Source organism: Mesoplodon densirostris, chromosome 11, assembly GCF_025265405.1.
Source record: "Mesoplodon densirostris isolate mMesDen1 chromosome 11, mMesDen1 primary haplotype, whole genome shotgun sequence".
Taxonomy (NCBI): Eukaryota; Metazoa; Chordata; class Mammalia; order Artiodactyla; family Ziphiidae; genus Mesoplodon; species Mesoplodon densirostris.
Window position 1 is genome coordinate 70,072,640 of NC_082671.1, and position 69,600 is coordinate 70,142,239.

The 69,600-nt window shown below is 50.8% G+C and overlaps 3 protein-coding genes across 4 annotated transcripts; 2 read left to right on the top strand and 1 right to left on the bottom strand.

The window, feature by feature from the left end:
• The first annotated feature begins 4,391 nt into the window (after positions 1-4,391).
• DDX17 (DEAD-box helicase 17) lies at positions 4,392-23,000 on the top strand. 2 transcript variants are annotated; one of them, XM_060113809.1, is made up of 13 exons: positions 4,392-4,680; positions 8,513-8,663; positions 9,352-9,451; positions 10,296-10,429; positions 10,735-10,800; positions 12,423-12,564; positions 12,938-13,098; positions 13,190-13,362; positions 13,706-13,816; positions 13,949-14,010; positions 15,471-15,530; positions 19,516-19,758; positions 20,597-23,000. In XM_060113809.1, the coding sequence occupies exons 1-13, from the start codon at positions 4,631-4,633 to the stop codon at positions 21,100-21,102; spliced, it is 1,959 nt and encodes a 652-aa protein (XP_059969792.1). In that variant the 5' UTR covers positions 4,392-4,630; the 3' UTR covers positions 21,103-23,000. The 2 variants fall into 2 exon arrangements, with proteins under 2 accessions (XP_059969792.1, XP_059969793.1); XM_060113810.1 differs by having other exon boundaries at positions 19,516-19,752.
• Positions 23,001-23,660: 660 nt separating this feature from the next.
• Positions 23,661-34,657, bottom strand: KDELR3 (KDEL endoplasmic reticulum protein retention receptor 3). The gene is made up of 5 exons (XM_060113811.1): positions 34,385-34,657; positions 30,073-30,173; positions 26,587-26,745; positions 25,308-25,560; positions 23,661-24,444 (listed from the first exon to the last, which is right to left on the bottom strand). Exons 1-5 carry the CDS (start codon positions 34,473-34,475, stop codon positions 24,404-24,406), a joined length of 645 nt encoding a protein of 214 aa, XP_059969794.1. The 5' UTR covers positions 34,476-34,657; the 3' UTR covers positions 23,661-24,403.
• Positions 34,658-67,916: 33,259 nt separating this feature from the next.
• Positions 67,917-69,254, top strand: KCNJ4 (potassium inwardly rectifying channel subfamily J member 4). The gene has a single exon (XM_060113098.1). The coding sequence runs from the start codon at positions 67,917-67,919 to the stop codon at positions 69,252-69,254; it is 1,338 nt and encodes a 445-aa protein (XP_059969081.1).
• Positions 69,255-69,600: the final 346 nt, after the last annotated feature.

A 69,600-nucleotide genomic window follows, 5' to 3' on the forward strand; every position in this document is an offset into this window, starting at 1 on the left:
CTTGGCGGGATGTGAACCAGGTGTCAGTCTCCCCAGAGAAGCTGACACCATGTCCTATACAGTGGGGGCAGGCACTGGACCCTCTTCCAGGCTGAGTCCCCGGAGTCTCCAGCTAACCTGTATAGCTTCTACCAATGGCCCCATGCCCTAGGGTCTGTCTCCATGGCTTGTGCCCTTTCCAAACCAAGGGAATACGTTCAGAGAGGCCCAGAGACCTACAGATGATGCACAGCCCCTGGGGGGCTCTGGGCACGCAATAAACCCTTTCCCTGGTCACCCAGTAGGGAGGGAGAGAGAGCAAGACCTTTACTGCACACCCTCTGGGTCCTAAAACACAACCGGAGCAAATATCAGCCCTGTTCCTCCAGCGCTGTCTCCTGGGCCCTAAGGCTGTGGGTGAGTTTTAGTTAATGAGCTGGGCCAATTCCCTAATTCATACTAGGTAGTGGCTGACCCCTTCCTCTTGATGAGGATCACACCCCTCCTCCCTCCCCTGTATCTCTCTGCCTCCTTCTCAAGAAACGGCACTGTCAGGACTTCCCTGGTAGTCCAGTGGTTAAGACTCCGCACTCCCACTTTGGGGGCATGGGTTCGATCCCTGGTTGAGGAACTGGGATCCTGCATGCCATGTGGCAAAAAAAAAAAAAAAAAAAAAAAACCGAAAACATGAATAAGCTCTTCAAGAGTTGAACATTTTATATGGTTCCTTTTTCTCTTTGAACTCTTATTTTCTTTCCAGAATTTTAACTTATATTTTTACATCAAATGTCTTATTCATCACTTAATTTTATTTCTCTGTGTATTAAAATATCTTCTGGATTAAGTTATTGCAATTATTCAAACAAAATTAAGCAAAGCAATTTAAATATATTACAACTCTTAATAACTATTAAACAGAAAGTAAAATTTTTAATGGAAATTCATCTTTTAATAAGATAGAAAGAGAATAAGGGGGGCTTTCCCTGGTGGCACAGTGGTTAAGAATCTGCTTGCCAATGCAGGGAACGCGGGTTCGAGCCCTGGTCAGGGAAGATCCCACATGCCGCGGAGCAACTAAGCCCGTGCACCACAACTACTGAGCCTGCGCTCTACAGCCCGCGAGCCACAACTACTGAGCCTGTGTGCCACAACTACTGAAGCTTGCGAGCCTAGAGCCCGTGCTCTCACTGCAATGAGAAACCTGTGCATCACAACAAGGAGTAGCCCCCACTCGCCACAACTAGAGAAGAGCCGATGTGCTACAACAAAGACCCAACGCAGCCAAAAAATAAATAATTTTTTTTTTAAATAGAAAGAGACTAAGAAAAAGTGAACCCTGTATCCATAGAAAAATATTACTTTTGGCAATTTTTTTCTCCCTTTCTATAGCCATTAAGTGCTTAGAAACTTTGATCACATAATTTAGTAGGTGGGAATGGAAAGAGTTTTGTTACGGTAATGTCCCTCAATTCTTTGATCTTCTTCCAAGTTATATGGCAAAAATCCAGGAATCTATCTTAAGTTATTTTTAAGGATCTATCAGCTGAAAATTCCACGTGGTCCTCCTTCCATTTTGTTTAAAACTAAGAACCAGAATTCTCCTGATTTGCAAAAGGATATGTTACCAAGTCATTAGAATCATTTACTTTTTTCACATCAATATTAGCATTTCTAATTGTCCTTCTATTTGTCACCTCTGAGATTTTTACATCCATGACAAAGTCCATAGTAAGATTTTGAGTAGAAGAGAAATATTCTTTTCGTTTGTAATGTGGGAGGGTGCAATTACGGACATATTTCTCAGTCATATCAATTTTAGAAAGGAATATATATGAAAGTTCAATCTGGAAATAGACTTCCTGAAAACTCTGTTCCATTGTGTCCCTTTTATATCATAGTGAAGGCAGCTGCTTTAGGTGACCTTGTTGACTTAATGACCTCAATATTCTTAACCTCTTGTATCTAAAGTACGATTGACCCTTGAACAACACAGGGGTTAGGGGTGTCCACGCAGTTGAAAAGAGGCCTATAATTTTACAGTTGTCCTTAAATCTGATGTTCCACATGCATGTATTCAACCAACCTCAGATCTTATAGTACTTATTTAGTGAAAGACATCATGGTATAAGTGGACCTGGGCATTTCAAATCCCTGTTCTTCAAGGGTCAACTGTACAATAAGCCAAACTATCAAAGAACCAACGTGGGTCATAACAAGATAGAAAGCAGAGGCATTATATTTCACATTTGGGTAAGTTTAATGACTATGCAATCACAGAGTTGTGAACCACTCACAATAACTCCTACAGGGCTTATACAGCCTAAATCATAGTAGGAATTTAATTGTTGGCCAATTCCTACAAAATTCATCCTTGACTCTTGTTTCTTTCATATCCCACTAATCCAGAAATCGTTGGCTAGATTTTCAATCAGACGATTTCTCCTTTACCCACTGCTATTAACCTCACCAAGCGCCATCATTTCTTGCCTGGATTACTGCACAAGCCTCTTAATTGATCTGCCTGCTTCTGTCCTAGCTCACTCTCAATTTATTCTCTAGACTGCAGTGATAGGGGTCCTTTTATTATGTCACTGCTTAGAACCTTTTAGAGATTTCCATTTTACTGGAAGGAAAAGATGAAGTCCTTAAAGTGGCCTACAACTCCTTCAAACTCCTTCATAATCTGGCCCTCTCCTGTCTTTTCTCCTTGCTACTCCGGTTACATTCTGCCTCAGGGCCTTTGTACTTACTCTTTCCTCTGTGTTAGCAAGCCTAGCTCCCTCACTTTAGGTCTCTGCTCAAATGTCACTTGTTCAGGGTCTTCCTAGGACATCCTATGTAAAATACTATGTCACAAGTATACTCCCCTCCCCCACAGGCACACATACACTATCCCTTTTCTATGCCTTTAATTTTTATTTAAGTTAGCAACTGCCTGACATTTATTGTCTATCTCCCCACTAGAGTGTAAAATCCACAGGCACAGGGACTCATTTGTTCATTGCTGTGCCGCAGTGCCTAGCACAGTGCTTGGACCATTAGGTCTTCAACACTTGTCCGATGAATCCATGATTGTCCATCTTGTCTATGGTCTAAGACAGCTGCATGACTCGTCACAAAACTCCTTTCCTTATGCTACTTTTCCAATAACTTGGGAAGCACTCAGAACAGAAAAGGAGACATCACTTAGCCCCCACAATGAGGGACCTCAAATCTCCTCCCCCTTCACCCATCTGTAGAAATAAGAGAGACGTTCAGCGAGCTGCTCTGCAAGGGCTCTAGCAGCTGACAATTCTGTGACGCTGTCTGGCCAAGCTTACGAGACTTTAAAGTGCAGCAAGAGAGAGAAGGAAGCAGGTAGGGAGAAGGAAGTCATCTTAGAAGGAACTGAGAGAGGAAGGCAGCCTAGCCTGGTTAAAAACATGTACTTATGCCTTCACCTTTTCAGGGTCTCACGACCACCGCTTTTAAATCTTTTCGTCTCGGGAGGGCACTAGGGGCCTGCCACGGGCCTCCTGAGGCAGCGCCATTTAATGGCGGCCAAGGGGCCTCAGCGTCTACCTTAAGAGGGTCTCCACCCACATTTCGGTTCTTTGTTAGCTAACTGTGCTCAGCCGGGGACAGTGTAAATATTCTGTTCAGAAAATGCACTCCAGTGTGAACCAAGCGTAGCAGAGAGTGATCTAATTCAGCTGGGACGTTGGCGCCTGACCAACTCCCCTAAGAACCGACAACGGACATCCATCATGGCCGCCGGCGACAGCGCAGCGAGAAGCAACTGATAGGAAATGGCGCCGGGGCGCGCGGCCAGACTCGCAAGGCCCAGGGCGGCGGGGCCAGATGGCTGGCAAGACCATCTTCGAGAGCCAGCCAGGGACCCTGAAGACGCTCGTGGGAGTTTGACACCTGGAGACCCTGAAACTTGACGCCTTCAATATGGAGGACAGTTATTGTCTCTGCAAGGAAACTTACACAAGCAGGCCAGTATTCCGTCCCGTGTCGGAACCCGGCAATATCCTCTATTCTCTAAACAAAATGCGTTACGCACACTGCGCATCTTCGCAATAGTGGGCCGGCTAAGGACGCAAAGAATGTTACGTCGCTCTCCCCCTCCCCTCCCTACCCCTAGTTCTGGTTCAGGTAGTGCGAGAACTCTACGCCTGATCCGTACTTTGTTTTTCTGCTCCCGACCGCAAAGTGCGCCCGCCTCCGCAACTGACGTAAAATGCTTCCAAGAATACCCGTAGTACTCTGCGAAGCCCGCGGGCTATTCCGAGACGTTGTTTACGTATCGTCTCCGGCGTACGTAGCGTTAAGCTGGAGCAGTCTCAGTGCCGGCCGCCATTTTGTGCAGTCGCTGGGAAGGAAGGAGACGTCTAAACCGCGGCACTGCCGGGTTTGAGCGTAGCCAAACCTACCCACTGCTTCTGTAACCCCGATTCTCTGTGTTTTGCTCCCGTCTCCGACGAGAGAGGCGGCGACGGTGGCGTCTGCGACGGGAGACAGCGCGTCGGAGCGAGAAAGCGCCGCGCCTGCCGCCGCCCCAACAGCGGAGGCGCCGCCGCCATCGGTCGTCACTAGACCGGAGCCGCAGGCCCTCCCGAGCCCGGCCATCCGTGCCCCGCTCCCAGATCTCTATCCATTTGGGACCATGCGCGGAGGCGGCTTTGGGGACCGGGACCGGGATCGTGACCGTGGAGGGTAAGGGGGGAGGAGGAAAGGAAAGGCCTTGTGTGCACGCGGGGCGGGGAGGAGGTTGCTTCCTGAGGAGACCGCAGCCTGCGGTCGAGCGGAAGACTTTAGAGCTGACCACGAGCGTGGGAGCAACGCTCCCGACTCTGGGAGGCGAGGCGACCCGGGACGTAATACCGGTTTAGAGCGCGGGCCTCTGGGTGGGCCTGGGCCCCCGGGTCACTGGTGACCCGGCAGGGGGGGCGGCGGCTTGGCGACGCCCCAGCCCCTGCTTGCGGACGGTCGTCGTGGCGCGGCGCGGCCCGGCCTCAGCCCCGCGGGGAGCAGGAGGGGAGGCCTGGCCGCCGCCAACTCAGACCGGGCCTCCTTCGTTTCCCGGCTTTCGAGCCCGGCCGATTTGAGCCAGTCATTTGATCTCTCCAGGCCTAGTGTTTATCCGTGAAACTCGGATGTTCTTGCTGAGAGAAGAAGATGAGGTCTCCGAGTTCAGCCTGGGAAAATCTTTTACGCGAAATGGCTTCCCTGTTCATGGAACTGGAAACCTGGCTTGAAACTAGAGACTAAGAGGCTGAGTGGTAGTCTTTAAAATATTTAAAAATTACCTTTAGTCGTATTTTAAAATAATTCGATGGAAGCACATTGGAATGCAAAGCGATGGGATTACTTGCCCTGTAAATGGTCGTTTGGGGGGAGGGAGTTTTTGGTTTGGTCGTTATTACAGGGTTGTTTTTTTTTTTTTTAATGTTTCAGTCTTTTTTTTTTTTTCCTTCGCTAATTGGACTGAAGCATTAACTTCTAAGCCTAGCTTGAAAATTTTTGATATTGTAATGCCACGGTTATTGGGTTGGAAGTTAACAGGATTAAACCTGGAGTCTTCCCAGATAACTGAGATTCAAGTCTTAATGTGTCCCCCCCCACACCGTTAAAGGAAAAAGTTGCTTTAGAGATCCGTGTTGACTTATGCTGTTTACTTTTTTGTAATAAAAGTTTTATCTATGGATAAAAAGTTTATGTGACGCCACTTCTTAATATATATATGAGTGTGTGTGACTTTGGGCAAGATCCTGAACCTTTGTGAGCCGATTTTCTCATCTGAAGATGGGGATAGTAATTGCCTTTGCATTGTTATCCAGAATTGAGATACTGTGTGTAATTGTCTCTCTGTAGTAGGCATTCTGTTAATGCTATTTTCTCACACATTTTTGTTTTGTGGTTCAGATACACAAGTACCAGACCTTCTAGTCACAAGCTCCTCAATTATCTCTTAATTCACTAACTAAAAAGGATTGCTTTGACTTACACCTTGTTATGAAGGAAAATATTTGATTTTACCATTAAATTCGGAGGGCTGTAAGTGGAATGTTTGCTTAGTGTTTCACAGTATAGCTAAATTTAGAAGTAAATTTCAGTACAGCCACTTAGGAAAAAGAACTTAATGTTACCTGTAAAATGAAGATGACCCAGAATTCCTCTCTTAAGCTTTATACCCTAGACTCTTAGGCCTAGAGAAACCCTGTACACATACCCCGGTATCCATGTTTATAACAGTGTTTTCATGACAGTATTAGGAACAGCTCAAACGTCTGGATAAATTCGTACAATAGAGTGCAGTACAACAGTGAAAAAGAAAAACTTGTATCAACATGGATGATTCACAAATATAATGTTAAGTAAAACAAGTTATACTAGAAGAATAACATATAAGGACACTAACAAATATGACAAGACCAAAAAACGATGCAGTGGTTAAAATTCGAGGTACTAGTTATGATGGGGATTGTAAACTTGAAATAGGCACATGGAGACTACCAGGGTACTGATAATGATTGTTATTTTACCGTGGGTGTTTGGTTTAATATCTTACTGTATATAGGCTTTAATAATAAAAGTTCATTATTTGAAAAGAGAAAATGAATTACTGATCCATTCTTAGTTTACCCCACCCATATTGACTCTTAAGTGTCAGATGACATTAAAAAAAAGACTTTAGAAATAATTCATTTCAAACAAAATGGCACTCTTTAATAAGGTCTGTACCCTAATTCTACCTTTACTATGAAATTTCCTGTGTTATTTGAATTGCTGCTGTTTGTTCTGAACTGAACAGAGCTGAAATGGATTATTGTTTTGAAAGGGGAATGAGTGAGGTAGTGTACGTACACGGACAGTACAAATGTGCATTGTACATTTAAACTAGCTTGATTTTGCATGTTAATGTACAGATCTTCAAAACTGGTATTGCAAAGCCAAATTAAACTTAATACTCGGTAAAAACATTAAATGAGCAGCATGGTATGCAGGGGGTTAGGATATGTGCATCTTTAAACGGTGGCACAAATATACTCAAATTATACAAGAGAAAAGGCTCAAGTACTGTTCTAGGTTGTTATTTTAAGGTCTGGGTAGCACTGGAATGCAACAGCAGCAGCATTGAAATGGCATTTCTAGGAACCGCATAAATTTATATAATTAGGCAGCCAATCTCTGAAAATTGGTCTTGGGTCATTTTTATTCTTTACAAGACTGACAATCTAATGACTTGGCTTTTTTATTTGTAGAGTACCTTATTTAAAATTGTGTTAGTTGCTTCACTTGCAAGTGAGGGGGGAGGGGTCAATCCATGTAGTTTTTAGGTCTGTTCAGTCTTAAGCCTGAGGGCATATTGAAGGTGTCTTAGGTATCGATCAACAGTAGTATAAATGGAATCAGCCAAGTTCTGCCTTTTGAATGTAAATATTTAATAGTCCCAGTAAAATTTCCAGCCATCAATCTTTGTGTGTATTTAGAGAAGTGTATAGCTGGGTCTTTAAGCCAAAGAATTTTAAGAGCATTTTGAATTCCAGGAAATTGAGGCCCTTTAGGATAGTTAGTACATATACTGCCTGTTGATTATTAAGTGGAACCACTTGCCAGAGGATATGAATGAGTTAGAGTGGAAAAGAATTAAATTCAGTGTATTTTCAGGAGTAAGGAAATGGGATGAAAACATACTGTATATTATTTGTCCATCAGACAACGCCCTGCACTTTAATAGGTTGAAATACAGAAATGAAGACCATCTTAGTGTTGGGATTCTTATAGGAAAAGTAGAATGTATCAAGTTCGGCTAGTGGCCATATTTGTATTCCAGTTGAACTTGTCTGTTGTGAAAGACAGATAAAGCAAAAAGATTGATTTTTAAATAGAGATTTAAAGACCTTAAATAAGCCTTATTAATGGTTCTTTTAGTAAATTTATAGTTAATAGTGCTATTTGCCTGTGAACAGAAAGGAGAAAGAAGATAAAGGTGGAGATAAAGTGGAAGGAAAGATCATAAATTTTTGCCCTGGCCATTCATTAGCATAAACAAAAGGTGAAGACTAGCCTACCAGTCTTTTAGGGGTCCTAGTAGTTTTCCTTAGCAGATTAGCAGGCAAAAGGAGTGCTCATCACAGTATAAAGGGGTAAAGGGTTCAAAAGCTGTTCCAAGTATGGAGCCGCTTGAACTGTTTTTCTTCCTGTCCACAATTTTGCCCTAATTTAAACTTCTGTGTCCTCACCTACATTTCAGAACATTACATAAGAGTAGAGACTTCTATTCACTTCAGTATTTGTAGCACCACTTAAAACAGTACCTGGTACATAGTTGGTACCCAGTAACTATTTGTTAAATGAATACAATTAGGCCAGCTTGTACTGAGTGTTTACTATGCCAGATACTGTTTTAAGCACTTTACACGTAAACATTTTTTTGGAGGGGGCTGGTGGTATCTTAAGAGTCCCATCTTTTTACATGTTTTTATGGCACCTAAGGCATTTTGCTTTAAAAACACTAAAAAGATTAAAATGTTGGTGTTTCTAGATTTGGAGCAAGAGGTGGTGGTGGCCTTCCCCCGAAGAAGTTTGGTAATCCTGGGGAGCGTTTACGTAAAAAGAAGTGGGATTTGAGTGAGCTCCCCAAGTTTGAGAAGAATTTTTATGTTGAACATCCAGAAGTGGCAAGGCTGACTCCGGTAAGTTTGGGGGGTTTTATTCATTCACTTTTTTTTCATACACAGTAATGAACCAAGTATGTACATTAGCCAGAGTATACTCATATACAGCCGTTGCTGTTATATGTTTTAGTCTAGTGTGGTGGTACTTTCCTTGGTTCTTGTTAGGATTGCTGATACAAGAGAAACCAGTAATACCTAATGTATTACATGGTTCTCATTTGTTGGTTATATTTTCCAACCAATTTGTTACGTGATTTTAGTTGTATATGAGGTGTCATGTCTTTTCATCTATGAAGTAAATTAAAATTTCAAAACATTGGCTTTTACTCCTGTTTGTATTTTTAACCTCATGATTATTTTGGACTCTACGCATGACATGGTAACTTGTTCAGAAGAAAGTGTGAGGAAAGAGCACTTGGTCCTAACTTCCACATTTTCTCCCTCTTCCTACTTCTGGCCTTGGGCAATTTACTAATCTTTCTGAGTAACTTTTCTCATGTGGAAAATGGAACGGTTGCTGACCTGCTTCATTGACTCAGAGTTGGATGAAGCTGGACACATATGAAAGCACTATAAGAAGTGTTATACATATTTTCCAATGTAATTGTGGATTTGATGATAATTGTTCTGCTGTATTGGAACATAAAGTTTTGCATGTTTAGAATAACTTGTTTACTGATTTGTCTTACTTTGTTGTCTTACATAGTATGAGGTTGATGAACTACGCCGAAAGAAAGAGATTACAGTGAGAGGAGGTGATGTTTGTCCTAAACCTGTGTTTGCCTTCCATCATGCTAACTTCCCACGTAAGTGTTTTTCAATCCAGTATCTTAATTGTTAATTTAGCTTGAACGGTCAGTGTGGTCATAGGTTATTTAAAGGTTTTGACCCAGGCTCAGGATTTTGTTTAAAAGACAAGTAGAAACTTTTCACAAAGGTTTTTGGGGGTTTTTGTTTGTGTGTGTGTGTTTGTGGTTTGGGGTTTTTGTTTTATTTTTATTTATTATTATTTTTTTGTGTGTGGTATGCGGCCTCTCACTGCAGTGGCCTCTCCCGTTGCGGAGCACAGGCTCCAAACCCGCAGGCTCAGCGGCCATGGCTCACGGGCCCAGCCGCTCCGCGGCATGTGGGATCTTCCCGGACCGGGGCACGAACCCGCGTCCCCTGCATCGGCAGGCGGACTCTCAACCACTGCGCCATCAGGGAAGCCCTGTTTTGTTTTATTTTTAATGCTCATGTTTTCTCTGCTTATAACTTTTTTGGGTTTTTTGCTTTTTTTCCCCATTTTTCCCTGGGATTTTGCCTCTACCTTTTAGAAAACAGCAAAATGAAATTGCTTTCCAGCTGGTTAAAATTTGAATTAGATAAACAATAAGTGACTACCATATACCATGGTAGTCATTACCATGTTAAATACTTGAGAGCAGTGGTTTTCAAGTTTTCGAGGATAAGGGTAGATGGCTGTGACAGTAGCCTTCTTGAGAAGTAGTAATTAGCAGCTCAAAGATTCAGTACTGAAGGAAAAAACAATACTTGGAGAGATGTAAAGCTGGGTAAATCTTCCCTTCAATGAGCTTAACAGTTTTTTAAATTTCTTTTGGCTGTGGGTCCTTAGTTTTACTTAAAGTAGTAATATCGATTTTCATACAGAATACGTAATGGATGTGTTGATGGATCAGCACTTCACAGAACCAACTCCAATTCAGTGCCAGGGATTTCCCTTGGCTCTTAGTGGCCGGGATATGGTGGGCATTGCTCAGACTGGCTCTGGGAAGACATTGGCGGTATGTACCAGCAAGGGAAGGTTTTTAATATTGTGGTAACTTATTTTGCTATTGTAAATACTCCATATGTTCTCAATTCTTGAAATTCTAATTCAGATAGGGATAATATTTCAGCTTTTTTAGCTATCTGAAATATGTGGAAGCATTTTGTGTTCAAATATACATTGCACATATGTGTAACAGTTGTGAGTTCTGTTTTCCCTTTCCTAGTTACTTAGGTGTTATCAATTACTGTGATAATTTAGAACAATTAATATAATGGCTTAGTTTTGGTGTAACACTGTCCTTCTTTCCCCCCACCCCAGTATTTGCTGCCTGCTATTGTTCATATTAACCACCAGCCTTACTTGGAAAGAGGAGATGGCCCAATTGTAAGTGTGTTTCAGTTTGTTTACACTTCTAAGAATGACTACAACTTAATGATTATTGTGTTTCAGGCACTGTGCTTTACATATGTTCTCAGATTTCATTCTCAACCTTACCTTCTGTATCTGGAAGAGAGATTATGTCTACCTTACTGATAAATTTTAGACACAGTGCAATTAAATGACTTGCCCAGGGTCATATAGGAATTAAATGGCTGAGCTTGAATTTGAACTACTCGTACTTTTAACCATTATGCCCATTACCTTCATATAGAGGCATTTACTCTGCATTAAATTCAAGTGCAATTCTTAATTGCTCATTGATGCTATGAGGGATAAAAAAGTATGAAATGAGATCCTTGCCCTGTGGCTGAGTTGGATTTGGGATGTGTATTCTTTTTTTTTTTTTTTCGGTATGCGGGCCTCTCACTGTTGTGGCCTCTCCCGTTGCGGAGCACAGGCTCCGGACGCGCAGGCCCAGCGGCCATGGCTCACGGGCCCAGCCGCTCCGCGGCATATGGGATCCTCCCAGACCGGGGCACGAACCCGTATCCCCTGCATCGGCAGGTGGACTCTCAACCACTGCGCCACCAGGGAGGCCCGGGATGTGTATTCTTTATGGTTAAGTGATGCGTCTTTAAATGTTTATAGAGCAGCGTGATTTTCTTGTTTGATCATTTTCATTTATGCTATTTACTGTAAGATTTCAGTAGTGGTCTTCAAACATTTTGAATGTACATTCTTAACTTTATTTTAATAGAGCTTGCACTCACTGTATATGTTCATGAATACATTATTATAGTATGTCTCAGTGTATTCACAACAAGAAATAATGCATTACCTTTCATTAACATAATATGTAATGTATTCCATACGGCTAATAGAGTTAGCTTTATTGTCATTAGTTAATGTCTAATGGATCAGTACACCAAGTGAGAGTCAGTGTTAACAGTATATAGATAGATACCTGTTTCGAAGTGTCTTAATTTTGTATTTTTTGGCCAACTTCTTGTCACATTGTGTATAAGTCATCCTTGTTTTTGCCTAATGTGCCTGGCTAAGAGCTTAAACTTGATGTCAGAAAAGTGTCAGCTTTGCTCATTTCCTGTTCATCTGTTTCTAATTTTTTTTCTTTAATTGGGATACAGTTGATTTACAATGCTGTGTTAGTTTCTACTGTACAGCGAAGTGGAGTTCCCTGTGCTATACAGCAGATTCTCATACATATTAGTGTATACATGTCAATCCCAGTCTCCCAATTTGTTTCTAATATTTAATCCATGGTTTTGCAGGAATATTTTATAGCTACTTACTCATTTTGTGAGTTGTTTAGTTAAAACTAGGTAATAAAGTCTGTAAATCTACTTACATAGCGCACATAACGGTAATGAATTGTGTCAAAAGTCAACCATCATACCACATGCCAAGTATTAGTTCTCATAATTTTTGCCACACTCCAGTGCACTGTCTTATACTCCCTGCCTTCCCAACTCCCCACCCCATCACACACTTTGAAAGTACCAAATTAGACAATAGAGAATTAAATAACCTTTTTGTACTTTTTTTTTTCCTCCTTAAACTTGGGATAAGTGTCTCAAGTGATTTGTTTGTTTGTTTGTTTGTTTTAGTGTCTAGTTCTGGCTCCTACCAGAGAGCTTGCCCAGCAGGTACAGCAGGTGGCTGATGACTATGGCAAATGTTCTAGATTGAAGAGCACTTGCATTTATGGAGGTGCTCCTAAAGGTCCCCAGATTCGAGACTTGGAGAGAGGTAATTTAAAAAATCAGTGTTTAAGAATTATTAGTTTCTCTCATTTTACCAATTTCTGTAAATGAAATTGAAAAACAGTGGATTCTGGTTGGGGGGCGGAGATCAGTATTTCAGCAGCTTAGCAATTCTCTAATATGGTTAAAATGCTATTTTAGGGAAGTTCAGTGTGACTAGAGACTTAAACTTAGTCGAGGTTTGGATGATTATACATAAATTTTTGTTACATCCTGCTTTTCCAGGCCCTGTGTTAAAATTTAGTTAGTGTTCTGCAGCACTGAGTACAACCACCAGAGTTGGTGCTTCTTAGCTTGCTGAGGCTTGAACAGTGTATAAAGAATTCTTAGTTGGATAGATCTTTGGATTTGTTTTACAGGTGTTGAGATCTGTATAGCTACTCCTGGACGCCTGATAGATTTCCTGGAGTCAGGAAAGACAAATCTTCGCCGATGTACTTACCTTGTACTGGATGAGGCTGACAGAATGCTTGATATGGGCTTTGAACCCCAGATTCGTAAAATTGTTGACCAAATCAGGGTGTGTAAAGCTGATAATTCGTTGTCTTATACCCTTTGCCTGTAGTAATTACTTAATCTAAAAGAAAGCCTTTCCTTTCCTTTCCGGATAGCCTGATAGGCAGACATTAATGTGGAGTGCAACCTGGCCAAAAGAAGTAAGACAGCTTGCAGAGGATTTCCTTCGTGATTACACCCAGATCAACGTAGGCAATCTGGAGTTGAGTGCCAACCACAACATCCTCCAGATTGTGGATGTCTGCATGGAAAGTGAAAAAGACCACAAGTATGAAAGATTTCACTGTTTTGATGATGCTGATAAACCTTTCCTAATAATCCTCCAAAACTAAAGTGTTACAGAAGCCAGTATTTTTTGGGCTTGAAAACATTAAAAGCATTGCTAGCTTTCTAACAATCCATTCTTTATATTATTCATCAGAGCTTGTGGTTAAAGGCAAGGATTCTGGATCCTTGGATTTGAATCCCAGTTCTGATAATTACCAGCTGTAGAGAAAGTAATTTGAAAAGAAAGTACTAAAGCTTTGGAGGGTTGATAATGCAAACATTGCTTCTGCGTGATGTGTAGGGGGTCTTCTCTGGATGACTGAATTGTTTGGTCTTGTTTTCAGGTTGATCCAACTCATGGAGGAAATAATGGCTGAAAAGGAAAATAAGACAATAATATTTGTAGAGACGAAAAGACGCTGTGATGACCTCACTCGAAGGATGCGCAGAGATGGGTGAGTGCAGCACTGAGGTAATTAATTTGCCTCAGATTTTATAGTTCAGTAGGAATTTCTAAATTGATGTTGTGAATGTTGTATAATATTTCAACAATGCCAAACATGTACTTTGCTCTTTTCTTCTGACAGTTGGCCAGCTATGTGTATCCATGGAGACAAGAGTCAACCAGAAAGAGATTGGGTACTTAATGGTGAGTTCAGAACTGAGCATTGTCCTTATGCTCTGTTTCAAGGATTGGCAAACTTTCTGTAAAGAGCCAGGTAGTAAATATTTTTGGCTTTGCAGACTGTATAGTGTTTTGTGTCACAACTGTTCAACTCTGCTGTTGTAGCACAAAAATGGCCATAGGCATTATTGTAAAGAGACAGCCTGGCTGTGTTCCAACAAAACTTCATTTGCAAAAATAGGCATTGTGCCAGATTTGACCCAAAGACCAGGGTTTGCCTAGCTCTGCTCTAGTTAATTGAATATTGGGGGCATTTTTGTCATGTCCACCATACTTCAAGGTCATTAGTGCTGGCTCTTTACACCACTTTTTCACCACTTAGACCACCCTTTCTTTATCTAATGAGTTCTTGTCTTTATAGATATGTACACCAGCCTGGAAGCTCCCCACATCCCATACTTGGGGGATTTTAGTGGAGGCTTCGTCACGTTAACTCAGTCTCCCTCTCTGCTCCGCTCCTCTCCTCTCCGGAGTGGGGCTCAAAGTTCCAAGCTTCTCTGATCATGGCTTGGTCTTTCTGGTGAACAGCCTCCATCCAGGAGCTATTCTGGAGCCCATCAAGTGTCTTTTCACTAGAACAAAGATTCCTGTCTTGTTGTTCTTCTTGTTTAGGAACTCTTGTTCACGGACCAGGGTCAAAGACTTAAGTATTAGAATAAAAGATTCTCCTAGCATCCCTGTTTTACAAGGGTTTTAGGAGCTCTGTGCCAGGAACTGAGGGCAGAGACCAGTATATATATTCTGTTATTTCACAGGGCAAAGTTAATGGTTTCTCCTTTCATTCCACATCTTTTTTTTTTTTTTTTTTTTTTGCGGTATGCTGGCCTCTCACTGCTGTGGCCTCTCCCGTTGCGGAGCACAGGCTCCGGACGCGCAGGCTCAGCGACCATGGCTCACGGGCCCAGCCGCTCCGCGGCACATGGGATCCTCCCGGACCGGGGCACGAACCCGTGTCCCCTGCATCGACAGGCGGACTCTCAACCACTGTGCCACCAGGGAAGCCCCATTCCACATCTTTTAAACTTCCTCCCTTTCCATACCCCCTCCCCCAACCCCACTTTTGGTTTTGTTTTATTTGGGAGACAACTTTGCTGTCATAATTTAAGGGAAGAAAATTTCCAGCTCATGTTAATTCTGTTACACATTGCCACACCATTTTAATGGTACTTCATTATTAGAGGTAAATTTTTTGATGTGTTGCTCCTCTGCTAAAGGTGAGTATAATAAATATTTTCAAAAGAATTACTATTATCTTTAAATTTAAAAGAGCTTGGCGTGTTCTTACACCATTACTTGAAGTTTTAATATGATAGGGTAAGAAGGCCAGATAGCTGGGAATGTTTATTTGGTCATTTTTTAAAGATATATCACGGTGTAGCCTTAATTTTATAACTTGCTTTCATGGTACTATCCTTGTTTTACAGAGTTCCGTTCTGGAAAGGCTCCCATTCTCATTGCCACAGATGTAGCCTCCCGTGGGCTAGGTTTGTATAGATAGGTGTCTCTGTCAATGGTATATGTATCTTTTGGTTAAAAAGATTTGCTTGTCTTTTCACATTAGAGTTGCATATACGTGTGTTTAGATAAATATTTAAAAGAGAAGAATTACATACAAAGTACGTGATTCCCCTTCCCCCCATGATTTTTTTTAACCTTGGTGGGTTTTTTGTTTGTTTTTTTGGGGTTTTTTCCTTTTATTTTCAAAGTCTCTTCCTGCTCCTAACAAACAGGCTTTGGTCTGCAGCAAGGCCTAGGCATGACTGTTTATTTAAACTGGTAGAGGGAGAGGAGACGTTCATTTGCACAGCTCAACTTCTTCCTGGTTTTATTCTATATTCTGGGTGAATAAAATGAGCCCAATTGAACCTAGCTATTAGAAGCTAATTTCTTCAGTTATTTTTTCCCCTCTACCAATCTATCTGCGGATGTCCAATTCCATAAATGCTAATATATTCTTGGGATTTAGTAAATCTATAGATACGATATCTTTCAGCAATTAAATCTGTGTTGCCCAATTTAATTTACTGAAGTAAAACTATCATGAGCACTCAGTTATCCCCTCCTCCCACCCATACTCATATCATCGATGTGCTGTCTTCCAATTTAAGAACTTAATTTGAAGTTGATGTTCTGGAGTTTTCAACCCATTAAGATTTAAGGTATTCAGAGATATTTTGTGGTACTTTAGCCCATTATTCTGAGCAAAACAGGTGTAACTCAAAACTTATATTTTAAAAAATGATAGAGTATTTCTGTCACAAAGATATTTTTAAATTATTGACAGATACTAATTTCTTGCCCAGGAAGGCGAGAAGCACCATATTCCCTTATGATATTCAGCATAGAGAGAGCAAGTATTCAAACTGGAATACAGAAGTAATGAAGGCTTTTTAAACATTGCACTCATCATTCCCTCCTTCAGAGGTGGTGACTTGCAGCCATGACTGAAAAATTGTCTCTGCCCTCTGAGGTCATGTCTGGATCTGTGCGGTTAGAACTTGGACCTGTTGGGAGAAGAGGCTGAGGCCTGAAAGCAGTTTACATAAAAGCTTTCAGTGATGGTGGTTTTTAAACAGGCTTGCTATGTGCTGGTAGCTTCTTTGTGCATCTTGCCTAGACAATTTAAAATATTTGTTCCATGTCCCCCTGCATTTCTGAACCAAATCAATTGGCTGCCATTAGAATAACTTAGACTCTTCATCCCACCCCCACTCATCCAAGAGAGGGGAGAGGGAAGGTATCTGAGTCTGTTTCTTGTTACTCAGCATCAGTGCTTGTTTTGGGCCCCTTTGTTTGCTGCCTTGTAAAAAAATCAAAAGGAAGGGGAAAACCCGCCAAAATGGCAGAATGCTGACCAAGGTCCTACAAGATCCTGGAAAGTGAAGGCTTCTACCTCATTAGACAGGGGTGCAATTTTCAGCTGAGTCACCAGGCCTTTTTTCACTTCCTGTCGAGCGATGGCCTCTTAAATGTTCCCTTCAGGTAAGTTCTTCGATTCCCATAATTTTATAATAGTCATCCTCAGGAAACCACTATTTATTCCCTTTCCAGTGGGATATTTTTTATTTTTCCTTTTTTTGTTTAAACTACACACTGTTAAACTAAAAGTATTGAATTTATTTTGTTTTGTTTTTTAACAGAAGCTTTGATAGCAGCTGCAGATCACTCAGTACATGGCCGAGGCAAATCTACATTGGCCCGAAGCAGCTCTAGATGAGCCTATTGACTAGTCTCAGCCCCTCCCAATTAGTGTTTGGAGATTCAGGCCATGTTATAGGGCTTGTCAGACAAAAAGTTCTTACCCTGGGCAGCTGGCCAAAACATTAACTTTTTGATTTCTTACCCTGCAACAGCATCTTCTCTAAAGACACCAAGGTAATATTGTGACAGTGCACAAATAACATCGGGGCAGGCTAGACTAGACTGGAGAGAAACAAATTCTGCGCTTGCTCTTATGTGCCCTCAGCCGGCTATATCTGTGCACACACAAGACACCTTTCTCGTATGAAGAACTTGCACCATGTCTGCCCACTATTGAACCCTTCCAGAAGTATTCCCAAGTGTTGATAGCTGAACTGTTGACTCCAGTCCCCAGTGCTTTCTGCTAGGAAAGCACACATCTGTGCATCCAGTGCAATAATTCAACCTGCTCTGCTGCCCGTGGTCTTACACAGTGGGAGTGAGTAAGGAGCATTATCCTAGCCCTGAAGATGTGGTCATGGAGCATAATTCCCCATTCCCCCCGTCTCACATCCATCCTGGCCCTGTAAATTTTTGTTTTCCCTTTGTTACATCAACGACCCTAGCCGGAGACTCACGCTGCCCCCTGTGATAAGTGCCTTCTCGTCTTTCTGGTGTGATTTCAGGACTTTAGGGGTCAGTAAAGACTGAGGAGCCTTTATTGTAATAAGAAACAGACATAATGCCCCTTTCTTCACAGGCCCTTTAACAACAGCTGAATTTTTTTTTTTTTAAATCATCTCCCCTTTCCCCCTGAAATTAATCCAGTCTGGGCAATAGATGCAGTCTGACCCTTTGGATGTAACTTACATTTTTTTTTATTAATTATTTTTTTCTACAATCACCCCAATTATCCTTGGGGGAGGCGTTGGAGGACCTGAAATTTTTACCCGAACCCAGGTTCTCCGGCGCTTGGCAACCAAATGGGGCTACAGAGAAGCATCTAAGCCAGTTCACAGAGCGAGCGTGTGTGGGGACTTCTCACTGCCACGGACCCTTGATGCATGCTCCCCGCGCTCCAGTGGTCCCGTGTCAGAAGGCGGAGTTTTCGAAAGGAGGCCGCCAAAAATAAAAGGCAAAGAGACGGGATCGGCTGCAGCGGTTTCCCAAAGGAGGAGGGAGTGTGCATCGGTCTGGTAACAAACAGAGAATGTTTTTTAATTATTTATATCACAAAAATCTGTGTTTTATCTAGGATATTTTCTGAATATTCTTTGTAAAATGCAGATTTTTTCCACAAAACATTAGGATTCTTTGTTATATTCTTAAACTTGTTTGTTTACGTAGGTAAAAATATACATTTAGCTGAAAGCATTACACTAACATTTACATACGTTAAGCTTTAGGAGATTATTCAATCCAATTCCCAGCAGTGGACAGAACATTAAACTTGTGTCTCAAGGTTTCATGGTTTTTCCCACACTCTTTGGCTGTTTAATTTTCCAGGTTACATAGACAATCTGTGATAATTGAAGCAAGGACTGAGTTAAAGTAACCTTGAGTTGAGAAAAAAACCTCATTTGGCAGAGCTGGGCTTGGTAGTGCAGTGAAATTTTAGTGTAATGTGCTCTTGTGGTAATTGAAAGAGGAAAGGTAATTTGGATATTTCTGCAAAGGAAAATAAGTGTATTTAACTTTGGCTCTGATCAGTTTTTTTTTAAGATAAGCAAAAAAATTTTAATCTAAATATCTTAAATCTCCATGAAAATGTAGTAATAAAGTATATGAAGTTTTTGTTTTTGTTTTTATTTTGTTTTCTTTTCTTTTTGCTCTGTGACTGGTTTAAAGGTAAGTTTGTTATATTACTGGTAGATTTTGCCAGGCTTCTCCCAACAGAGTAGAAGTGATTTGGCCTTGTAGCTTAATGATGGTACCACTTTCTACATTCCAGTTTTGAAAAGGATGGAACTGGAATTTGGTACAACTCCTGTCAGTAGTATATTGGTTAAGATACAGAAGAGGCAGGAGTTCGGATAGTTGAATGGGATTTCCTTAGGATTTTACAGCTGATAAAGATGCCGCTTCCTCTGCATGTCCCAAGCATCATTAATCCTCTTTTACTCTGTTGGGATGAGTCTTTTTTGTTCCTGTTCAGAGTGGTTACTAACTTAATCTTCTCTCCTCTTGCTGTCATCTGCATTCGTGCTTCCCACCTGTTGTTGGCATGTCCTTTACCTTCTCTTTCCCTGCCACATCAACCTACACACTGACTCATCGTTGGCTTTGAAGATGTGGAAGATGTCAAGTTTGTGATCAACTATGACTATCCAAACAGTTCAGAGGATTATGTGCACCGTATTGGCCGAACAGCCCGTAGCACCAACAAGGGCACCGCCTATACTTTCTTCACCCCAGGGAACTTAAAGCAGGCCAGAGAGTTGATCAAAGTGCTGGAAGAGGCTAATCAGGCTATCAATCCAAAACTGATGCAGCTGGTGGACCACAGAGGAGGCGGCGGAGGAGGGGGTAAGGGTAAGTCCTGGAGTTTTCCAGGTACTGCCAAGGTATCTTTTTTGTGTGTTCATTGTGCCTTGTTTTTTTTAAGCCAGTGAAGGTTAATGTATGTTGCTTAATAATTTTTCATAATCTCTTCTAAGTAAGACAATATGAAGTTTGGGAGCCTGTCATAGCCTTAGTAGTATGTTAGGTTTTCGGTTTTCCATATGGAGAAATCAGTAATTTTATACCATTTCATGGTAGTAGAGACAGGCGTAGTTACTGGATCTGAATTGGACAGTTGCAAAATATAGTAGGATCTGGGTTTCCTGCCTACAAGTTTGATAGGTTTGATAGGATGTTTTCCCCCCACTTACTGTATGTTGAAGCTTTACATCAGAATTCCCTTCGAGGTTTTTAAAATGCAGTTGTTTTTTTTAAGTGGGTTTGGAATTGAACTAGAAACCTGAACTTTTTCCCTAAAACTTGTGAGATGATTCTGATGCAGTTAGCTGTGCAAAGCAACATTTGAGAACCGGTGTGCACTAGTAGAGGATCCCTTCGTGGTCGTATGAACTTAGCTGCATGCCTTTTTTTGTTTTTTTAAACCGTTCTTACCATTTTTCTTACATTTTTAAGAGTGTGTTTCTTGGTAATCCTCAAATAAAGAGAGAGCCTAAAAGGTGAGAAGTTGAATATCCTTTAATAATGTTTACCGTTCTTTTGAGTATAAAGTGCTGATTTGGAAGCTGGCCTAGTGCTTAATTAGAGATCAAGAAAGAATATTGAATACTTTTGTACTGAGTAGCATTTTTACATGTGGTTATGTTTGGATCATATATGTAGCATTGAAAATTCCTTGTGTCCTCATCAGGAGGTCGTTCTCGATACCGGACCACTTCTTCAGCCAACAATCCCAATCTGATGTATCAGGATGAGTGTGACCGGAGGCTTCGAGGGGTCAAAGATGGTGGCCGGAGAGACTCTGCAAGCTATCGGGATCGTGGTGAAACCGATAGAGCCGGTTATGCTAACGGTAGTGGCTATGGAAGTCCAAATTCTGCCTTTGGAGCACAAGCAGGCCAATACACCTATGGTCAAGGCACCTATGGGGCAGCTGCTTATGGCACGAGTGGTTACACAGCCCAAGAATATGGTGCTGGCACCTACGGGGCCAGTAGCACCACCTCAACTGGGAGAAGTTCACAGAGCTCTAGCCAGCAGTTTAGTGGGATGGGCCGGTCTGGGCAGCAGCCACAGCCACTGATGTCACAACAGTTTGCACAGCCTCCGGGAGCTACCAATATGATAGGTTACATGGGGCAGACTGCCTACCAGTACCCACCCCCTCCTCCTCCCCCTCCTCCTTCACGTAAATGAAGCCACTCAGGTGGTAGTGACTTGTGCAGACTTAACTACATTTAAAGGAACGCTATCTTTTCCTTTTTTTCTTCCTCCCTTTTTCTTTCTTTTTCTTTTAAAATTTTTTTTCCCAACCATTGTGATTTGTCTTTCATACAGATTAGTTAGAATTCACTGCCAGGTTTTTTCTGCCTGCCAAAATGATCCAGTCTGTAATAACAGATTTTGTAAAAGTATATATATATGTATAGCCGACTGGAAGAGATTTTTTCCCCCCAACTTCTTGCATGTTGAGGATGTTTGAGCTATTTTTCATCTTTAAAAGAAAAAGTAAGGTGTTAGGCCCTTTTGTGGGAGCCCATTTTTTTGTTGTCCTGAGTTGCGGTCGGGGGGGAGGGTAGAGGGTTGAATTCTGCAGAAGAAGACGGCATCTTTGCTTTAAATTGCTCTCGTTACTGGAATGGAAAACCAAGAGGGAGTTCCCTGCACATTTTCTCTAATGCTTTTTAATGTTTTTTTTAAGCTGGACAGGGTTCCTCAGGCCTGATGAATTTTTAAGACAGTGCTTTGCCGTTGTCATTTTGGCTGATTACTTGTTAAGTGCATTTGACAGGTTTTTTTTTAATTCCGAATTGGCTTTGTCTCCCTTACACTCTGCCTTCCCCCTTCCCAATTACTGAAAAATAACCATTTTAGTTGTCAGGTTAGAAATTAAATTGCTGAGTCTTGAGTTTTTTTAAGTGTATCCTTTAAATTAAAAACCCCAAATGTTTATTGTAATGGTTAAATGTAGCATCTCAGCATCTGGGTGGAAGCTGCCTATTTTTCTTCCCCGTATTACCAGGGACCATCTGTGAAATTCATTTTCCAACCAGACAGCTGCTGTGAGCAGAATGAACATAAATGCTCACTGGAAATTTATGAACCAGTTAAATATGCATTCACCTGCAGAGCGAGAACCACGTTTAATTATAAACAGTATACTCCGTGGGCAGGTTTTCTTTTTAAACTCAGTATTTGTAGAGCTAGAGTAAAAGCAACCCTTTGCCAGCTACTCAGCCCTTTTGGCCAAGTTATCTTGAAGGGTCTTAAGGGTGTATTAACAACTCCTACTCTCTTCATACTCCCGTTCTCTGCAGTGCTTTGTAACAGCTTTTGGGGGCAGATTTTCCTCAGCATCCTTTTGCACTCAGCTTTTTACAGGTAGGTAGTGCTTAAGAAAAGTTACAGAGGACTAAAGTCCAAGTCCTTTTACTTTTCCTCCACCTGAAAGGTAGGTGAGATTGTCCCCTTCATAGTAATACCAACTGTTTTACTGAGACTTCATATAGCAGATGGGCCTGGAAAGAATTTTCTGCTCTTGTGTTCACTGTAACAGGACAGGGAGATCAGACAACCTCAGAAATCTCTTCGTTTCTAGTGTGGGACTTAATTTTTTAATATTGTTACCAATATTGTTCATTCACAGTGTAGTTAAAGGGGGGCGCCACCACTGCATTCTTTGGCTTAGGCCTGAGATAGCTTGCTGGTTTGTAAGATCAAAATATCTAAATACTTGAGGTTTTTGTTTTTGTTTTCCTCTTAAAATTCTTCAGGGAGAGAGAAGGGATTGTTTCTGAGGGGTACTGAAAGTGTGGTTGAATGTGCGACATACAGGTAGGTTGTCAGCATAAGCTGAAATGTATGCATGTGAGAACTTTGACATCTCCCCCCACCCCCCCCCACTTTCTTCTTTCTTAACTTCTTTTTCTCTTATAGAAGTTGAGGCTGAGGGAGGATGGTAGGCACAGGAAAAACATGGCAACACCACTCTGCTTTCAAACCAAAGTGTCCCCCCCCCCAAAAAAAAGTTCGTCTAAGCACTGATTAGTCCATTATAGGCATTTTTTTCTACACCAAAATTCTGTTTTTTTTTTTAACACAAAGGTGCCACCACAGGGGGTGTCCTACTCTCTTGCAAGTCTTGAAAGCATCCCTTTGCGGGAAAGGTCTCTGGGCAAGCAAGCAGTATTTGGTCTGCTGCTTGCTTTCCTTTTTCCACCAGGGATGTTGTAATCATAAAAGTCAGAATAACAGCATATCCCCAAACTCAACAGCTATTGTGGCCTGAGCACAGCTGAAATCTAGTAGTTTTTCCTGTATAGCTCCAGAGTTAAGTCTTCTGCCTCTATGTCTGCCACTCATAATTCAGGTTCTGCCTTTGCTTCAGAATGTGAGCAGAAGAATCCTCATTTGATGCTAATGTAGTCATGATTGAAACTCATTTAGGGAAAGGATTTCTATATTAAGCTGTGGGGCTGCTTCTCCCCAGTCCCTCCCTAACAATTCATTGTGTGGACTTCTCTCATCTAAAAGGTTGGTGGCTTTTGCTTGGGATCAGTGCTCTCTCTATTTATGTCCTTGCTGGTTTCTGAACACATTCCTGTTGCGTTAAGACTTGAAAGATTTGTAGATGTATGATGTTCAGGCACAGGATGCTAAGAGCTTAAGAGCTTATGTTACTATTCTTAGTTTGTAAATTGTCCTTTTGATACCATCTTGTTTTCTTTTGTAGGTATAAATAAAACACTTGACAATAAGGTGTGAGATTTTTATTGCTTAAAAAATTCTGACTACAGGCCAGTGACAGTCTCTTATGAGTTTTTATTGGCTTCAAGACCATGTTGATTGACTAACACCTTAGCACCTAAAAATGTGCAAGGTGGGGTGGGATTAATTGTTCTTAGTGCGAAAACTTGAGTCATGAAGCAACAAGACAGTACCTAGTAGGTAAAGCCTGGGGTATTTGTTTCCTCATAACATTTCCCACCTGTCATATCACCTCTGTATCTTGACTCCCTAAACTTGATGGTCTCCTACCTGGAAAGTAAAATTAATCACAACAGTACACTCCTGATACTTAGGACTGTCTGTGATCTTCATTTGGGGCTTTTGCCTTATACACAGCAGGGTATATTTCCAGATTGGGATTGGCTGTTCCTTAGCATGAGTCTCACACTAGGGCCTTAGAGAGTAATAGTTGACTTGATCCATTCATGGGTTAAACACCTAAGGTTTTTTATGAAGGTCCAGTTAACATTGTGAGGGTACCATACTTATGTAATTGGCCCAAGGTTTAATTACCTCTATGAGGGAGATACTGATGAGAAGGTCTTCTAGATAGAATGATCAGCACTTTGCTGAATTCCACACTAAGCATTTTTCTGACTTCAGTTTTAACATTTGGTCTCAGTCATGTAAAAGTCACCCAGGAGAACACTTCAAATAGTTTGCTTCGTGTCCATGTTAAGGTGTAGGTGTAGAACATCTTTGAGGACCTTCAAATTGGCATTGGAAGACTTAACTTCTTTCCTTTAAGGACTAGAAGAAAATGACTGAAATTAGTATCTCGTGAAAGGACTCTTTTATAACTTTGTGCATAATCTTAGTATCTAATGCCTATTTCACAGTATGTATTCAGATGTTAAAGCCAAGGGGAAACATCTCTGCAGGTTAACTACAGGTTCACTGACCCCCATCTTGGACACTGATGCCACCACTCCCTCTCTTGGCAGGCCATGAGTCTAGCAGTTGTCCTCAATTTCTTTATTTCACACCTCACACCCAGTGCACTGACAGTTCCTATCAACTCCACTCTCGAGAAAGGTCCCTATCTCTTTCCACTGATGACCACCTCCTGGACAATTCCAACTGCTCCATAACATCTCCCTGCTTTGGCTGCTGTTTACCCTACACAGCAGCTGGTGGATTGATTTTCAGATGACCCCAATTGCTGCCGTTTGTGGTTAGAATGCAACGTGACTGACTTACCCTGACATAACTGAGGCCCTAGGTGACTAATCTTCATTGACCTGCCATATCTAGGTTTACAGTTGACAGTACTAGCCTTTTTGTCCTTTTATCATACCAAGCTGGTTCCTGCCTTGGGGCTTACACATAAGCTGTTCTCTCTCGAGCGTATTTGTCCTATATTTTCCTAACCCAAGTATTTTGTCACATGTTATCTCAGCTGTCTTCCCGGTACACTGCATAATACCTAAAATATCCTACTGGTCTGTATTTTTTTTCATGGCACAGAGTTTCCTGAAAACATTTGTCTTCCCATGTTAGAATGTAAGCACCATGAGGGGCACACAGACATGCCTCTGTTCTCTTCCGTATCCCCTCCAACACTGACTGCATTGGTAACTGAGTGCCAGCAACACTGTTCTCGCAGCACCTACCTTTGGTCACATACAAGTAGAAGAAGTCACAGTAGAAGATGGTTTGTACTACCCCAGACACCACTGCAATCTGGTCATAGAAATTCTCAGTCTGGTACCGCCTGATCCAGTTAGCCAAGTAGAGGGCCCGGTATAGCCCAAGAAAGAACAGGTAATGAGTAGTAATGGTCTCAGCCTCTCCAGTCTTGCTGATCATGAAGAGCTGGGGCAGGATGGCCACTGATTCCAGGTAGATAGAGAAAGTCCAGAGGATCTGAGCCAAAGAGAAGTAGCCAGAGGAGGCTGATCAAGAAGGGGCCATCTTTAGAATTTAGTTACTAAAATAATGTTTATTGGAGAGAATACAGTGAAGCACTAGTTCACCATTTATTCAGGTCTTATTTATTTGCTGCTCTGCGTGGCTTGCAGAACCTCAGTTCCCCAGCCAGGGATTGAACCCGGGCCACGGCAGTGAAAGCCAGAATCCTAACCATTAGTCCACCAGGGAACTCCCAGAATCATGTTCTTGAAATTTTTAAATATTTTCATCAGTGTATCATTCCATCCCTTTCTTTGTACATAAAAAATATTTTTAAGAGATTCAAGCATACTGCTGTTTTCACAAGCATGAACATTGCCATAGAACATATTTTTTAATTGGAGAATTCTGTCATACAAACTTGCTTTAATTGAGGCTGTGGTTTCTCAAAATGGAATCGATGAACACCACCATCAGAATCTCCTCAAATGCTTGTTGCCCCAAAGATTCTTGGGTCAGAGGCCAGACCTGAGCTGAAATCTGGGTCTGGACTGTGCTCTAATATCCACTAATCACCAGTTGGACAGAGGGTCTTAGTCTTTTTGCGGTACGCGGGCCTCACTGTTGTGGCCTCTTCCGTTGCGGAGCACAGGCTCCGGAAGCGCAGGCTCAGCGGCCAAGGCTAACGGGCCCAGCCACTCTACGGCATGTGGGATCCTCCCGGACCGGGGCACAAACCCGTGTCCCCTGCATCAGCAGGTGGACTCTCAACCACTGCGCCACCAGGGAAGCCAGAGGGTCTTAGTCTTAAGTGGTGCTGTGATGCCTGCTTTGTTTATGAACACGAGTATTTAGATGTGTCCATTTTCAAGAGGAGCACTGTCAATAGCTTATTGGCAATTTCTAAACTTATAACAATACAAGAGTAACGGCCATGGTTGTGGCAGAAAGGTAGCCCAGACGTTACCAAGGGTCCAGAGGTAAGGACTTTAGGGAGTGTATTTACCTTTGGGAATTAGTACTCTGGGTCCCTTCCCTTACCTCCAGAGGAGTGAAACTGTAGTTTTCAAGGAAGGAGAGGCCAATGACTGGGACCAGAAGAAACTCCAGGCGGAATGTGTCATTCTCACTGTCAAATGTTTTCCGGAATTTCCCATAGATCATGTACACCGTGACATAGGCACAGAGGAGAAAAACCACCTAAAAAGGGAGAGAGACACATGGGAATCGATAAAGTCATTTCCCAACCTATTTGCTGGGCTTCAAAGCCACCCTGAGTTGGGACCTACCAAACCCAAGGGCTAGTGTTCTGCCTTAAGGTGGAAAAGGTGAAGTGTGCTTGCACATTTCTCTTGGGCCAATGAACCTAGAATCTGAAGCTAATGACCTTTTTGTTAAGTAACTCCATGCTTCTAACTGGGACTGATAGTGCTACCATGAAGACTCAAAGGTGCCCAGGCGTCCTCTCACTGTGGAATGTTAGGCAAAAAAAAAAAAAACCAGAATTGGTCTTTGTCGGGGGACTTAGTGGCATTCCATGGCTCTTTATTTATTTTTAATTTATTTTATTTATTTTTGGCTGCATTGGGTCTTCGTTGCTGCGTGCGGGCTTTCTCTAGCTGTGGCGAGTGGGGGCTACTCTTCGTTGCAGTTCGGGGGCCTCTCGTTGGCGGTGGCTTCTCTTGTTGCAGAGCACAGGCTCTAGGTGTGCGGGCTTCAGGAGTTGTGGCTCGAGGGCTCCAGAGCACAGGCTCAGTAGTTGTGGTGCACGGGCTTAGTTGCTCCGCGGCATGTGGGATCTTCCCAGACCAGGGCTCAAACCCGTGTCCCCTGCATTGGCAGGCGGATTCTTAACCACTGCACCACCAGGGAAGCCCCCAGGGCTCTTAAAGCCTCAACTTCCTGGATCTGCATCAGTGACTTGAGAGCATTCTTCCACAAAGACTTGAATCACTTGACCATCAATCCTTCAGAAAAGTGCTCTTTTTCTAACTACAGTAGCTGTCCTCCAGCATATAATGGTTTTATGATCTGGCCTCTAACATAGGCCAGAGGCTCTCAAACTTGAATGTGCATCAAAATCATATAGATGGCTGCCCCTTCCCCTGCCCCCAGAGTTTCTGATTTAGTAGGTTTGAGCGAGCCTGAGAATTTTGCGTTTCTAGCAAGTTCATACGTGATACTGCTCTGCTGGTCCAGGACACTAGCCTAGAAAACTAATGTTTGCACTTCAAAACTCAGGTTACTTCCTCAGTCTTTTCTCACCAGAACGAGGCACACATGCTCTGTGTCACCATACCCCCATGTAAAGATACTCATTGCTGCTTGTGAGCACATGTTCTGTAAATGTCTGTGCACCAGTCTGTCTCCCCTAGGAGAGGAGATTCCATAAGTGGGTCCATGCCCTGTCCACCTCTGAATCTAACTCAGGGACCAGCACAAAACAAATGCTGGAATGAGTGAATGAATCAATGAAATGGAGATCACTTCTTCATTTCACAAATTTGGAAACTGGCCTCTTTGAGGATCCGAGACCTCATTCAGCCATGGCAAGGGCTGGGTTTACAATCCCTGCCAGGACTGCCCAAGTCAGACCCTTGGGCAGAGAAATAAACTAAGCAGGTGGTGTTTGCTACTTCTGTGTTGGATTTAAGGAGACAACGATTTCAGGACCTCAGACTGTAGTTCACACTGAGTTCAACACCGCACGAGTAACAGCATCCTCCATTCCACCAATCCCAGGAACAGTATGCCCAGAATCCCAAAGGGACATCCTTGATATAGAGAAAGAGGACTCACTTTCGGTTAAATATCTTCTGGGTGCTAGGTACATTACACAGATTATCTCATGTCATCTTCACAATAGCCCTGCAAGATAGGTAGGATTCCTCCCACGTAGCTTTTTTTTCCTTAAAAACAGGACTCCTGTTAGACAATGTGCCCAACTAAAAACTAATTTCCCAGCCTCCTTTGCAGATAAGGATGGTCAGTGACATGCAGATGGAAGTCACTGGAAAGCTCTTTAAAAAGGGCTTACCCGGCTGACAGGCACCCTATTGCTCTTTCTCCCCTTCCTCCTCCTTCCTGTCCTGAATGTGATGTGATGGTAGGAGCTCTAGCACCTATTTTGTGACTCTGAGGCAAACCTGAGGACAGATATCACATTCAGGACTAGCTATATCATTTGCAGGGCTTCTTGTTAAAAAATAAGTATTTCAAAATGGCAACAGCAAAGCATTAAACCAAGCATAAGGCCCTTCTGAGCAACTGCACAGGTAACAAGCTCAAGTGCTGGTTAAACTAAAGCTGGCAGAGCAGAAAGTTAAAAGGAATGGCATCCCAGCCCTAGACTACGCACTTCCAGATTTTGTGTTATGAATGAGATAAAAATAAATCCTTACCTTATTAAAATAACTCAAGTCTCTGTTACCAGCATCCAAACCGTTACATCCCACTTTACTGACTCTGAAACCTGAGCTCCTTCCACTAAACTGTGTTGTATGGTTGGTTAAAATCTCAGAAAATGTCTCATCCCAACCAAACCTCACAGCTATGGCCCAGGGCTGAGAGATGCTCAGGTTTCTCCGTCTATAAAACAGGACCAAGCTTCAAAGCAACAGCTTCCCATGGCAAAACCGAATCCAAACTGTTCACCTGGATCATCTGCCCTCACCCAGCCCTCTATCGGTACCCCTACCACCAGCAGGTAGCCCTCACCTGCTGAGCTCCCACCATGCCTGCCTTCTGTCTGTCCTTTGAATACACCAAGCTTGTTCCTGTCTTGGGGGTCTTTGCATCAGCTATTCCATCTGCTTAGAATGCTCCTCCTCTGAGCTTCATTCCTTGTGTCACTCAGATCTCAGCTTACACGTCACCTCTTTGGAGAGGCCCTTCCTGATGACACTCCCTAAATAGCTCCCTAAATAGCTTCTCTATCATGTAACCCTGTTTTTAAAACTTCTTTCGTTATAATTGAAGGAAACATCGTCCTATTTTACTTATTTGCATAGCCTTATCCCTAACCAGTTTTTCTTACTTGTTTTATTATCTGTCTCCCCAGTTAGAATGTAGGTTCTGTGAGTATAGGCGCCTCATATATCTCCTTCAGATACCTAGCTCACAGTAGGTGCTCAATAAATAATTGTTAGATAAATGGACGAATAAGTTCTCTGAAAGCTCAGGGTACCGTGTTTGATTTTTTGCTTATTTTTTAACCATTATAATAGCTAACCTTTACTGAGTTTTTAATATATGACAGCTATTGTGTATTTACATTTATTACCTCGTTTAACTTTCACAACAAAATCCTCTGAGGTAAGTACACCTATTCTTCATTTTGTAGAGGAGGAAACCAAGGTGCACAGAGGCCAGAAGCCTTGCCCAAGCCCAGGTCCCACAGCTGCTAACAGCAAAGCCAGGATTCAAATCCAGGTCTGCCTGGCTCCACAGCCTGAGTCCCCAAGTATACTGTCTCACCGTCTGGGGGGTGCTTGGCAGCCCCCCACCATGGCTGCCCATCTCCCTTACCTTCATTACTGTGTTGTAGATGGAGATGAAGTTGGTGAACAGGTCCAGGTACCTGGTGGTGAAGACGAGAGCGAAAAGGATCTGGCTCTTCCCGGAGATGCCTGTAGCCGGATGGGGACAGGAGATAATAAGAACACAGACAGCCAGGCTCACACACACTCGAGAAGCCCAGAGCCTGAGTTGGAAAGGCCTCCAGAGTGTCCACTTCATAATGACACCCTGTCCAGGACACTGTCACCCTCAGAGGGCCAGGAAACACCCCTTCCCATTGGGTCACTTGAGTCTATTACTCTCATTAGGCTGTAATCTGTCACTCAGTCTCCAAATCAAGACATGAACACCAAGTTCCCAGGGCCCCTGTGCGCGCCTGCCTTGGTTCCTGCTCTGGGGAGGGCGTGGGGATGGGGGGAGTCAGGCTCACAGTGGGTGTCAAGGCTCCTCTTTGCTCTACCCCCAGGGTTCCACTGACAATCCCCAGAGCTCCATCTTTTGGAGAACAACTCACCAACTCTACAAGGTGCTGATTCACCAGGGAGACCACAGCAGGTGGAGGAAGGCACAGGGCCAGGGGAGCATTCTATTTTATTTTTCCAAATTTTAAAGATTAAAAAAGCTTTTTTTCTAGTTATAAAAGTTATGACTATTTTTACTCATTGTAAAACAAAAACCAGATAATACATAGAGATGTAAATTAAAAAGCAACAATCACCTGAATCCCAAAGTCTGAGTGTGCGATCTTCCAGATCTTTGTTGGTGCACACATACAGCACATATGTGCACACATATGACACATATGGACACATCAAGTTGACAAAACTGGGTTCGTACTTTCCATGCTATTTCCTCATCTGCTTTGGTCTCTTTAAACTTTTTATTTTGAAACAATTTTAGATTTACAGAAGAGTTGTAAAGACAGTACAGAGAGTCCTACCCTTCACCCAGCTTCCCCTAATGGTAACACCGTGCATAATCACGGAACATCTGCCAAAACGAAGAAACTGACATTGGTATAGCACTACTGACTGAACTCCAGACTTTTCACGTTTTCCCGCTGATGCCCTTTTTCTGTTCCAGGTTCTAATCCAGGAATCGAGGCTACATTTAGCCATCATGCTCCTTAGTCCACTTTTGCCCACTTTGATACTTCGTGGAGGTGGTTCCTGGGTATGAAAGCAAGCAGCTGCCCTGCTTCCCATTTCTCTTGCCCCATTAAGCCCACAGCAGTCTGAATACTTCACCAAACCACTCCCATGGTCCCTGATGCCCACGTTTCTGCATCCAAACGTCAACTCTATCTCACCAACCCAACCCCTCAAGGGCCAGCTGAGCACTCCGTCTCTCCCAACCACACCTTTCTCCAGGTTTCTGTGACTGTCCACACTGCTGGCTTCTCACCTCCTCTGGCCACTCCTGTCCTCCGCAACACCTAATCCTCAGAGGGCTACCTCTCTTCTCCCTCTGTCCCTTTGCCATCCCATCCCACACACAAGGGACCCTCTGGCTCCAGACTCTCCTTGGATCTCTGACCTATATATTCCTGCCTGACTAAATCCACCATCTCCCCTTGAACCCCCTCCTTCTCCTGTCTTCTGTCCTCCTTCTGCCACCATCATCCCCTTTGTGCTCAAGGTAGAAAACCAAGAGCCATCCTTGAGCCTCTCTCACCGTTGTCCCCTCACCCCTGGATTTTATTCTAACTGTGATGGATCTACTGGGGAGTTTGACACCAAGAAGTGACATTACCGGATTCAGGGTTTGATTCCTTTGTACGCCTGATCTGTGCCTTTTCTAATTATTCCTCTGGTGAGGGACATTTTGGGGAGAGGGGACAATTCTAACGACTGAGGATGAACACCGCTGAAGCCCCTGATATTCTGGAGAGGGCTGGGTCCACTTGCCAGCTTTCCTACCAGCATGGCAACCCTGAGCCTCATACTCCTCATCTGTAAAATGGGGCAGGACTGACGTGAGGACTGAATAGGATTCAATGAGAAGCCGAGTGCCTCCCTGGGGGTCTGGCAGTGGGGCTGGCTGTGGGTGAAGGAGCCCCCTGGGGGAGGGGGTCCGAGTCCAGGAGGCAATACTGATCCAGCTCAGAGCTATGCCTTTCGTTATGCCATATCCCTGAGCCCTCACTGAGGTCTGGCCAGGGGGCTCCTCAGCCCCATTCAGGAGGGTCCAGGCGGCTCTAGTGGGGGATGCTTGGCTACCCCCTCACTCGGCCTTTCCCCACTCCTCCCCTCTTTCCTGCCAGCCTGCCAGGCCCCTGGGCTTCACTCACATTTTCCTTACCTCTTTGGGAGCCCTGGAGGTCTTGAGCACAATGCTTTTTTCACACTGTTTTGAAAGCAGTGAATAATTTCCACCAAAGCAAGCTGCGCATGGAGACCCCAGGACACAGAGGGAAACAGGAGCCAGTACCTGGCCAGAGTCCCTCAGGGGACCCACTGGCCAGGTACAGACCTCCTGCCATTTGACAGATGGGAAAACTGAGGCCCAAGGTTACACAGTGAGTCCGTGGCAGAGCAAGGATGAAGCTCCAGTCTCCTGCCTTCGGGGCTGGGTCACAGGGGTGTCACACCAGGCCCTGCTCCTCGGGGCTGACGGCTGGCATCCAGGAACCTCACCCCCTCCGTTCTCAACCAGGCCTGTGCTGATTCCTCTCCGCACACACACAGGCCCCACTGCTCACCTGCCCTTTCCTTTTCCCATAGCACTTGGCTTCCCTGACAAACCGTATCGTTTACTCGGTTGCTACCACTGTAGCTGGTTGGCGGTCTCCCACTGATAGATTCAGCTCCACCAGGCCGGGATCTCTGCCTGTTGCCCGGTTATATCCCAGGTGCCTGGTACAATGCCTGGCAGAGTGGGATGGGGAACAGAGCCCCCTCCTGGTCACGGCTGCTCACCCCATCCAGGGCCCTCCAGTGGCAGGGACAGGTCCAACCTAGATTCTTCCTCTCACTGGAGCCTCTCTCAGGGCTCCTGGCCCACTTCCCCTGAGTGGGAACCTGAGGGCCCGTGAGTGCCCATTTCCCTGGAGACCCCAAACCCGAATGGCCTCCAGGTCTGGCATCACTCCCTCCGCAATGACCCTCACACCGGCACCCACCTCTCCCCCCAACCAAGCCCCCTTGGCCGGCAGCCTCCACGACGCGCTCTGCTTCCTCTCTCAGCCTCCGCACACAGCTTCCAGGGGCCCCTCCGAGTCCCTGCCCTGCTCCCGAACCTTCCTTGGCTCCCAGTCCCAACTCCCTACTTGACAGACAAGGCCCTTTCACATATGACCACCCACCCCCCTGGACTCACCTCCCTCCTGGACCACCCCGAAATCGGGCTGCTCACCATTCCTGGGACATGCCCTGCCCTCTGTGACACGACACACCCTTCCTGGGTGACACCCTGCCTGTCTTCCAGGACCCAGCACAGAGCTGCTCCCTCCATGAAGCCTCCAGGGGTCCACTCTGCCTCCTTGGCGCCCACAAGGAGCCTGGGCACCTCTCTGTATCCCCTCACCCCAGTGCCAAGCACAGGGCAGGCGCCTCCAGGACACCAGTGGACAAAGATGGCTGCAGGCAGCTCGGGCAGCCTCTTAATACACTGGGTCTGTTTGGCCACCACCAGTCCAGCCTTGAAACTTCTCCAACCGCCTAGCAGGGCGGCCAGACTGCTGGGCAAAAGGGGGACCCCCTCCCGCCCTCCCTGCGCTTCTGCTCATAGGCGGCTCCATGCCCACCTGGGCCTGGCTGGTGCCCCTCCTGCCACATCATAGCCGCCTGAGGCACAGGCTGGGGAGGAAAGAGGGCCCAACTTGGGGGGAGGGGGGAAGTCTGGGAGGGGGAGGGGATAGTGGTGGGGGCAGGAAAAGAGAAGACCTTGAGGGTCTGGAGCCGCTTCCTCCTTCTCTCCCGCGCCCCGGTCCCCACCCTGGGTGGGGGCAGACAGAACAATGGGCCCCAAGGGATGCTGCTCCTGGGCAGCAAAGGGGGTGTCACCTCCTCCTTATCCCCCTCCTCTTCCAACTAGCAGTGGCAACGCCAAGCAGGGGAGAGAGGGGATCGGTCAATGGAGGCGCAAGCCCATCCTCCCTCCGTAACTTCCGCGGGTCCTTTTTCTGTGATATGGTACAATTTTAAGTTTTCTTTAGAAGCCGAGCTGCGCAAAAACAGTTTCAAGCACCCCCAAGCCGAAGTCCCTACCCTCAACAGACATTCAGGAGACTCCCCGTAAGCCCTGCAGCAGGGGCGTGGGGCTGGCGTGGGGCTGGCCCTCCGGCCCCGGGGCCCCACCTCCCGCCCGGAGCGCCCCTCACCCGTGCAGCACTTGGAGCGCCAGATCTTCCCCAGGAGCAAGATCATGGCCAGGAGGTGGCTCAGGTCGCCCAGGATACGAAACACGTTCATGGTCCGGCCCGCTCTCAGCCAACTCCTGGGAAACTTTCTGGCGGGCGAGGCGGCTGCCACGTCCCCGGCCCCGGCCTCTGGGTCCCGCGCCCCTGCCCGCGCCCCCGAGCTCCGCGCTCCCGCCCGGGCGCAGCCGCTCCACCAGCGCGCTCTTGGCGGGGCGGTGACGTGGCCGAGCCTGCCGCCGTGCCAGGGAGCCAGGAAGCGCCGCCGCCCGAGATCCCGAGATCCCGCCTCCCGGCCCGGCCCAGCCCAGCGCCGCAGCTCCCGGGGCGGGGCGGCTCCGCGGGCTGGGGGGCTTCCGGCCTGGGCCAGCCTCCCGCGGCCGGGGCCCGACCCCGCGCCGCCCGGGCCGCTCTGTGTCTGCGAGGTGCCTGCCACGTCGCGTCCGCGCCCCCACCCCCCATACCCGGAGAAGGGTCCGCCGGGAGTCCGGGACTCTGCCTCCTCTGCTCGGAACCTGGGGTCCTACCGCACGTGACCGTGGGCAAGCCACTGGGTCCCTCTCTCTGCCTCGGTTCCCTCATCTGTACGCAGGGCTAAGAAGACCCGTGCTGGTGTGAAGTGGGGTCCCGCGTGCCACTGCTTGGCATGAGCTCAGCAGGTTGGAAGCCCCCCCATAAATGGTGACCCACTGCTATTGTCATCATCAGCCTGGGGTTGGAACTCCTCGGGTGGGGAGAAGAGCTGGAGCTGGGTTCCCCACCCTCTCACCTGTTAATTTGAAGAGCCGCCTTGTCCTGACCTGGCCTGTTGGACAATGGTAACCAAAGACTCTCTGGTTGGGAGTCAGGCTGACCTTGGTTCCAGCCTGGGTGCTGAGAGACTTCCTCTCTCTTGGCCTCAGTTTTTTCATCTGTAAAATAGGGTCACTGTGAGCATGGAAGAGGTCAGGTCTCTCAGGGAGATCCAGGATCCTCCCTAGTGTCTCCCCCTTCTTGGTGTGACAAGATGTTAAACAGGAGCACAGGCCAAAAGGGCTGGGGAGTATTGGCCAGCAAGCTGGGAGGGGTGTGGGGAGAAGGACCAACTGTGGGCAGGAGTCCTGTCAGTGCTGCGTGGCCAGAGCCGGTCAGACACACTCTCTGGGCCTTGGTCTCTGCATCTGTAATAGTGGATCACGTGTGCTAAGGGCCATTATCACCGCTGCCCTTTTGACCCCTGTAGCCCCTTCTCCCACTCAGGACCTTCATCTCTCCCTAAATTACTGGCTTCCTTTCTGTGGCCCCCCTCGGCATCACAGACAGCCAGAGAGGCTTTGCCATGATGAAGTCTGTCACTCCTCTACTTGTGACCCTTCCATGGCCCCCTCACCATGACTCCCAGGGCAAGGCAGTCTTTTGAGACTCAAAATGTGGTCCAAGGACCAGCAGCATCTGTATTGCCCGCTGGGAATGCAGAATCTCGGACCCCACCCCAGACCAATTGAATCAGAATCTGTTGTTAAACAAGATCCCTGCATGATTTGTGTGCACACGGAAGTGTGAGAAGCACTGATCTAAGCAAAACTAAGAGGGAGGTACTGTTATTATCCCCATTCTACCCTGGGGAAACTGAGGCACAGAGAGCTTAAGTAATTTGCTTAAGGTCACACAGACACTAAATAGTGGAGCCTGGATTCCACCACACAGTCTGACTTCAGGGTTCATGCAATTAAATCGTGACATTACACTCTGGGCTGTCATGGGAGGTGATGAGCTCCCTGTCATGAGAGGCAGGTGAGCAGGGGGGTGGGTGCCATTTGTCACGGATGTTGCAGTGGGGACTCCTGCCCTGGCCGGGATAGCCATCAAGTATTGGGCACCTACTGGGTGCCAGGCACGAGTCAGGCACGTTATCCAGGTTCTCTCCGTTCAGCCTCAACAGTCATCCTCAGAAGCAGGCTTTAAATCTTCACTTTGCAGGAGAAGCCTATCGAGGCTCAGGGAAGTGAGGTGCGTGGTCACAGTTCTTCCGGGAGGAAGAGCCAGGCACTCATCCCAGGGCTGTGACAGGTTCTGAATGGGCCGCTATGTTCCCTGCTCCCCCCCACCAGCCCTGCCCAGATACCTCCCCTCCAGTCAGTGCCCAGAGAAGGCGGTGGCTATTTAAATCCATCAGGTGTGGCTACAGTTCTCTCTGCCCAACCAGCTGGCATCTCCTTCTCAGCGCCCACCTCCTCCCCAAGCCAGGGAAAAGCACGTGCATTTGCCATTTGGTAAAACATCTGTCCTCTTGAGAAGCAGCCCCAACTGCCAGCAGGGGATGGAACAAGGCTAGAATCCTCCTCTTCCCTCTACTTCTCCAGGGGGACCACAGGGGAACTGGCCCAGGCCAGGGGAGGCCTGAGGAGTGACCACCATGGTGGTGGAGGGGGAAGAACTCAAGATCTTGTCCTGGGCCTGCCACAGTGGCCTTGAGCCTGCCTTGTCTCCTCCTTGGGCCTCAGCTTTCCCATCTGTTGATGGGGATAATGAAGAGAGAAGTATTGCTGGCTTGTTACTCGGTCCTCCTTACATCTAGTCTTCCCAGTCTCCCTATGAAACTGATACTCCCTATGTCTCAGGACAGAAAACTCATCACCCCAATTTTGCAGATAAGGAAACTGAGGCTCAAACTTGTCTCTTGCTCCCACAGGTCACATAGACCTCCTCTCCCCCAAGGTTCTACCACTCTGTCTGTGTAATCAGCCCTGCCTTTTTCACACCTACTCCACCTTCAAGGCGGAGCATTTTTCAAAGCTCCTAACGAAGAGCAGGGAAAAATCCCCTACTCATTTGATTCCCTTGGCTCTAGAGCAGGCCGGCACTCTGGCCGCCTGCACTGTCGGACCTATCTTTCCCAGACGCTGGGTGGTTCCCGGCAAGTCCCTCACTACTCAGCCTCACTTTCCTGACACTCGAAATTTGTCTGCTGTAGGAATGCCAATTGAGGGGAGGCCAAGGGGGAAACTTCCTTCAGTTCAAAGGGCAAGGATTCTTTTTCCCTCATTAAGAAAGCAAACTGTAGGTTCAAAGTCGGATTTATGGGAGAGTGAACGGGAAAGTGGCTCAATTATAGGAAGAAAAAAATGTATGTATGTTTTTTTTTTCCTACCTGGTCCTAGCCCTTTGTTATATTTCACTGCTCTTTTGAATATCCTGCTAACTGCCTCAAGTTCTGTGGGGAAGGGAAGTGTGGATATAAAGTGAAAATCACGATCCTGAGGACACCCCACCACTTAATCAGCTGCCTCTGGCCGGGCAGGGCCCTGACAGGAGGTGGGAGCTATTGGCCCGGGCTCCCGGGACTCTCTTCGGGTTCCTGGGGGCCGCTATGGCTTTCTCTGGTCTCGGCAGCAGTGGACGCTCCCCTCCGTGGAGGGAATGAACTCTTCCCAGGCAGCCCCGAGCCCGAGGTCCCGCCGTCCGTCCCGCCCCGTCAAGAGGCGTGGACGAGTCTATTCCCTAATAGAATGAGGGTGGGCTGAGGGCAACCTTACTGTGGTTCCGCCTCAGGTGTTCTGGAAGCGTCCCTCTCCCCACTCCCGCTCAATACGTTTTGAGTGACACACGGCAGGGCCTAGTATGCGCCCCATTTTTACCTGGCGGGAAACCAAGGTTCCAAAACCTCTCTTCCACTTTCAGTCCCGAGCACATTTATTGAAGACCAGCTGTGTGCCAGGCGCCTTGCAGGTTGATTGTAGGTGCAGACTTAAGGAGCCCTTGGGGCACCGTGGGAGGCGGGTGCCTGTGCATTCATTGGATATGGCGCAGAGGTGAGAGTAATTACCCTGGGCTGGGGGGAGTCACGAGGGAGAACTGCAGTTAGATAGGCTTCAGAGGATGCCAGAGCCGGGCATTGAAGGATGAGTAGGAGCTTGTCTCAAGGACAGAGCCTGGGGGAAGAGAGTAGGGTCCCAAGTAGAAGGAACTACATGCGCAAAGGCGCAGAGATATGTATGATACCACTCCCTGGTCGGGGCCTCCCAGTGCGCACAGCCAAAAAAAGAGAGGAAAAAAAAAAAAAAAAAAAGGAGAGGGGAGAAGGATGAACGTCAAAGGTTAGAGAGACCTTTGTTCGAGGCTCAAGCTCCACTACATACGAGCTGTCCGAATTCGGGCAATTTATTTAACCTCTCCAAGTCATAGTGTTCTCACCGGTAACTTGAGGGTAAACCAAGTACCGACTTCAGAGGGTAGCTATCAGGGTCAAAGTTAACTAGGTTTCTAAAGCGCTTTGCAAGGAGTAAACCACGCAACAAATGCCAGTCCCTTGCTCCCCTTTACAGGAAACTGAGGCCTAACGAGGCAAAGCAGAGCCGGGAGAAAACACGGAAATTCCGTGTCCTCAGAAGGCAATCACTCCCTCACCGGTTTATTCCCGGAGAAGCGCAAAAGAGACAATTATTTGTAACCTCTCGGTCCGAGGGAGCCTTCTTGGGCGCTGGAAGTGTTCTGTATCTAGATCCGAGTGGTGATTACATGAGTTTTATACATACGTAAAAACTCACTGAGCTGTACTCTTAAGGTGTATTACTGTTTGTTAGTTACACCTCAATTAAAAGAAAAAGAAAAAGAAACCAACCCTGGACGCGATGCCCTGGCGACAGCTGTCTTTCTGAGACTCCAAAGGCCAATCTCCCAGCGTCCGGCGCAGGCACAGCGCCCTGCGCGGAGAATCGCGCACCTCGCGCAAGGGCCGGGGCGAGGTTCCCAAGGCAACCGCAAGCCGCTAGCCGAGTCTCCGGAATGACGAGGCGCCACCGAAGACCCGGAGGCCGGATTGCTGAACCGGAGCCACGGAGCGAGGCTGGAGCGAGACGGCGGCTGGCCAAGTGCGGAGGGGAGCGACTCCGCGGCCTTTGTCCTTGCGCTGGCATTCCGAGGGCATCTGGGAAACTCCACTCCCAGCCCTGACTATGGTCATAAACTGCTGTTTGAATACACCCCTAGGGATTCACTCTCGGCTTTCCAGGTGGGGAGATGGAGGGCTTGGCTACTCCCCAGAACCATAGGGCAAATCAGGGGCAAAGCCAAGCTCTGCACCCTGGTGGCCTGCTTTCCAGCTCCTGTCTCGCAGTCAAGTGGGAGGCACATAGGGCTGTGTGCTGGCATCTCCTTGGGGTCTGGTTCCAGCTCTGCTAGTGCTCCGTGGTCTTCAAGTCCCCTCTCCTGTCTGGGTCTCAGGGATGGGGACAATACCACCAATATCTCAGAGTAGTTGTTACCAAGTATGTGAAACAATGAATGTAAAAGTGGCTTATAAACTGTAAAGGGCTTTGCACATGTCAGGGACCACCACCATCGCTAACCTACTGCCTTCTGGTCCTCATCATAACCCCAGCCCCAAATGCATCCTCGGTGACAACCAGCTGCACAGTGAACCTGGGGCTCCGAACTCTCCATACCAGGAGGTTTCCAGTCGATAGGTGAGAGTTCCCTGCCCCCATTTTCTGCTTCCTAAGGAATGGGCTCAGGGCAGATGTCCCACAGGCACCAGGGACCCTTTGGTCCCCAGACCACCCAGTTAGAGGGGTTCACAGAGACATCATCCTCCACCCATCCTCCTAATTTTCCTCCCTCTGGCTGGATCATAGAAGGTCCCAGAACACGTTCCCTGGACAGAGCCCAGGACTAACACTACTCAGTGCCCTTTGAATGCCACATGCTGGGCATGTTTGGACGGTTATGTATTCATGTGCTGCGAGGCTATATATACATTGGTGTCTGTGTGTGTGTGTGTGTGTGTGTGTGTACACATGTGCCTGGCATGCATATGTTGGGGTGTGTGTGTGTGTACTGGGGATGTATATTTGAGTGTGTGTATGTAAATGTGTGTATTTATGGCTGTGTGGTATGTGCTTGCAGGTGTGTGTTGTGTATTTGTGGCATATGTGTTTGCCCATGCATCTATTTGTGTCTTTGATGCTGTATATGCATATTTAGGTGGACATTTGTGAGTTTGTACTTGTGTGCACAAGTGGGTGTGTAAAACTGTGAGGTCTGTGATTGTGCATGTGTGGGAGTGTGCTGGGGGTCCTGGGTGCAGGAACTCTTTTCTCGCCCATCTCCCCTCAGCTGGGTGACCTTCCCCTAGCTAAGGACTGTGGCCTCGGCCACAGACATGCTTCAGCTCACTCTTGCCCCCTTTGCAGACCTGTGGCTGCCCAGGTCTTTAGCTTGCCTGGGTCTTTGGCCAGTATGGGCACCAGGGGCAAGGGTGGGTGGGTGAACCCGAGGCCAGGGCTCGTGTGCCACCCCCTCTCCGCCTGGCCTCTTCCCCTCCCCACAGCAGGAGCAGCAGCGGGAAAGGTTGGCGGAGGGGGGCTATTTTGGGAGCGTCTCCTTAGCAACAGCTGCCACGGCCGTCTGTGGCGGTTTTTCTATAGGTGCTAAAATATTCCACCCTGGTGACTACTGAGTGCTGGGGGGTGGGCGAGGGTGGGAACGGACGGCGGGAGAGACCCCTACAGTCCTCTGTCCCCAGGACCCAGCTTGCTAGGATGGGTCCTCTGGACCCCCAGTTCCCCTTTCCCCACCTCCAGTCCTCACCCCTCAGGGCTGCTGGGACTTTAGAGCTCTGAGGCAGGCCAGCTGTGTCCTGGTGTGATTTCTAATCTAAGCAGCTGAACTGTCTCAGTTTGCCCCATCTGTAGAATGGGCTTGTCTGACTTTAAGGAGCTCTCTGGGCCAATAACCTCTGGAACCTGTGGCTCTGGCATTTTGTTTTGTTTTGGTTTGTATTTTAATTTTTATTTATTTTTTTAACATCTTTATTGGAGTATTATTGCTTTACAATGGTGTGTTAGTTTCTGCTGTATAACAAAGTGAATCAGCTATATGTACACATATATCCCCGTATCCCCTCCCTCTTGCATCTCCCTCCCACCCTCCCTATCCCATCCCCCTAGGTGGTCACAAAGCACCAAGCTGATCTCCCTGTACTATGTGGCTGCTTCCCACTAGCTATTTTACATTTGGTAGTGTATATATGTCCATGTCACTCTCTCACTTTGTCCCAGCTTACCCTTCCCCCTCCCCGTGTCCTCAAGTCCATTCTCTACTTTATTCCTGTCCTGCCCCTAGGTTCTTCAGAACCTTTTTTTTTTTCTTTAGATTCCATATATATGTGTTAGCACACGGTATTTGTTTTTCTCTTTCGGCTCTGGCTTTTTGAGGTGGACTTTTCCCTCCCCTCCCCAGCTGTCCCACCTGCCTGGCCCAAGTCCCCTTCCCCTCCAGCCCTCCCAGCCCTCTGCACAAGCTCTCTGGGCCCCTGTGGGACCAGGGACACCTGGCTGGGCTGCCAGAGTGAGCCAGTTACTGGGTGCTCTGCTGGCCTGGGATGACCTTTCCCCCAGAGACTAGAAGCAGGTTCAAATCATGGCTCAGATACTTGCTTACTCCCTCAGTGACCCCAGGAAAGGGTCTTCCTCTCTCCAGGTTTCTTTCTTTTTTTTTTTTTTCCTCCAGGTTTCTTACCTGTGAAACTCAGCGAGTTGTTATGAGGGTCAAATGGGAAAATGGAGAATGGGCAGGAAGCTTTGGCAAAATGTACAGATGGACGAAGGTTTCTACTGTCATTTCCCATAAAACTTCAGAGCAAGTCTCCCCTTGCAGAGAGTTGTTCCTGGCCACCTGGGCCATGCCACATGCCTCAGTTTCCCCATTGGTAACAAGTGCGGTGTCATAGAGCTCTTGTGAGGATTAAATGAGACAATGCTCGTGAAGGTCTAGAGCTGTGCTGGCTGATGACAGTCACTCAAGAGATGCTTGTTCTCTGCCCTCCATCCGGGGGGGTTTCTGTGTTACACGATGACAAAGTCTATTTGCCCTTTGGGGCCCCAGTCCAGACTGTCCCATTACAGATGAGGCCTCTGAGGTCCAGTGAGGACAAGCAACTTGCCCAGGGTCACCCAGGTTCTGACACCCAAGCCTACCGCCCACACCTGTGCAGCCTCTGTACACCTGTCTCCCTGACTCCCTGCCCCTCTCCCCACCCCTGCCCCGCACACGGCTAGAAGCTACTTAAACAAAATTCTTCCTTTAGTCTTTAATCATCCTCAGAGGGCTTCCCTGGTGGCTCAGTGGTTAAGAATCCGCCTGCCATTGCAGGGGACACGGGTTTGAGCCCTGGTCCGGGAAGAGCCCACATGCCGCGGAGCAACTAAGCCTGTGCGCCACAACTACTGAGGCTGTGCTCTAGAGCCCGCGTGCCACAACTACTGAGCATGCGCTCTAGAGCCCGTGCTCTGCAACAGGAGAAGCCATCGCAATGAGAAGCCCTCACACTGCAACGAAGAGTAGCCCCCGCTCGCCACAACTAGAGAAAGCCCGTGAGCAGTAACGAAGACCCAACACAGCCAAAAATAAATAAACTAATTTTTAAAAAAATCATCCTCAGAACATCCCCTTAAAGTGGATATTGTCCTCCCCGCTTTACATATGAGGAAACCGAGGCCCAAAGAGGACAGGTGAGCTGCCCAGAGTCACACAGGGGTGGATGGTAGAGAAGAGACTCTTTTTTCTGGGGTCCATGAAGCTCTCCCTGCCTGGAGCTGTCCTTTCTGCCTCTCCCCACTTCCTTCCAGTCCACCCTCAGCCTCCACAGGACTCTCCTTACAGGAGATGAGCAATGGGGGCTGCAGGCTGCAGCCCCAGGCCTAGCAAGGGGACCATCACCAGATGCTTCCTCTCAACCCCTGTGTCGTCACAGCCACCAGGCTTCCTCCTCCTCTTTCCCTGAGCTCACTGCTCCTGAGTCCCCATTCTTTCCTTAAACTGGTGCCCAGGGACCTAACATTGGGTTTGATCCCATGAGAACAGATGCTCTAGGTCTAAAGACACCCTTGTCTCCATCTCCCCCTTCTTGCTGCCCCTCCTCCTTCCCCTGTACACCACACCCCCAGGGCAACCACCAGGCCAGGCCTCTGGGCAGGCGAAGAGACCACAGGCCATTTGCCTCACCCGCATCCTCCCACTTTCAATTCATGGAAAGGTATGATAGGTACCAGGCACACATGGCCGCTGACCCAGCGTTTAGATTGCTTGAGTTCCCCCACCCATTTACACACCAAAGACTCATTCCATAGAACATCAGTCCTGGTTGCCGCCCTGTGAGGGCACAGCAGGGTAATGAGGAAGCGGGGCATGGAATGGGATACGTGCTGTGCGGCTCTGCACAGCGTTGAAGGGAGGACCAAGAAGGGATGGTCACATTTATTGAGCACCGACTATGAGCTGTGCATTTCTTGTGCATCCACCTCACTTGATCTGCACCTGTGAGGGTCCTCATTTTATAGACAGGTTAAATAGAAAATTTGCTCAAGGTCATGAAGCTCCATGTGCTGTTGAGCCCCCGTTGGCCTGACTCCCAAGCCTACTTAACAAGAACCAAATTTGTGCCCGGTGCTGGATGAGTGAATGAGTAGGTGAGGGCAGCAGGAAGGCTTCCTAGGGGAGGTGGAGTGGAGGCTGGACTGGGGAACAGCAGGAATTCTCAGAGTAGAGAAGGAGGAAGGGGATTTCAGGCAGGAAGAACAGCACTTGCAAAGGCAGAGAGGTGTGGAAGCATCTGGTGTGTTCTGGAATCTATAGGAATCAGGATGTATGTGTGGGTACATGGGGTGTGGGATAAGGTGGGGCCTGATTGTACATCACACTGAGGAGTTGGGACTGGATCCTTTCAGGTGAGGCGGGTCTGCAGGGATTGGACACCGTCATGGTGGTTCATGTGCTATGGTTCCTGTGCCTGATGCAACTTCAGAGGATCAGCTTGAAGGCAGAGCAGGAGGAGATTTTATATTCAATAAATTCTCAATCCAGCTTTGGGATGCCTCAGTCTCCCTCTCTTAACTAGGGCCAGTCAGAGATGGCCAGGCTCCCAGGTAAGTCCTTCTGGCTGTCTAACTGCAGGCATTCTCTCATCCTCCTACCCTGCATCCTCCAACCTCCTGCGTCCTCAGAGGGTTGGAGTGAGGTGCCAGGATGGCCACGGAAGTGGCTGGCTCACCAGGGGCTGAGGCGCTGGGGTCCTCTCCCTGCAGTCCAGAGTGTGGGCCCAGACCTGAGCGCACTCAGGGCGAGAAGGAAAAGGGCGCGATCCTCCCTTATAAAGACACTTTGCGGTAATGGGGACGCAGAGAGAGACTGGGGTTTGACGCGCCTCTGCCACTTCTGGGTGACCTTGGGCAAGCCTGTGACCCTCTCTGGTACTCAGTCTCCCAGTCTGTAAAACGGGGCGGTGCTACCTAGCTGATTGTGAGGGTCATTCCAGCAGGGCCACACCTCCGTCTCCCGGAGCGGGGTGTGTAGGGTCCTTAACTGCCCGTTCTTCAGGAGGGGAAGGGAACCATAGAGGGGAGTGGCCCGGCGCTACCGAAGCCTGTACCGACCCTCTCCCACCCACTCCCTTCCCAGCACGGAGGAACCCTCTCCACCTGCCCCTGGGGGGCGAGAAAACCCGGGAGCGCATCCTCGGAATGGGTTCTGGGAGGAGTGCTCCTGGAGGGAGGAGGAAAACCCGGGCAGGATCTCGGGCAGGAGCGGACCACGCGGCCCCCAGCCCGTGCTCAGCCCGCGCGGCCGGCGGGTGGGAGGGGGGTGTCATGCCTGGCTAGGCTGAGGAGAAGGGGCAGGGCCGGGCCCCGCGGGCCGCCCGGGGCTCCGGGGCTGGGGGTGGGGGCGCGCGGCCTCCGCAGTGGGGCGCGGGTCACGTGTGAGGAGGGGCGAAAGTCTCGCAAAGCCGGGCGGCGTGCCGCGAGTTGGGAGTTCTCGGCGCGCCGCGGGCGGCGGGAGCTCGGGCTCCCGGGCAAGCCGGGGACGCGGCAGAGGCGGGGGCCTGGGTCCGAGACCGCGGGGGCCGCACCGAGAGTGGGAGGGAGACAGAGAGACAGAGGCAGGGACCGGAGCGAGACAGAGACGCGCAGGGGAGAGACAGGGCAGGGGTAGAGGAAGGCAGGGGACAGACTGGGAAGGCGACGGAGACGAAGACAGGGACCCGCAGGGAGAGACCGAGAGACCGAGGGGGGCAGGAGAGACCGGGAGAAACAGAGAGCCGAGGGCGCGGCGGGGGAGGTGGAGGCAAAGCCGGGGCTGGCCGGCCGCGGGGGTCTCGGGGCCAGAGGAGAGCGCAGCGGGGCAGGGAGCGGAGCGCAGGGCGGGGGACAGCGCGGGGTGACAGGGAGAGAACAGTGGGGGCGGCGGAGGGAAGGCGCCTGCGGCGGGGGCGGGGGGCGCCAGCGCCATGGGTCCCCGGACCCCCGCGCTCTGAGCCCCGGCCCGGGGCCCGAGATGCTGAAGCCGAGGCGGCGCCGAGGGCGCGGCGCGGGGCAGCGCTGAAAGTTGGGCGGCCCGCGGGGAGCGGCGCGGGACGGCCCGGAGACCGCGAGACCCGGGGACCGACGGACAGACCCACAGGCAGCCGGGGAGGGGGGGCGGGGCCGGCCCGCCGAGTTCGCGGGGAGGGGGCGCCGGGACACCTTTCTCGCCGCCCGGGACGCCGCCCGCCCGACTGCGCCTGGGATGTAGCGCCTGCTCGCCGCCTCCCGGAGACTCGTCGGACCCTGCGCCCCGCGGTAAGCCGGGCCCGCGCTCGCCGCTGGCGCTGTGCGTCCGTCTGTCCGGCCGCGTGCGTGTCTGTGTGTCCCAGGGCCTGGCGGCTCGGTCCCCGCCCGCTCAGCACCTTATCCCTGACCCGGGTTCCCGCGGCCAGGCGTGCGTTCAGCGCGATCAGGCGACTCCCCGGGACCTGGTGAGCTCTGTCCTCTGTCCGTCGTCGGGAGCGTTGAGATCTGGGTTTCTGCCAGGAAGGGGGGTAGAGGTGAGTGAAAGGGGCCTTGACCTTCTGCCCCGGCCATGACCTTTCCCTGCCTCTACCCACCCCCAGCTGTCACACTGGGTTGGAGGAGTTTCAAGGCAGGTGACTTGTGTCTCCTTTCCACCTCCCCAACTGCAGCCTGTTTGCAAATGGCCCTGACAACAAAATCCCACTTCTCATGTTTTGAGCACCTACTTTGGACCCCAAGACCCTAGGGTTGGTAGACAGGTATCCAGAGAAGAAGGCAGTTCACATTTCACAGTGGTGGAAGCAGGCTGTGGAGAGAGGCAAGACTGCTTTTCCCTCCCCAGACGGAGAACCCCAGGGAAAGAGAGGTCTGAACGAGCCCTGGAGTAGAGAAACTTCCTTGCAACCGTGCCGGTGCGCAGTGTCCCCCGACCAGCATCTACGTGACACTTTTGCCCCCAGAGCCTAGGCTCTGGGATGGGGAGAGGGTGGGGGAGGGGGAGAGACAGGTGGAGGGTGGCCTGGCTGAGTTGGCAGGTGAGGGCTTCAAGAGAAGTAGGATGTCAAGAAGCAGGTTGAGGGAACGGGGAGCTGAGGGAGGGAGGCCTAAGAGCCACGCAAGCAAGGCCCAGAGAGGAGCCAGACCTGTGTGTGTGTGTGTGTGTGTGTGTGTGTGTGTGTGTAAAATGTCTGTTCTGCTTCTCCCCGACATCCAGTCTTATGACCTCCAGGGCTTTGGGACTTTTTGGAGCTGTTGGCAGGATTTGGGGGGCCTGAGAGCCAAACGGTGGTCCTGGCTTGGCCTGGGATGAGGGGAACAAAACATCGAAGATGGTGGTAGGATAAGGGCTGAGGTGCAACATGGCAGGAGCAAAGGCTGTTGGCCGTTGAGCTGACCCATAGCCAAATGGGAGTCTGGAGGGCTGAACCTAGAATATTCTACTCTGTTCTCCACTGGGAGGATGGGCTCTTTCTGGGGTTTTCCACGCTGGGCAGTGGGCCTTGTATATCCTCCATTTAGGCTTCTAGAAATCAGCTCAGCTAGCTGAGGAAGCAGCACGGTGGACAAGTCACTCTCCTCCCTGACCCTCAACTTCCATATCTGTGGAATGAGGACACTATTCCCTGTCCCACTGACCTCCAAGGGGAGGAGGGGGGCGCCTGGGCTCATATGAGCTGAGGGCTGTTCAGGCTGGGGAAGCGCCGAACACACGGGAGTAAGGACTCATTTTACCTTTGGAAAGATGAACAGCTAATGGGGAGAGGGGAATATGGTCTGAAATAAGGCTGACCAAGAAGGGGAGTACCCAGAATTAGAGAGGGGAGCTGGGGCCTGGGAGCTATTCCTCAGGAACCTGTGGGTTACCCTTGAAAGAGAAGCGCCTCTCCCATAAAAAGTGTTGGGGTGACTGGGAGCAGACAAAGCTGGCCTTGAATTTCTGCTGGGTGACCTTGGGCAGCTGGCCTGACCTCTCTGAGCCTCAGTTTCTTCAACTGGAGAGTGGGGATGATGGTACTGACTTCATTGGGTTGCCAGGTGATTTACAGACCATGTGAGGTCTCTGGAAGCAGCTGACACAAGCCTGGAGCATAGTAGGTTCTTAACAGACATTTGCGGAGCAGAGAATAAAGTAGCTTCAGGAGATGCCGTGAAAAAATTTCTTAGCTTAGGATCTAAGAGGGAAGGGGAGGAGGAACAGTGTAGGCTTACAGGGCGGGCTGGTTCTTAATGTGGATCTGGGGGAGGCGGGGGCGTGTGCCGAGGGGGGTGTGAGGAGGAGGGGGCCCCTCTGCGGGGACCACTGAGTCACGAGGACATGTAAGCGACATGACAACCAGCAACATGGTAACCAGGAGACTAGCGGCGGTGGGAAATGGAGCTGGAGCGGTGTGTCGGGGGGTGGGGGCAGGACTGGCAGCACCAGGCCTGGAGGGTCCCAGGAGCAGCCAGGCCGGCCTCTCAGAGTGAGGAGGGGAGGCCCCGAGGCCAGGTGGGCTGGGGAGGAGGTGGGGGCCGGCGTCGAAGGAGGGAGGAATTTCGGGGTCTGCTGGGCAGGGGGCCTTCTCCTGCGCCTCCCCAGGCTCCTCGCTCCTCTCCTCCACATCTCCACTTTTCATGCCTCTCCCCCTAGGATGCCAAATTTGGCTCACGCAATCTGTCGTCTCTCTTCTGAGATTGGCATCGGGACCAAAGCCGAGTGCATTACATCACCACCGCTCCCCTTGCACGAGGAGAGAAGGAGAGGGAGGGACAGAGGGCTGGGGGGCAAGCGGCCAACCTCAACTTTCTTTCCTGTCTTCCTGCTCACTCTTGCCCCTCAGTCCCAGGTGTTGGGGGCTTCCGGGAGCAGCCAGGCAAGGCCTCGAGGCAGAACAAGGGCTCTAATCTCGGAGATCCCAGGGCAGGGCAGGAGGTCAGGCCATGTTGCTGTCCCCCGGGCTAGGCGAGGCCTGGGAGGCAGGGAGCCTGGGTTCAGGACCCCGATCTGTCATTGCTCTGCTGTGTGAGCTTGGGTAGCCCCCTCACCCTCACCCCGTGCAGCGTCTACATCTGTATCGAGAACTGTTGGCCATTCAAGATCTTGATGACTCTCCTGAAAAAAGATGCCCTTGAGTCCTGCTGCTCTGCTGGTCACAGAGGAGGAGTCCTCAATTTTGAATGGCTCTCTGTGACCTTGAGCAAGTGACTTTACCTCCTTATGCCTCCATCTCCTCACCTGTAAAATGGGATGATAGAACCCTCAAAAGCCCTAGATGTGAAAGAGGTACTAGACACGAAATTGGGGGATGGGGGAAGAGACAAGGTCTCTGGCATGAAATCAGACACTCAGGGGCCCCACGGCTCCCGGCACGCTGGGCTGGAGGTGGGGGGCAGGCTGACACAGCCATTGGCAGGAGAATGTTTCAGTTCAGACAGAAGGCTTGGCACTTAAATCACTGGTCTGATGCCCTTATTTTACAAAAGTGGAAACCAAAGCCCAGGGAGGGAAGTGGACCACCCCCCTGCCAAGTTCACACCGATGGTTTGGGGGTGGAAGAAGCAGAGCTGGGGCCTGAACCCAGGGGTCCTGGCTCCCAGCCCTGCCTGGAAGTAGACAGAGAGACAGGCAGATACACACACCTCCTATGGAAGACTGTGGCCAGCCCGGACAGGACCCGGGAGTTTTGAGGGCCCAGTTCTCACTTTGGCCCCCTCCCTGTTCCCTTCCTGCTCCCTGGCTGCCCCATCCTCACCGTCCGTGGCCATTATTCCCATCCCTCACTTGGTCTATTTGAAGAGCTCTCTTTCAGGCTCATTTTCAAGCCAGTTTCAGGCAGTCCCAGTCAGGGACAGGCTGGATTTGGGGTTAAGATGGAAGATTATGGCCCCTTCTAGAAGATTCCCAGAGCTGGAGGTGCATCTGTGGATGTTTTGTGAAATAGTGAGCTCCTTATTCCCGGAGCTATTCAAGCAGAACCAGCTGAGTACCTGCCAGCGATCTGACCTGGTGACTCCTGCTTTATGGGTGAGGTTGAATAACATCCCCACCTTCAAAATCTCAAGAGTCTTTGATACCCCCAGGAGGAGCTGGGAAGCAGCACCCATCACTTACCGGCTTCCCAGTAAAGAAACTCACGTCGTCGTGCTGGGCATTGGGCTAGGAGCTTTTGTAAATTCCTTCTCATTTAACCCTCCCAGCAACCCCACAACGTCGAATTGAGGTCCCCGTGTTATAAGGGGGAGCCACGGCTCAGAGAGTCTCTGTGATTTGTCCAAGGTCACACAGCAGGGAAGTGGAGGAAGCTTGGTCTGAGTCCGGGCCAGTCTGATTCTCCGGGGCTGTCCCTGGGACTTCCTTGAGGAAAGAGTGGAACACGTCGTCCCTCCCCTGGGCTGGGGCTTGGCAGGAGGTGGTGCGTCGCCCCAGAGCATGTCGCCCCCTCAGAGATCCCATGGGGGCTCTGTTCTGAAGACATAGAAATAGACATGCGCCCAAGGGGAGAACTCATTTTACAAAGGGGAAGACTGAGGCTCAGAGACAAAGGATGGCCTGCCCAAAGCTGACTAGAGGGTTAGATATGAGCCAGGGCTCTGTCCCCTGCACCAGTGGGCAAGGAGGGGCCTTTGGGCTGATGGTGGAGTGAGGTCTGGGACTGGGGGTGCAGACTGCTGGGTGGCTTGGCAGAGGGCTGAGAGCGCTGGCTCTAGGCTAGGGCCGTGGGTAAGCGAGCCAGCCTTGGGAACGGGGAAGGAAGCAGGAGGAGACACCAGCAGGGATAGCAGGTCCACCTCTGTCCTCCCTGGTCCTGCCCCAGGGCCATCCACAGATGTCAGTGTCATACAGCCTGTGAGGTCAGGAGAAACTGTAGATGGGACCTGTCTGGCAAGAGAGGGTCTTGGAGCCAGCAGCCTTGGGTGTGGCTCCCTGTGTGACCTTAGGTCAGTTCCTCACCCTCTCTGAGCTTAGTACGCCCATCCACGTGGTCAAGAATCTGGACTAAATGATCTATTTCTACAAAGTAGCTGCCATTGGGCTGTCTCTCAAAGTGCTCCTCCCATTCCCATGAGGACCCTGGGCCCTGGGAGAAGGGCGGGCAGTAATCCTGGGGGTTGGCATAACCTTTAAGCCTCCTCAGCGACTCAGTCCTCCTTGGGGTGCGGGGGGGATCTCCGAGCACAGCCCTTCTTCTCCTTTTCATCTTTATTTTTCTCCTGCTCCCTCTTCTCCTCGCTACGTGGGCTGATCGCTGCTCAAACTTTTAATTCAGATGGTAATTGAAATAATAATATGGGCTGAGGCCCCTCTGCTTGTGACGCTGCAGCTGGTGGAGCTCAGCTATGAATAGACCTTGAGTCACACACGCGCGCTCCTGCAGGCGCGCGCACACGGGCCTGACGGGGTGGTGGGTGGGGTGCAGCCGGGGGATAGGGGAGCTCACGTTCCAGCTTGCTCCGGGTCTCAGCCCCCCATTCCCAAAGGCCGGGGCCAGTTCTGCCCCTGCGGCCCACCATCTGGTCCCTGTGTCGAGCCTGACTTGGGGCATCGGTGGGTCCCTCTGTTCACAGAAGGGGAAACTGAGGTTCAGCGAGGGGGAGGGACCAGCTGGACACAAATGGAAAGTGACTGGACTCAATTTGAACTGATGGGTTTCACCTGGTTCTAAGACCCCTGTTCCTTTTCAGGACACACAGGCCAGGCAAATGGGTGGGAGGAATGCTGGGGTGCGGCCAGGCAAATGGGTGGGAGGAATGCTGGGGTGCGGCCCCCGTGGCCCCCGGCTCATGCATCCCCCTGCCTCACCTCCTCCCAACATACACATGCCCTCCAACTCGCACACTCTCTGGCCCACTATCACACACGCTTTCTCTCACACACTTGCACACACTCACATCCACTCACTCACATCTCATACACGCGAACTGCTCGGATAGATGGTGCTATTGCTTGGCCGCTGGGGTGACAAAGGTTTTCCCAGAGGTCCAGCTGCAGGAAGGGGACAAGGTCCAATGTACCAGGCTCTACGCTGGACTTTATATTCATGACCTCACTTAAACCTCCCTGCCACCCTCTGAAGGCCATCACTCCCACTTTTCAGGTGAGAAACTGAGGCTCAATGAGAAGCAAGAGTTTGCCCCAGGTCCAATGGGTAGAAAGAGCCACATGTTGTTTGTCCCGCTGGGAATGCACCCAGTCCCAGTTCTAGCCATTCTGCGACCCTCCATTTGGCCTCTGAGGGAGGGAGGGGGCATCCCGTCCAGCCTGGGGCTCCCCTTCCTCTCCCTGCACCAGTTCCCCCACTCCTGCCTGTGGCTACCTGGTCAGGCATTGACGAGCCCTACTGCCAGTTGCCGGAACATCTGGCCTATAAGCAGGGGGAGGTGCCCATGAGGAGCATTGGCAGGTCAAGGAGAGGGGCTACCAAGGAAGGTGGTCCTTGGTGGTCCAGACCCCAGCTGGTGCTGTGTAGGGAGTTGGCATTGCCATGGTGACCTATCAGCCGGCAGCTTGGGTCTAGGCCTGCTTGGGTGGGTCTTGGGGGTGGGAGGCGGGGGGGTGGGCTTCAGAAGGGCAGGGGGGAGATGCAGTGGGGCGTGGGTGCAGCTGCGCAGAAACAGACCCTGGTCTTGGATGAAGGAGGCCACTCTCCCCACCTTTACCCTGCAGTGCTGGTCTGCTCCTGTGTCTGCTTTTTCTCTAGCACTCTGCTGGGAGATGGAGCAATGGAGCCCAGAGACCACAGTGATTTGCCCAAGGTCACACAGTGATGGTGACAGAGCTGGGGCTGGACCAGAGCTCAGGGCTCCTTCTGATTCCTTTGCCTCCCCTCTCCCAGGGCTGCCGACACCTCTGTCTCCCTCAGACACTCCTTGTATCTATGCAGGGGATGAGCTGATCTCCTGGGAAAACCCCTAGGTTGCAGAGAGGGGCCGGGGCAGCAGCCCCTTGTCACAGTGGGTGCAGCTGAGCGAGGAAGGCAGGCCTGGGATTGGATCACTCACTTATCCCGAGTGACATTAACCAGGTCACCGTCCCCCTGGGAACCTCGCTTTGCTCCTCTGTGAAATAGGGGCTACCTGTGGTGAAGGTTGGGGGGAAGTGCCTGGCTTCTTCCTTTTGCTGCCCCACCTGTTCTCGGAGCCCATCCCAGCTCCACCTGGGCAGCAAGGATGGGAGGGGACCTTAGCTAGGCCAGGGAGGAGGGGGTACATGCACAGTGAGGGGCTGATCCCATTTTACTGATGGGGAGATTGAGGCCTGGGGAGGGGAGTTTGCCCAACCTCGCCTTGGTGGCAGAATTGGCACCAAGTTTTACTGGCCTCTGGGACACCCCAGCGAAGTCTTTTCCCCACCACCACCCTGCAGCTCCTCTCCGACCCCCACCCCAAACTCCCTGGAGCCTCCCCTCTCCCATTGTAGGCCTGAGAAGTCTAGCCCGCCGCCACCCCCCCCCCCGAAGAGTTAAGGTGCCACTCAGCCTGGGGACAGATGGAATAGGGGTCAGCAATGGGAGAACTCCATGAGGCCATACAGGGGAGGTGGCAGGCACAGAGCTAGAGGGGCCCTGGCTGTAGGTGACGTGAACCGGGGGGCAGACGGGGCTGCAGTCACTCTGACACATGGGCATCAGAGCCCCTCACACCCCTCTGAGGGGGAGCTCACCATCTCCGGGGCAGCCCGCTGGTGTCTAGAAGGTTCTGCTAATTGATGCCTGCCTCCCACTTTGGCCTTGGCTCTGCACTCTGGGGCCTGAGGAATCTAGCCTGTTCCCCCAAGGCTTCTTTCCTCTGGCCTCAGTAGTCCCTGCTGAGGCCTGTGGATGAGAAACAGAAAATCTGGGTTCAAGTCCAACTCCACCCCTGAGTTGGCTGTGTGACCTTAGGCAGCCTTTTCACCTCTCTGAGCCTCCATCCCCTGACCCATAGGGTGGGCTTGTGCCTCTGCATCTGTGGGTTGCTGGGAAGATCTCTTGAGCCTGGGAGTATAACATGGCCTGTTGTAGACATGAGCTTCTGTGTGTCCTGACCCCTCAGTGGCCACTCTTGGCAGACTTCCAGGTCCCCGGTCATCACCTTCAGACACTGCTCTCTGGCTATGTTGAGTGTCAGCACCTGACCTCTGTGCTGAGCCCTCCAGACCTGCTTGGGTGGGGGCAGGTCTGGCTGAGCACCAGCGCCAGGCTGTGCAGCTGCAGATCCTGAGGCCACCTGACCTTGGAAAGAGCCTCTGTCTGGCTGGGCTCCAGGGCCACCCCCTAGCCATGGGGCAGGAGCCGGGCCACAGGGAAGAGAGGGAACCGAGTTGGGCAGAGAGCAGGTCATGGCCTCGTGCTGGAGCTGGCCTGGGTCCCTGAGATGACAGGCCAGGGGACAGAGAGAACAGACAGGCAGCCATGGGAAGGACTTACAGTCACCAGCTGCATTAATAGCATGGCAGAGCCTCACTCCCCACACTCTAGGGAGCTGCCTGAGGAGGGGGTGAGCTCCCTGTCATGGGATGTGGGCAAGCAACTGCTGAATGGCATCTGTTAGGGGGATAGCAGTGGGTTTTAATACAGGGCCAGGGAAGGGATTGGACCCAGAACCCAGAGTCCCTGTTGTTTGGACCGCAGTGCAGAGGTCCTGTGACCCTAAGGGTCTAACAGACTGTTCCAAATATTCCCCCTTGACTTCCAACAACTCTCCCCACAGTTGTGTGCCCCCAAAGCCCATGATCCAAGAATGGTCAGTTGCAGCTTCAAGATAAGCCCTAGATCCCATCTCAACCCATTCACAGCTCCTAAGCACCCCGAAGGTCAGTGCTTTTCAAATTGCATGCAGATCCTGGCCCATTAGTGGTTGTGAAATTGAGTTAGTTGAGTCCACTACTTATGCTTTTTTTTTTTTTAATGAAATAAAAAAGAACGGCTTCCCTGGTGGCGCAGTGGTTGAGAGTCCGCCTACCGATGCAGGGGACACGGGTTCGTGCCCTGGTCCAGGAAGATCCGACATGCTGCAGAGCGGCTGGGCCCGTGAGCCATGGCCGCTGAGCCTGCGCGTCCGGAGCCTGTGCTCTGCAACGGGAGAGGCCACAACAGTGAGAGGCCCGCGTACCGCAAAAAAAAAAAAGAAAATTTCGGGCTTCCGTGGTGGCACAGTGGTTAAGAATCCTCCTGCCAATGCAGGAGACACAGGTTCGAGCCCTGGTCCAGGAAGATCCCACATGCCGCGGAGCAACTAAGTCCGTGTGCCACAACTACTGAGCCCGTGCTCTAGAGCCCGCGAGCCACAACTACTGAGCCCATGTGCCACAGCTACTGAAACCAGTGCGCCTAGAGCTCGTGCTCCACAACAAGAGAAGCCACAGCAATAAGCCCGCACACTGCAGTGAAGAGTAGCCCCCACTCGCAACTAGAAAAAAGCCCGCATGCAGCAATGAAGACCCAATGCAGCCAAAAATAAATAAAATAAAATAAGTTGATTTAAAAAAAAAGAAAATTTCAAGCACTTGTATGTAATGAGGGTATTATTTTGTGATGCTCTTGTTTCATCTCTTAAAATATATGGACTGTATTGTATGATGAGTAGCAATGTAAAATATGTTTTTTTAATGTATAGATTTATTTATTTATTCTTGACTGCGTTGGGTCTTCACTGCTGTGCGCGGGCTTTCCCTGGTTGCGGTGAGCGGGGGTTACTCTTCGTTGCAGTGCGATGGCTTCTCACTGTGGTGGCTTCTCTTGTTGCGGAGCACGGGCTCTAGGTGCGTGGGCTTCAGTAGTTGTGGCTTGCGGGCTCAGTGGTTGTGGCTCGCGGGCTCTAGAGCACAGGCTCAGTAGTTGTGGCTCACGGGTTTAGTTGCTCCGTGGCATGTGGGATCTTCCCGGACCAGGGCTCGAACCCGTGTCCCCTGCACTGGCAGGAGGATTCTCAACCACTGCGCCATCAGGGAAGTCCTACAATATGTTTTTACTCTGGGTCTTGGTCAGAAAGTCTGAAATTTACTGCCCTGTATAGAAATCCTGGAGGCAATGCTGAGAGAGGCTTGAGTGTCCAGTTTCCTTTTTTCCAGGGTGCTTGGTTCCTAAGAATATAAATGCTGAGAATTGCAGGATGCTGCTATTCTGTCCTCAGACCTTCCTTCCTTTGCCCAGCAGCCCACTTAGCTCCAGGCCCCTGGGCCTCCTGGTCAACCACACCACCCTGGGGACTAGGTCCCGCTCTCTGCCCCGCCCAGCACTGCTTTGTCTTTGGGCTCTCTGTTTGCCATGTGTCTTTCTGGTGATCTTCTCTCCAAGCCCTCGGGCCTTGAGGATCCTTTCCGCCTTTCTCACATACTCACATGCAGAGCTCAGCAAAGCAGGGTGGAGTCTTACACGTTTCTCTTCTCCCAGCACACAGCAGGTGCTCAATAAGTGTTCATTCATTCCACAATGACTTATGGAGTGCCCTCTGAGGGAAGGCACTGGGCTGTGTTGGACACATACTAGGCCGGAGGGCAGCTGCCCGTCCAGCTCAGCATATTTTTAGGGTGATGAATGAATGAATGAATGAATGAATGGAGTCTGCGAGTCTCTGGCCTCAGGAGCCAGCTGGCAGATGGTCAGAGATGATGGGTGAGCACGTAGCTCTTTGCCTGCGCATAGTAGGCATTCTGATAGCAACAGTCCCTCACGGCTGTGAATGAGCAGGAGTGTTCCTACCTCTGTCTGGCCCTTCCGAGGCCTGTCTGCTGCGCCCTCTCCTGCTGGCCGTGCCCCAGCACTGCGCCTCCTGTCCTTGGAGCTTCTTTTATGGGCCTAGGACCCTGGGCGCCCCGCTGGGAGGACACCTGGGGACACCTGCCGAGAAGCCAGTGCTCCGTAGGAGTGTGAGGCCGAGGCCTGAGGCCCTGGACGTCCTGCCCCACTCCAGCGCCACAGAAGATCTCCTTCTGGTCTCCACTCAGAGGCCACCTCCACTGAGAGGTTCTCCCTAACTCTGGTGACAAAAATAGCTCCTCCCTGGTCACGTTCTGTCACATGACCCTTGCTTAGGTCCTTCACGGGAATTATGACGGGCTGAAATTACCTTGTGTCTTTGTCAGTCGTCAGATGTTTATTAAGTGTCTGCGTTGTGCCAGGCACTGTGGTTCAGGGGTGAAGCAGAGAGTTGAGTTCCCGGCACTTGTGGGTAAAATCAGTTTGGATTGGATAAATGCTGTGAGGAAGATCAGGACGCAGACGGAGAATGCCTGGCGGGCCTCTTGGAGGAGGCAGCCTTTGAGTCAAGACCTGAATGGTAAGAAGGTGTAAGCAGTGGAGTCTTGGAGGATTTCATCCAGGAGGGGCAGCCAATGTACAGACCCAGAGGGACAAGAAGAAAGGCCCGAGTCGTCGGGGGTCGGGGGTCGGGGTGGGAGTGGAGAGGGGAGACTGGAGAGCAGGACGGCACCGTGGGAAGCCGAGAGCTCCACGCTGAGGAGTGACGTGGGTCTTCAGCCCGTGTGGAGACGGACTGCACGGGGAGTGGAGGCAGGGAGGCCCAGGGAGGACCCCGTGCAGTTGTTGGCAATGACATGGCTCGCGGCAGGGAGGGCGCTGCAGGCTGGGTGGACTGGGCGTGGGGCCTGCGTCTGGGTCCCATTCCTGCGGTTCACCTGCTTGGAGAAGCTCCTGAACTCCCGGTGGGGATGAAAATAACAGTGCCCACCTCCAGGGTGTCATGAGGGTCAAAGGAGCGGCCAAGGCTTGGCCCAGAGTAAACACTAAATGTTAGTTATCATGCCATTATTATGACTCTTGCATTGGGGAGGGTTGAAGGATGACGCCCAGGTGTGATGCCTGAGCAGCGCCCCCGGGAGGTCACAGACAGAGATGGGGAAGGCAGGGGAGGGGCGATCTTTCCATCTTGGCTGTGCTGGGTTTGTGATGCCTCTTAGACGCCCAGCAGACGCTGGAGCAGGTGCCAAATCTGCTTGTCTCTGGAGGGCGATTGGGGCCGGGTGGTATTTTTAGTCAAGGCTGAGCCTGGGCACTGCATGGGTTCTGAATAAAGAGGCTGGGAGAGGGGCAACCTGCAGAGGGGCCCTCAGGCCTGGAGGACTTGAAGAGGGAGGCAAGGGTGAGCCAGCGGCCTCCGTCAGAACTGCTGGGAGGACCGTGGGCTCAGAGGAGCCCTGGAGGGGGCTGTGGAGAGGACTGGAGGTGATGGTAAGTCATCCCCTTCTCAAAGGGTTTTTGCATTTTACAGTTTATAACCCGTTACCCTCCACTGGCACTGTTCATCTTGGCAACACGCCTATGAAGTGGGTGTTTTTATGGATGCAATTCAGAGAGGTTAAGACATTTTTCCATGGCCACTCAGTACCAAAGTGAAGGGTTTGTTCTCAGGCTTTCTGGGATCACAGTCCCTTTTGAGGACCTTATGAATGCTATGACCCTTCTCAGAAAATACACATAGGTACACACTAGTTTTAAAAACTTTCTATGTGTCTTTTTTTTTTTTTTGGAGGTAATACATTCATATGGTTCTAAAATTAAAAAGACACAAAGGGGAATACAGTGCGAATTCTTCCTCCCACCCCTCCCCCAGGCACCTGCTTCCCCTCCCCGGAGGCAGCCAGTGTCACCAGTTTCCTGGGTCTCCATCCATAGACAAGCACAGAAAAGCAAAGATGGGTATCTATAAATATTTTTTCTCTCCTTTTTTATACAAATAGTAGATGCTATGCTCAGTGTTCATCACGGTTACCTTCTTTCACTTAAAAACACATCTTGAAGACCTACACCGCTTCTACCGGGCTCCCCGTCCTTTTTTCCTGGCTTCGCGGTGTGCCATCGTGTTTGGGCCGCTTCCAGTCTGGGCTGGGCAAACCAGGCGCCTGGCTCCTAGAGTGCGTGAGTGTCTGCAGGCCCAGGAGCCCACACAAGTGTCACAGGCAATCCCACGGCTCTCCGAAGCTGCCCGGGGTGGCCTTGGCTGAATTAGCCCTGGCACTTGGCTCTGACCACCCTGACCCACTCCCCCTCCTCCCCACACCTCTTCTTAGGTTTGACCTGTGAGCCCAGCAGAGAATTCAGGGAATCCTGTGTGAGCGAGGGGGCATCAGCCCCCACTCCCCAGACTCTGGGAGACCCTCTTCCCAGGCCAGCAGCTCCAGCTCCCGGAGTCTTGTTTGCTGAGAAGCCCAGGATGAGGCAGTGGGGGGAGGGGCTGGCAGTGATCACACCCACCCCTGGCTGTGGAGCTGGGATCGGCAGGGCAGCTGTGGGCTGTGCTGAAGTCACCTGTATTCCTGCCCCCAACCCCGCCCAGCACCTTGCCTTTTCCTCTGCCCATGAGGAGCCTTCACTCTTTCTGGCCAGGGAGAGGGAGCATCCTAATGGGGAAACGGAGGTGGCGCCACTGGCCTAGGTGGTCTGGGCTGGTCGGGGCCAACTGGGCGGCTCTGCTAAAACTCCCTCTTCTCCTGGTTTCAGGGGCCTCTGTCCTGCTGCTCCGCTCCCTCTGCCCCTTGGCCTCCATCTGCTGAGGCAGGGTCTCCTCCGCGGGCCGGAGATGTCGGGGCTGGGTCTGAGGTCCTCTTCTCTTCCCATCCAGCATCCCTGCCTGGGCGATCTCATCCACTCTTACAACTTACAGCCTCATCCAGGTGTGCACGATCGAATGAGTCTAACTCTGTCCGGATCTCGGGGGCTGACATGCCGTGGACTTCCCGATGTGGACATTCCAAGGCCACTGCACACTAGGAACTGGTCCGCTTTCAGCATCTCACCATTACCTATTCCTGACCCTCCTCTTCCCAACCCCCCACCCAGCCCATCGCCACACCTGGGGGCTCTTTGTCCAGAATGTGTCCCCAGTCTCTACTTCTCTTGAGCAATGCTGCCACCACCCTGGCAGCTCCAAGCCACCATCATCAGCCGCCTGGGCAGCAGCGGTAGCCCTCTCGCTGGCCTGCAGCTTCCACCGTGTCCCCCAAATCATCCTAACATCTCATTCCAGCGTGCCCCATGATCAGACAGCAGAGGCCTCTGAGGCCAGACAAGGGCAGGGGTGCCACTGGGGGCCATATCGAGGATGTTTTATTTTTGAAGCCTGGTGGTGAATACACAGGGTTTATTATATTACAGCTTACTTCTATTTGTCTTAAAGATGTCACGTGAAAGCTTAAAAGATCAAACCAGGCAAAACCTCACCACCTGCCCGTTTCCCAGAGCAATGAGGATGAATTCTGAAACCCTGCCCACCCCTCACCTCTGGGGCCTCATCCTGGGCGACTCTCCCTCTTGCTCACTTCAGTCCTGCTCTCTGGCCTTGCTGCAGATTCTCTTTCTGGAATGTTCTACACCCCTCTTTCACACAGATACACAATTCTCCCGATTGTCTTGGCTCCCACCTACTACTCAGATCTCAGTTTAAATGTCATTTTCTCAAAGAGGCCTTCGGGGACCCCCATCGAACTACGGCCCCTTGTCTTCTCTCTCACATCACACCATAATTTTCCTTCAAGCAGCTCACCACAGCTTATGGCTGCCGCCTGTGCAAATGCTTGTTATGTGTATAGCATCTCTCCCCAACCGATGCATAAGTTGCTTGAGTCCACAGCCTGTGCCTGACCGCAGCAAGTGTGCAATAGTAACTGAGTGAGTGCCTATGAGGAATGAGCATGCAGCAGAGCAGGTCCCTAGAAGCCACAGCAAGGCAGTGGGGGATTGAATCCCACCACCAGTGAGGGAGCAGAGGTTGTTCTGGAAGAGAGAAGCCTTCGGGGATCCGCTCTTGCCTTCAGATTCCTGTAGGGAGAGGGCAAAGGTGTCTGGGGGGCCTCTTTGGTGGGACTGTCTGGCCAATAGAAGAGGCTCCTTTGTGGGCAGGGAGTCCTCCATCTATCAGGGCAGGGGCCAGGCGTCAGCAGTGCAGCACAGGGCATACCTGCAGCTTGGAGCGGTGGCCCTTCCGTCCTCCAGTCGCCAGCTTCTGCCATTTGGCCATGACTGGAAGGTCCGCCTGGACATTCTGAGGAATTTGCTTTCTAAACCTGTCCACTGGCTGGCTGGGTGGTTGGGAGGTGCAGTGTAGAGCTGGAGAAATGAGCCAGTTCCCCCCCACACTGCTCAGAGCCCCTCTGGAGCCCAGAGTCACCTGTGTGTCTAGGCTCTGGCTGGACCTCAAATCAGGGACCCAGTTCCTGGCTCCAACTTGCCCTATGACCCAGTTTCTCCTTTCCCAGTAGGACCTGCTGGACAGAACCTGGCACAAAGGAGGGCAGGCGTGATAAATGTTTACTAAGTGGAAGAAACTTTTGATACGACAGTGTTTCTCTGAGGCAGGAGAGCAGAGTGTCTAATGAATGTTCTCTGGCATCAAACTGCTTGGTTCCAAATCCTGGCTCTACTACTTACAAGCTGTGTGACCTTCGGCAAGTTGCCGAACCTCTCTGTGCCTTGGTTTTCTGACTTCTAAAGTAGGGATGGGGCATTCCCTGGCGGTCCAGTGGTTAGGACTCGCAATTCCACAGCAGGGGGCACAGGTTCAATCCCTGGTCAGGGAACTAAGATCCTGCAAGCCACGTGGTGCAGCCAAAAAATTTTTTTAAATAAATAAAGTAGGGATGAAAACGGAAACTTCCTCTGAGGTCATGATGAGGATGGCAGGAATTGATCAGCGTAAAGCACTCAGAACAGTGCCCGCACAGAGCAAGTACACACTAAATGCTCCGTGTGGATTTCGCAATGTCACACTGCTGGCCAGTGGGGGAGGGGCTAGGTGTGCAGTGGGATTTCGGGGTACAAAAGAAGGTGAGGGGGAGGAAGAGAGTCTGTTGAGCCCCCACGGTGTGGCCTGCACTTTTATGACGGTTGACAATCTGCTTCTGGTCCTCCCGACACCACCCTGCAAGGTAGGCGTTACTGTGTTCCTTTGTAGATGAAGGCACTGAAGCTTAGAGGTCAAGGATCCTGCTGGAGCCAGACGGGACTGAGCCCACTTCCGGCCCAGCTCTGTGAGAGTCTGAGGCCACTGCTCTTACTCACCTGCCCCCTAGTGCTGGTGTTGGAAGAAAAGTTGGACGGGGCTGCAGGGTGGGCTCCGGGGCATGACATCTGAAATCCAGGGGAGGGGATCGAGGGAAGGACTGTTCAGCCTCTGAAGTGATTTGTATCACTTACCAACCACTTACTCTGTGCTGGGCACCTGTGCATGATCCCATTTACCTCTCAGAATAATCTTATGAGGTAAGGAATACTCTTAGCACCACCTAAGGATGAGGCGTGCAGGGACCAGAGAGGTTAAGTAACTTGCCCAAGGTCACACAGTTGGAAAGTGGTACAGAGACTCCAGAGTCAGAGCCACTGCTCTGGGAGGGGGAAGATTTGGGCTCTGGAGATTCATCGAGAGAAGGTAGTCAGACCTCCCAGGGTCTGAGGAGCAGGACAGGGGCCTGCAGAGGACCGTGGGCAGGACAGGACACCCCCACGGCTAGATCCATCCTTAGCCGCCTCTTACTCTTTGAGGAGCACAGCTGCCTGCACTTAAGTCCTTTCCCTCCTCCAAATCCCCGTGTGTGTGAGATGAAAGGACCCTCCCCGCCAAAGCAGGTAGTCCAGGCCTGAGAGGCCTCAGTCAGAGCTGGGGTTGGGGGCAGGCCCTGTGCTCTTCACAAGGCTGGGAAATGGGGCAGTGGTGTTAATTCCTTCCACTTCCCCCAGGGAAATCTCTTCCCCCCACCCCCTGGCCCTGCACCACCCCCATTTCCCCGTGGGTGCACCCTCTGGTAGAAGAGGCAGCCTCCCCTCAGGCCCAAGAGGGACTCAGGGATGAGTGGGGTTCATCAGACTCAAGAACACCCACCAGATCATCCGCCTTATTTCAGACTCTGTGCTGGGTTCTTGCTTCATTACATCTTCCCAGCTCTCTGGCCTGAGAGCAATTACGGTCCCCCATTTTGCAGATGGAGAGAAGGAGCCCCTGGCTGGAGCAGTTAGTGGTGGAGCCAGGACTTGAAGCCAGGTTTCCGGTCTCCCAGGCCAGCGTTCTTACATCATCATCTTCATCATCATCATCATCTTCATCTCATCTCATTCATTGCGTTTTACCTGCAATGCCCCGTTGAAGCCTCAGCTGATATTTCTGTTATGTAGGTGAGGTAGGCACTCTTAGCATCATCTCCATTTTGCAGGTGAGGAAACCGAGGTCCACAGAGGACATGCTAGGAGGTTGACAGAGCTCAGCCTGAGAGCCTAACGTGTTGGTTAAAGCCCCAAATGTGAGGCTTTAACCAGCACATTATTTTCATAAAGTTGAAAAGAAGCCGAGTGAGGGTCAAGGGGCTGCGAGGAAGCAGGCCTGGCGGCTGGCAGTGCAGCCACGGAAGGCTTCAGAGAACAGAGGGGGCTCGGGCTGAGGCTGGAGAGCTGGGGAGAGGCATGAGGGGGTCCGGGTTGAACAGGGCATCATGGGAGGTGAAGGGAAGGCCAGAGGCTGGGGACCAGGGTGAGCCAGGACCTGGACCCACCCAGGCCTGAGTCAGAATCCCGGTTTTGCCACATCTGCTGTGTGACCCCATCCCCGTCCCTACTCCGCCACCCCCACCCCCAGCCTGTGATTCTTCAGCTGGGAAGAGAAATAATAACCCTGCTTGTTGCTGTGGTAGGTGCTTAATAAATCCTTGTTAAATTAACAAAGAGTTGTAGTGATGTTTCAGCAAGAGGGACCAGACAGCGCCTGGCATAGAGCGGGCACTTCCAGAGTGTTCCCTCTCTGGGGGTGGCCACCGAGAGGGATGACGGGTTCACCTGGGCCCCACTCTGAGCTGTGTGACCTCCGGCAAGTCCCTCCGCCTCCCGCCTGCCCTGCTGTCCCCCTAAACATCAGTGGGTGCTTGGAGGCCTGCAGACGGGCTAAGCACTCCCTACTGTGCGCTTCTGCCCCTCCCTCCCGCCCGCTGTCTAGGGGCTGCGTGTGGCCAGGCAAGCCCGCCTGGGCCTCAGGACACGCTGCTGCTGCTGTCTGGGGCCAGAGGGCCTGCGTGACGCACCTGCAGACACCACCGTGACTCCCACGAGTGGCGGGGGTGCTCGTGGGGAGATTCGCCTGCACAGCCTTCCCAGGCTGCGGGAAACTGCTGAGGCTGCCGCCACTTTATTGGCTTTTTTTTCGGCAAAGGGAGCTATGGGCAAGGAGGGGGCATTTGGTGTCATCATATCATAGGGAAAACCTAAGAGGACACAGGTGTGGGGTGGTCCTCCTGCCTCTCCGGACCCCCTGGCAGGCAGGGTCCAGCCCTCCCGAACTCCTCAGGAAGGAGCAGGATAGAGATGGTGCCAGCGAGCTGACAGCCCTGCTGGTCACCTTCACTCTCTCCCTGAGGCTCAGGTGTCCATCGCCAGCTGCTGACTCACATGCCACAGCCCTGCTCTCAGCCTCGGTTTCCCTAGTTGTCCAGGATCCAGATATTCACAGCACAGCAAAATTAAAAACCCAAAAAAAAAATAAGTTGGTAACTTGCACAGCATTGTCGATTCTTCACTTGGCTAAGAAAGGACATTACATTTCAAAAAGCAGCCAGCATCTCCCATCCCCATTATTTCCTCAAAAGAAAGAACGTTCACCATGAAAGATGCTGCAGGCTGCCCTCTTAGAATAAAGGAGGGAGAGCCTGGCTGGGAAGGGGAGGGACTTGTTCCAGGTCACCCAGCAAGGCAGCCAGAGCGCCCGGTCCCCCGGGACCCCACCATAGAAACCCTATTCCCCAGTGTGTGCGCACAGGGCACTTTCAGTGCAAGCGGGTTAGACCAGCTCCCTTTTTCCAGAAAAGTACGCTTAATCGTAGCCATGGTGCAGGCACCTGAACAGCTAGGGCACCCTTGCTCTCTCTGTCTCTCTTTTAATAAAACATCTATATTCGGAGGAGGATGGTACCCAATCATCAATGCCTGTCGCCTCTCTCCCATGATCTGTGTCCCTTTCTCTTTCACACTTTTCCCTCGGGTCCTTGTGCCTTCACCAGGGAGCCCCGTATAACAAGCAAGGGACAGAGAAGCTGGCCGTCTCCTGGCAGCTGTGACCCGCAAGCGCTCGCCGAGCTCCGTACTCCTCACTTGTGGGCATCCTCGTGCATGTGGTGCCGGCAGCTGAGCCTCCCGCTCCTGCACAGGGGCTGTGGTGATGGATGGAGTGGTGGTGTATCTGGGCAGGTCTGAGGACCTGAGGACGAGGGGCTGGGCCCTCACCAGCCCAGGGTCTTCAGGGGGACGCCCCACACATGGACTGCCCGTGGTGGAGGGTGTCGGACCTGGTGGCAGCACCTATGCTCGCGGGCAGCTTTCCCAAAGGCCCAGGAGTGGACGTTTCTGAGCACCGCCTGAGCTAGTGGGCACAGCAGTGGTGGCCCCTGGCCTGGCCCAGGGCAGGGGCTCGGGGAACGGTTGCTGTGACCGGGAGAGGAGGCGTGGGGCCAGGAGATGAGCTGTGCCCCCCACCCCGGGCTACATGTGGGTGCTGGGGATGGAGAATTGGGGTGACGGAAGGGCAGGGGCCGGGGGCGGTGTTGAAGTGGAGGGTGTGAGTATAGGGAGTAGGGACGTACAGAGCCTCGTCCTGGGGCTTGGCTGAGACTCCTGTCACTTCCACTCAGGGATGGGAAACAGTGGGCAGTGCTGGTGAGGGGAGCCCCGTGAAGAACCCTCTCCTGCAGCACCAGATGAACCCCCAAGGTCAGGACCAGTTCCTTTGGGCAGAGATCGAGGGCCCCGCAGCACCCTGGGCTCCTGTTTGGCCTTGGACAGGGCCCTTACCCTCTCTGGGCCTCACCGTCTTCATCCACCAAAGGCCCAGGTTGCTACACTCTGTCCCCTCTGCCTCTATCCTGCAAACCTGAGGCTGGTGGGTCCAGGGCCTGCCAGGGCTGGGCTGGTGCCCTCTCTTCCCTAGCCCGAAGTCCTACCCCAACCCCCTCCAGAGAGGAAGCTCCTCTTCCCAGGAGCACCTCCTTGACCTTCCAGGAGTGGAAGTGAGGTGATTACTCAGGACTGGCGCACCTGCTCTGGACCCTTAGCAAGTTCATTTCAGCTCTGAGCTTCCTTGGCCTCAGATGTAAAATGAGGGTCTTGAAATCAGTGATCTTGAAACCCTTCCTACGGGCTCTGGTTCTTCCTGTGGTGCTAATGGATGCGTTGGAGATGGTGAGACAAAGCAGAGAGGGATGTATTTAGCGAAGGAAGACCTCCCTGAAAGCCATTTATAGCCTAGAAGGTGCCGCTGGCCCCCAATGCCCCCAGGGCTACCCACCTGGAGCCCTGGCTGTTGGGACTCTAGGGGAGGTAGCAGAGAGGGTCTGGGATGCCCAGTTAAAATCATGACCTCTTAAGGGCCAGCCTTGCACACGCACATTACCTGTTAGGTCTTTAGACTGATGAGTCTCACTGGTCCCATTTTCCAGATGAGGAAACTGAGGTACAGAGCAGTCACGTAACTTGCCCAAGTTACATGGTGGATCTGGGACTTCAATCCAGGACTGTGGGATCCAGGGAGCTCCTTTTAAGGGGGGAAGGGAGGAGAACCCAGAATCAGGGTGGGGTGACCGCAGGGGAGGGAGGAGATGGGGGCAGGGCTCACTCTCCCTGGGCTGAGAGAGGGAGTTTCTCCCGGGAAGAGGCAGGCTCTGAAGCTGTTGATCTCTAAATTACAGCGTTGGCGCGCACCGGTTGCTGCGGCAACCAAGTTGTCCTGAACCGGGGAAGTGTATAAACATTGCCACAGATGCACAATTAGATCAGGAAGAAGAATAGAACAGAAAATAGAAACTTCCAGCCTTATATAATTCTGGGCCAAAACGTTACTAGGAACTCGGGCCCGGGCCCAGCCCCGACCCTGCCATCCGCTGGGGCCCCGGGCAGCACCATCTCTCTCCTGGGGCCCCAGTGGAGGGGAGGGTGAGGGGAAGGTCTGCCCTCTGTGGGCCCAACTGGCATGCCCGCCACCCGGCAGGGTGAGAGGCCGCCTCCACCGAAACAGCTGGGGATGCTGACAGGCGAATCCTGCCTCTCACCAGCTTCCTCCTGCTCTAGGAAGCGGGAAAGAAGGCAGGAGGGCAACTGGCTTTAACTGAGCACCTACTGTCTCCTCGGGTCCTGTGAGGTAGGGTTTTGACCCCCATCTTACAACTGAGGAAACTGAGGCTCAGAGAGGTGAAGTGAGTTGCCTGAATTTACATAGCTAGGTAGTGGTGTGTCTGCCTCCGCCAACCCAGGTCTTCACACGGTGAACTCAGCAACACTGACAGCACCTGGGGGCTGAAGAGTTAGACACGCCTGGACTTGGACCCATTTACCAGCTGTGTGGCCTTAGACAGGCCAGTTCCCCTCTCTGAGCCCCCGTTTCCTCACCTGTGATATGGAAATAGGGATGCCTACACGGGAGCCAAAAATCAGGGCTCCCCTTACCTCCGTCCTGACCACCACACTGGAGTCTTCACCCACCACTGCTCCCAACGAGTTTGGGGACAGTACAGGAACTGACGTTGGGCTGTGGGTCCCAGCACTGCCCAGCAGAACTTTCTGCAATGATGGAAATGTCCTGTATCTGCTCTGTCCAGTATGGTGGCCATTAGCCACATGTGGCTACGGAGCCCTTGAAATGTGGCGAGTGCAGCCGGGGAACTGAAGCTAACGTTTTATTTAATTTTAATTAAATGTAAGAGCCACAGGTGGCCAGTGGCTGCCGAACTGGACCGCGCAGGAGAATGTCCGGCCCCCGAGAGACCCAGAAGGGCAGAGGCTGAACCCAGGGAGGTGAGCGGGGCCCAGAGCATTCACAACTTCCTCTGCTCAGGGCACGTGGGACAAACAGTGGGAGGGCGGTGCCGAGATGGGCATCAGGAAGCCCCCGGAAGAGCAGGCACAGGAGGTTTTGGTGGGGGAGGAGGGGCAGCGTGAGGGGCTGGGACTAGGACCTGGATCCCGGTGGCCTCAGCTTCTGGTCTGGCAGACCCCGATCCCGGAGCTGGGCCAGCCACGGAGACACTCCCTCCTTGTCGTCAGAAGCACCTTAACATTCTGCCCACGTGGTGGAGGAAGCCTTGGGTCCCAGTCCAGGCTCCGCCCCTTCTGAGCATCATTGGGTGGGTTCCCCGCAGCCCTGGAACCTGGACTCCTGGGGCCCTTGGAGAGCCGCTCCCATGGCAGCCAGCGTCTCACGTGTCTGCTTCTCCCCCGCAGGCCCTGCGTCTTCCCAGGTGACCACGCCGGCTTCAGGACATGCACGGGCACAGCCGCAACGGGCAGGCCCACGTGCCCCGGCGGAAACGCCGCAACCGCTTCGTCAAGAAGAACGGCCAATGCAACGTCTACTTTGCCAACCTGAGCAACAAGTCGCAGCGCTACATGGCGGACATCTTCACCACCTGCGTGGACACACGCTGGCGCTACATGCTGATGATCTTTTCCGCGGCCTTCCTTGTCTCCTGGCTCTTTTTTGGCCTCCTCTTCTGGTGCATCGCCTTCTTCCACGGTGACCTGGAGGCCGGCCCAGTGGGGGCCGCGGCGGGGGCCCCGGTGGCGGGAGGTGGCGGGGCAGCCCCGGCGGCCCCCAAGCCCTGCATCATGCACGTGAACGGCTTCCTGGGTGCCTTCCTGTTCTCAGTGGAGACGCAGACGACCATCGGCTACGGCTTCCGATGCGTGACGGAGGAGTGCCCGCTGGCGGTCATCGCCGTGGTGGTCCAGTCCATCGTGGGCTGCGTCATCGACTCCTTCATGATCGGCACCATCATGGCCAAGATGGCCCGGCCCAAGAAGCGGGCGCAGACGCTGCTGTTCAGCCACCACGCGGTCATCTCGGTGCGCGACGGCAAGCTCTGCCTGATGTGGCGCGTGGGCAACCTGCGCAAGAGCCACATCGTGGAGGCCCACGTGCGGGCCCAGCTCATCAAGCCCTACATGACCCAGGAGGGCGAGTACCTGCCGCTGGACCAGCGGGACCTCAACGTGGGCTACGACATCGGCCTGGACCGCATCTTTCTGGTGTCGCCCATCATCATCGTCCACGAGATCGACGAGGACAGCCCGCTCTATGGCATGGGCAAGGAGGAGCTGGAGTCAGAGGACTTTGAGATCGTGGTCATCCTGGAGGGCATGGTGGAGGCCACTGCCATGACCACCCAGGCCCGCAGCTCCTACCTGGCCAGCGAGATCCTCTGGGGCCACCGCTTCGAGCCCGTGGTCTTTGAGGAGAAGAGCCACTACAAGGTGGACTACTCGCGCTTCCACAAGACCTACGAGGTGGCCGGCACACCCTGCTGCTCCGCCCGGGAGCTGCAGGAGAGCAAGATCACCGTCCTGCCCGCTCCACCGCCCCCGCCCAGTGCCTTCTGCTACGAGAACGAGCTGGCCCTCATGAGCCAGGAGGAAGAGGAGATGGAGGAGGAGGCCGCGGCCGCTGCCGCTGTGGCCGCGGGCCTGGGCCTGGAGGCAGGCTCCAAGGAGGAGGCGGGCATCATCCGGATGCTGGAGTTTGGCAGCCACCTGGATCTGGAGCGCATGCAAGCCACCCTCCCGCTGGACAACATCTCCTACCGCAGGGAGTCCGCCATCTGACCTCCAGGCCCGCCCTCTCGCTTCCCACCAGAGCCTCTTCCGGGGGTGGGCTGCCAGGACACCTCCACCGCACTCAGGACAGAGTGGTTCACCCTGGCTCCATGGACCTTCTGGAGAGAGCTGGGGGCTTCAGAGACTGGGAGGCCCCTTCCTACTGACTCCAGAACCCAGGCCTGGGAAAGGACCAGGATACCCTCGGTCTGGTCAGCCTGGGTTCTCCAGCACCTACCCAGTGGCGGCTCAGGAACCCCAGACCCACCACCCTTTCCCCACCGACCCTTCAAGGACATTCCCCCTTTGCTCTCAGAACCTTGGGGAAGGCGGCTGGACTGTCGTGGGGTGGGCA

Coding starts and splice junctions, on each gene's coding strand:
- DDX17 (XM_060113809.1), top strand. CDS start 4,631: ATGCGCGGAGGCGGCTTTGGGGACCGGGACCGGGATCGTGACCGTGGA. Junction 13,099..13,189: donor AAATTGTTGACCAAATCAGG/GTGTGTAAAGCT, acceptor CTTTCCGGATAG/CCTGATAGGCAGACATTAAT. Junction 19,759..20,596: donor CGGCGGAGGAGGGGGTAAGG/GTAAGTCCTGGA, acceptor TGTCCTCATCAG/GAGGTCGTTCTCGATACCGG.
- KDELR3 (XM_060113811.1), bottom strand. CDS start 34,475: ATGAACGTGTTTCGTATCCTGGGCGACCTGAGCCACCTCCTGGCCATG. Junction 30,174..34,384: donor GCGCTCCAAGTGCTGCACGG/GTGAGGGGCGCT, acceptor ATCCGGCTACAG/GCATCTCCGGGAAGAGCCAG. Junction 24,445..25,307: donor CTACTTGTATGTGACCAAAG/GTAGGTGCTGCG, acceptor ATTTTCTTCTAG/TCCTTAAAGGAAAGAAGTTA.
- KCNJ4 (XM_060113098.1), top strand. CDS start 67,917: ATGCACGGGCACAGCCGCAACGGGCAGGCCCACGTGCCCCGGCGGAAA.